Below are 70812 nucleotides of genomic sequence, written 5' to 3'. Positions count from 1 at the left end.
GTCAGGTTGTATTGCAGGGAGGAACTTGTAATAATTTCTATTAAAGTTTTATTGTTATTAAATCAGCAAGAGGCCATGTCAAACATTGGGGGTCTTTGGCAAAAAAATACTACTGAGTTTCCACACTTTCAATTTCTGAAAATTTCTACTGACACTTTGAATTTCAGGGGGTGGAACAACACCCGTCTGCACACATGACAGCATAAGCTGAGGTCAGCACCCTGAAATGGCAGCACAGGGCAGGTCTGCAGTTTCCAGGCTCCCTTTCACCCTGGGCATGGAGCATTTGTGAGAGGGGAGTCAGGTGGAGGGGACAGCCACAACTCACCTGGCAGCACGTCCTCCGACCTCGAGATTGCCCCACGGTCCTCATCACCACAGACCCAGAGCTCCACCTGTCCTCGCTGCATGCGGCAGATCAAGTCAGGTTGGGGACCTTGATACCTTGTTTGGGCAGTGGTTAGAGAGAGTTTATCCACTGGTCCTGGATGCAGAATAAGCAACTGAAATTTGATGAATGGAGCCAATGGACTCAAGGATTATACAAAGGACTTGAAGGACAAGGGAAGACGGACATTTAGGATGAAAGGGAAGGCATAGCAGGGGGAAGAGGATGGCCCTTTTCATCCAGGTACTGGATGTATGGTCATAGGAAAGCAAACACCAGTGCAATTCCAGGCAAATGAGTGGAAAATGAGTTTGGACAGGACAGACTAGGCAAGAGAGGGAGGAAATCAGAATAACTGCATAAGGAACAGCTTTTAGTGCATTTTTAGGCACAATGAATGGCAAATGATATGATCATGGTGAGAAGGCAAAAGGAAATCGTATTATCAAGGAGGAAGACTCCAGGGAAGGCGGCTGGATCAAACGGAGGATGAATATATACAAGTATGAGATGTGAGAGGTCTGATCATGGACAGAGCAGTGGGGAGCAAAGGGATTTAAGCCACCGGCCAAAGGTTCACAGTTTCATAGTTGGTAGGGTTGGAAGGGACCTGAGTAGATCATCAAGTCTGACCCCCTGCCATTGCAGGAACGAATGCTGGGGTCCAACGACCCCCGCTAGGTGATTATCTAGCCTCATTTTCAAGATCCCCAGGGTCGGGGCGTGCACTACTTCCCTTGGAAGTTGGTTCCAGCTCAAAGCCGCCCTGGCAGTGAAATAGCGCCTCCTGATGTCTAGCCTGAATCTACTCTCAGTCAACCTGTGGCCATTATTCCTCGTTACTCCCAGTAGTGCTTGGGGGAACAGGAACTCTCCCGTTGTCTGCTGGTCCCCCTTCACCAATTTGTAGATGGCCAACAGATCCCCCTTCAGCCTTCTCTTGTGGAGGCTGAACAGGTTCAGGTCCCGTAGCCTCTCCTCGTAGGGCCTGCCCTGCTGCCCCCGATCATGCGGGTGGCCTCCTCTGGACTCTCTCCATGATGTCCACACCCCTCCTGAAGTGCAACGCCCAGAACTGGACGCAGTACTCCAACTGCGGCCTGACCAGTGTCGTGCAGAGGGGGAGGATCACCTCCTTGGACCTGCTCGAGATGCATCTGTGGATGCATGACAAGGTGCGATTAGCCTTCTTGACCACGTCTCTACATTGGTAGCCCATGTTCTTTTGGGCATCAATAATGACTCCCAGATCATTTTCTGCCTCTGCACTGATGAGAAGGGAGTTCCCCAGCCTGTAGGTATGCTGCTGGTTCCTCCTCCCTACGTGCAGTACCTTGCACTTGTCAGTATTGAATCCCTCCCCTCTATGCGGCATTGCTCAGGCCGCAGTTGGAGTACTGCGTCCAGTTCTGGGCGCTGCACTTCAAGGAGGGATGTGGCTAACCTTGAGAGGGTCCAGAGGAGGGCCACTCACATGGTGAAGGGGGAGCAGGGCAGCCCCTACTAAGACAGACTAAAAGGCCTGAATCTGTTCAGCCTGCTTTACCCAGGGAAAGGAGGGCTTGGTAGTTCCTCAGCATCTGGTCCTCGTAAAGCACCTTGTCTTCCTCTTCCAGCAGCTCCCACTCCTCCCGTGTGAAATACACTGCCATGTCCTCGAACACCTCCCGGAGCTGCAGGCACAAGCATTACAGCATTAGTGTCTCCTGCCCCCGTGGCCCTGTCTGCACTCACTCTACTACAAGTATTTGCACCTTAGCCACGGATGCAGCTGTGGACATAGGAGCTCGTGTGTCAGCCTCAGCCCAGCTCAACATGCTCCATTTCCTTGGCCCTTGGAGGCAGCCCAGGCAGCACATTTAGAGGCAGGGAGCCCAGCTCCAGGGACTCTGACCCGGCCTTCCCGTGCCAGCACCCCTGGCTCTCTGCATCACGGAGCGCGTGTCTGCTAATGCAGCCTGGGGGGTTTGCAACTGTCACCAGAGACGTCTCACTCTACAGGTCTCTCTGCTCCCCAAGCTCTTGACAGCACCCCGGCTCCTCCTGGGCTCTGCCCCAGCTGCACTCCCACCCCCACCACCAGCTGGTGCCCTGCTCACCTCCATGCTCTCCCCCTGCTTCGCCAGCCTGCCCTGCCCCTCCTGCAGCTGGCCCGGCCCAGGTGTCAGGGAGCCGCTCTGTCCCTGTCTCCCTGGGGAGGGTCTCTGCAGCTCCAGGTTAACAGGCCCTTCCTCGGGAGGCTGCTGATCCACTCTGCTCAGGTCCCGGCACCAGCAGGTGGGAAGAGAGTGCACAGGTGAGCCCTGGGGGGGTGGCACAGGGAAAACCCTGCTCGGCTCCTGGACTGGCCTGGGATGAAGGGAGCTGGAGACTTCAGTGTGTGGAAGAAGGGAGACTCATGATCCCACAGCTCTTGCTAACAGACCTCCACAGGCACGAGGCTGGAGATGAGCCCCAAGATCTGACTCCAAGATCCCTTTCTGCCTCCGTTCTCTCCAGAAGGGAGTTTCCCATCTTATAAGTGTGATGCTGGTTACTACTGCCCAAGTGCAGCACTCTGCACTTGTCCATATTGAAACGCATCCTGTTTTTGTTAGCCCACCCCTGCAACCTATCCAGGTCTTCCTGCAGTCTTTCCCTCCCTACTAGTGTGCCCACCTCACCCAAAAATTTTGGTATCATCAGGAAATTTAAGCAGGTTGCTTTTCACCCCATCATCCAAATCGCTGATAAAGAAATTGAACAGTGCAAGCCCAAGGACCAAGCCCTGGGGGACTCCACTTCCCACTTCCCCCCAGATCCAATAAGACCCACCCACCACCGCTCTCTGAGTACGACCCTTCAGCCAATTTGCAATCCATCTGAATGTGTAGACATCAGTGCCACAGTCACCTAGTTTTTTAATGAGGATGGGGTGGGAGACAGTGTCAAAGGCCTTGCTGAAGTCCAGAAAGACTACATCCGCGGCGGCACCTGCATCCAATGCTTTTGTGACCTGATTGTAAAAGGCAATCAGGTCGGTCTGACATGACCTGCCCCTAATGAAACCGTGCTGGTTGCCCTTGAGCATCATCCCTGATCCTGGCCCATCACAGATGTGCTCCTTGCTGGGCACATCTCAAAGAGTTTCCCCAGGATTGAGGTAAGACTGACAGGCCTATAGTTGCCTGGGTCCTCCCTCCTCTGTTTCTTAAAGATGCGGACCATGTTATCAAAACCATTCAGAAGCTTTACATTGTCTGGAATATCTGGAAACCATTCAGAAGGAAGATACAGCTCTGTGAAAAGGATTAGTTAGCTGTTGCCTGGATCAGTAGGCCAGCGGACCTCGAGGAGCCCAAAGACTGCATTCCAGGGTCCTTCCCAGTACCCTTCGGACAGCACTGTTCAGGGACGCCTGACTTCGGTGAACTTTGTAAAAAGAAAAGCTTGCTGTGTATCAAGCATCAGAGGGGACTACCGAGAAGTTGCCAGCGTGAATTGCTTTTGCCTGTCATTGTTTGCTTTGTTACTAAGCGTGGATGTGTTTTTGTTAAGTCAATAAACCTTTCTTACCTTTCTGCCCCCGACCATACTCTCATTCCCCAAACCCTCCACAGGTGGCTGGGACAGTGGGGCTGGGGCAGTGCGGTGGCTGGACTCCGCTTCCTGGCAGCCCTGGCAGTGGCTCCTTCCAGCTGACACTGCCAGTGATGTGGGAAGGGCCACGCTGTTCCTAGGGGTGCCTAAGACCTCAGTCAGATGCAGAGACCGACTGGCTGTGGCTGTTGTGCCCCAGCTCAAGTCTGGGATCGTGCCCGGTATGCAAAGGCCAATAAAGATACCAGGGGTGAAAATACAAAGAAGGTTTATTGCTAGCAATGAAAGGTGCGAGCGGAATAATTTCACGTAACAAGCACACCAGATCACTATTTCTAAGCATCTTTTATACAGGAGTTTTTGAGCCTTCACAAGCATGCTTGTTTGCTGATTGGTTATAAGTGAGTCTCCTCCTTATCATTGCAGATGGGCATTCGTCACATAACATTCTCTTCTGCTTCGTCTTCAGGTAGTGCTTTCTAGGTCACTCCTTACATTCCCCCCTTTGGAGCATTTTTAATTATTATTATTATGATTGCTCCATGCAATTTGGTTTAACACAAATCTAGTATCATCAGCTTTCTTTGTTTGTAAAAGCTTTTCCCCTCTTATGAGAAGGAGTGGACAGATCAGGGCGCCCCACAATAAAACCTTGACCAATTTCATGATAAGGCCTGTAAAACTTGATCAAAGATTGACAAATTATTTAAAGTTCCTTTCTTTTGAACAGGAATTTTAAGTCTCTTATTGGCTCCAGTCCCAGAGTCTGCAGGGGTTCCTTCTTGTTCTGGTCCAGCCACCGGCTTTAGGCGACTGGAATGTATCCAAGTCTTGATTCCTTCGAGCTTTGCTGCCATCGGGGTCGTCAAAAGTACCCTATGTGGGCCCTTCCATCTGGCTCGAAGTGGTTCCTCGTTCCAGTCTTTCACAAGTGCGTAACTCCCAGGTAATAGTCGATTTTCCGGGGCAGGAGACTGATCCTGTGACTGCAGCACGTCCTGTACCTGCTGATGGATGGAAGACAAAACAGAAACCAAGGACCATACATATTCTCTAATCATTCCCTCTCCTAAAACATGTAACTGTTGTTCAGTACCCATGGGCAGACTCAGAGGGTAAGGCTTACCATACATTATCTCAAACGGGCTTAATCCCCATTTAGAATGTGGTGCGACCCTTACTCGTAACAGGGCCAAGGGTAGGGCCTCTGGCCATTTGAGTCGAGCTTCTTGGCAAATCTTTGCAAGGTGTCTTTTTAAGGTCTGATTCATACGTTCCACCTTTCCACTGGACTGGGGTCGCCAAGGGGTGTGTAAATGCCAGCTGATTCCCAGGAACTCAGAAACCTTCTGAGTAATTTGTGCAATGAAACGTGGGCCATTGTCTGACCCTATTCCTTTTGGAAGTCCGAAGCGAGGTATGATTTCTCGTAGGAGCGCCTTAATCACCTCTCGGGCTTGGGCAGTCCGACATGGGAAGCACTTAACCCAATTAGAGAAAGTGTCCACAAAGACAAGGAGATAGCTCATCCCTTGTTGCCGGGGCAACTCGGTAAAATCCACCTGCCATTCTTCTCCTGGCCCATTGCCTAGTCTCTGATGTCCTGGAGTTTCTTTTTTTCCCTCCTTTTGGGTTATTTCTCTGGCAGACCTCACATTTCTCTGATACCTTCTTGGCAGCCTCTTTTAATCCCACTCCAGTTACATAGTGACTGATCCACCTTACCAGGGCCCTGGGTCCATAGTGGGTGCCATGATGAGCGCTCTTTACTACTGCATGAACCCAGGCAGCTGGGATGATAATGTGGCCATCCTTTGCTACTAGCCACCCGTGCTCCCCCTTCTTTGCTTGAAACTCTTTTACCAATTGTTTGTCTCTTTCCCCATACTGTGGTGTCACAGGCTGGTATAAGTCTGGGAGGAGAGGTAACAGATTACTTACTTCGGGCAGCAAGTCTGTCTGAGGTCTTTTAGCTGCTCTCTTTGCTGTAGCATCAGCAAATCGATTACCTTTTGTGGAGGGGTCGTTCCCTTTCTGATGTGCCTTACAATGCATTACCGCTACCTCCTTCAGTTCCCAGACTGCCTTGAAGAGAGCTTTTATTTCCTTGCTATGCTTGATGCTTGCTCTTTTAGCATCAAGTAGACCCCGCTCTTTCCACAGCGCTCCGTGAGCATGTAAAACAAGGAAAACATATTTAGAATCAGTATAAATATTGGCAGTTTTGTTGGCCGCCAATTGCAAAGCCCGTGTCATAACAATGAGTTCAGCCTTTTGAGCTGAAACAGATGGGTTTAAAGGTCCTGCTTCTATCACATTCTGTATAGTCACGATAGCGTATCCGGATTTTCGAATTCCATTCTCCATACTCGAGCTGCCATCCGTGTTGAATTCCAGTTCAGCATTGTCAAGGGGTCGGTCTCTCAGGTTTGGTCTTGAGGAGTAAACAGCTTCCAATGTTTGCAGGCAATCATGTACAAGATCTGGTGTGTCAGCCATAGGTGGCAACAGTGTTGCTGGATTTACAGTGCGAGAAATGGCCAATTTTATTTCAGGCTTATCTAGGAGGATGGCCTGATATTGAGCCATTCGTCCCGGGGTTAACCAGTTCCCTCCTTTCTGCTCCAGGACTGTAAGCACTGCATGAGGCACATATACAGTCATTATATGGCCTAGGGTTAACTTTTCAGCTTCTTGTATTAGCAGACAGGTGGCAGCAACGGCCCAGAGACAAGCAGGCCATCCGGATGACACAAGGTCTAATTGCTTGGAAAAATATGCCACCGGTTGCTGCCAGCTACCTAATTTCTGTGTTAATACCCCCACAGCCACCCCCTTTGGTCATGCACAAAAACGGAAAAAGGCTTACTCGTGTCCGGTAGTCCTAAGGCGGGTGCTTCAATAAGAGCCTGCTTTAACTGGCAGAATGCTTGCTCACACTCTTCAGTCCATTCGAGCACCTTTTCATCACCTTGTGTAGCTCCATACAGAGGTTTTGCAATAACCCCAAAATTTGGAATCCAAATCCTGCAAAAACCTACTGTACCTAAGAAGCCCCGTAGTTGCTTCTTTGTTTTTGGGGGTGTTAGCCGGCATATAGCTTCTTTTCTTTCAGGCAACAGGGCTCTCTGACCAGGCTGTAGTTCAAATCCCAAATACGTTACCTTCTGGGACATCGGTTGTATCTTACTTCTGGACACTCGGTATCCTTCTCGTCCCAGAAAATTAAGGAGGCAGATTGTTCTTTCCAGGCAGCTTGCTTCAGTGGTGGCTGTTAAAAGCAAGTCATCCACATATTGCAGAAGGGCACAGAACAGTGGCAGTTTTAGCCTACGTAAATCCTTGCTTAACGCAGTGCCGAATAGGGTTGGGCTGTTTTTAAACCCTTGGGGTAAGACAGTCCAGCAGAACTGAGTCTTAATGCTAGTATCTGGGTCTTCCCATTCAAATGCAAATATTTCCTGAGATTGCCTCTCTACCGGTATACAGAAGAAAGCATCTTTTAAATCAATAACCGTGAACCAGTTATGAGCTGGGTTCAAGGCAGACAGCAGGGTGTATGGGTTGGGGACAACTGGGTGTATACTCACGACCACTTTATTTACAGCTCTCAGGTCTTGAACAAAACAATATTCGTCACTCTTAGGCTTCTTCACGGGCAAGATGGGTGTGTTAAAAGCTGATGTGCATTCACGGAGAAGGCCATACTCCAGGAACCACTCAACTAACGGCTTCAGTCCTTTCCTGGCTTCCATCCGCATTGGATATTGTATCATGCATGGAGGCTGGGCCCCTGGCAAAAGTTGAATCTTTACAGGGTCAGCATTTTTAGCCTTCCCGGGTCGGCGACCTGCCCATACCCATGGAACAACAGCATCGAGCAGGGTTTGAGGAATATCCGGTGTACTTTCCTCTCGGAGAAGGCCGAGAAGGCAAGCCTGCAAATGCCACCCCTTTTCAGGAGGCACCGTCAGGAACATTTGCCCATCCTGAAATGACAACGTAGCTTGCAGTTTAGAGAGGAGGTCTCTCCCTAAAAGGGGAACGGGGCAGTCTGGCATATACAAGAATTGATGGGTGACTTCGGCCTGCCCAAGATTACAGGTCATTGGCTGTAGGAAGGGCCGTGTTACTGTCTTCCCTGTGACCCCTACCACCGGCACAGTCTTTTTACTTAAAGGTTTCAGTTTTTGAGTTAAGACGGAATGGGCAGCACCTGTATCGACGAGAAATTCTACCAGTTCATCTCTGTCCCCTAGTTGCATTTTAACCAGCGGCTCGTTAGGGGACACCGGGATCTGGGTTATCTTTCCCTCCGGGCCTCCGGTCCCCTTCAGTCTGAATCCCCTCCAAGAGCAAACAGTCCACTGCTCTCCTCTCTTTTCACCTTCACCTACTTTCCGATAGGGGCATTCCCGCTTCCAGTGTCCCTTTTGTTTGCAATAGGCACACTGATCTTTCTCTAATGGACCCCGCCTCTGACGCTGTCTCCAGGATCCCTCATTTCTGGGTTTTCCCGTGATTGCAGCTGCCACTAGGGCTGCCTGCATTTTCATCTTTCTCTCCTCTTTCTTGTCCTGTTTCTTTTCCTGAACACTTTCTTGGTTAGTAAATACTTGGTAAGCAATGTCTACTAGTTGGGAAACAGGCATAACTGCTGCTCCATCCGTCTTCTGCAATTTCTTCCGAATGTCCGGCACACTCTGACCTCTGAAGATCATATTTACCATGAGAGCGTTCGATGCATCCTCCGGGTCCTCGCGGGTGTATTGTCTGAAAGTAGTGTAGATTCTTTCCAAGAAGGCACTCGGGGTCTCATACGTCTCCTGTCAAACCTCATACACCTTACTGAGATTCTGAGGTTTTTTCACAGCACCTCTCAATCCTCGGAGGATATATTCTCGATAGGCGCGGATGGAGGTCATATCTTGGTCTGGGCTCCAATCTGGCTCCTGGGTGGGGACATGATTGTCCCTATTTCCTTGCAGGCGCCCTGTGGTAATTTCCTTTTCCACATACTCACGGGCTTTGTTTACTACCATCCTCCTTTCCTCTGGTCTCAACAGGACATCTAAAAGAGACTGAACATCTGCCCAGGTTGGGTTATGGGTTTTGAAAATAATTTCAAACAGGTTTCGTACCTTTTCAGGATCCTCTCTCAAGCTGGGGGTATTGTTCCGCCAGTTATACAAATCTGAGGTAGTGAAAGAAACGTGCACAAAGGTTCAACGGTAGCTTGGCTCACCATCATCTTCAAGGGGCCCGGGTACCACTTGTTCTCTTAGGGGAAATACCCCATTCCCCTTCCCACGGCCAGGATCAGATTCCCTGTGATGCTTTTCCTTAACCCCATAGTCTGCTCCTAACTGTACTCTCCATCCACCTCCCGGGGTTATATCAGGAGAAGTCAGGGGTTGTGGAGATTGCCAGGCACCCGACGGCCATGGTCGGTGCTGTTCCAGATCCCTGGGTCGGGGAGTGTTCTCAACCTCCGCCTTGGGGGGGGAGGAAACAGGAAGAGCGGATGCCAATGAGGAATCAGACGAATGAGGAGAAAGAGGGGGGAGAGGAGGAGGATAAGGTGGAAGTGGCAAAGGGAGTGGAGCCTCCGGCTCCGGACATTCCAGGACAGGATTTGCAGTTGGTCGAGCCACTGCCATCTCACAGATCCCAACCCCCTCCCCCAATCCACATTCCTCCAAAACCTTTCTATCCCTACAGAGAGACATAAACGCTTGCGCGTACATCAATTCCTCCCATTTACCATTCTGCCGGCAGAACAAAATCAATTGTAAGATGGTATTAGAATTAACACTTCCCTCCGGAGGCCAATGCTCTTGATCATCTAGCTTATAGCATGGCCATGCAGTTTCACAGAAGAATTTAGCTTTCTTCTTAGTCATAGGATCCCCACCAAACTCTGCCCAATGCCCCAATACACGAGAGGGGGGTACATTCCCTAACCTTACTGTTAATGGTACCCATCTCAGGGCTGCCTTCCCGGTTCTGACCGTCTGACTTACCTGGGATCCAGCTCCCCCTGAAGCAAAAGTCTCACCGGGAAAAGAGATCCCAGGGTGCGCCTGACATTTGCTTCGGAGGAGTCGCTCTTTGGTCGAAAGGTAGTCCGGGCAAAGCCTTATCTAAGGCAGTCCCATCTGGGTCGCCAAAACTGTTGTGCCCCAGCTCAAGTCTGGGATCGTGCCCGGTATGCAAAGGCCAATAAAGATACCAGGGGTGAAAGTACAAAGAAGGTTTATTGCTAGCAATAAAAGGTTACATGAAATTATTCCGCTCGCACAAGCACACCAGATCACTATTTCTAAGCATCTTTTATACAGGAGTTTTTGAGCTTTCATAAGCATGCTTGTTTGCTGATTGGTTATAAGTGAGTGACACAAGAAGTTCTTTACTGAGCATGTCTCTATACCTGTGTTTTAGCCATGTATCTCATTTACATACATGTGTGTTTCATTAGCACACTTCTTCCCCACCTAGGGGTGTGATTTTTAGTATTTTAATGAGCCCTTTAACCCAGTACCCTGCTTCTGCTTTTGTTTTCAAGCCCCCTTTATCTAGGACTGTCTCCTCCTTATCATTGCAGGTGGGCATTCGTCACATAACATTCTCTTCTGCTTCGTCTTCGGGTAGTGCTTTCTAGGTCACTCCTTACATGGCCATGGTGCACAGAGCTGTAGCTGCCACAACGGTGCCAACACAACTCGGATGGTGCGCTCATAGAAGATGAGCCATGGAATCACAGACAAAGAGGGTTGAAGCGACCTCAGGAGGTCACATCTAGTCCGACCCCGTGCTCAAAGCAGGACCAGCCCAAACTACATCATCCCAGCCCAGGTTTCGTCTACCCGGGTCTTCAAAACCTGCAAGGATGGAGACTCCACCACCTCTCTGGGGCGCCTGTTCCAGTGCCTCGCCACCCTCCTCCTGAGACAAATTTTCCTAATACTAACCCGAACTTCCCTTGATGCAACTTGAGAGCATTTCTCTTTGCTCTGTCACTTGCCACCACTCAGAACAGTCCATGCTCTTTGGAAGCACCCTTCAGGGAGCTGAAAGCTGTTATTAAATCCCCTCCCAAACTGGAATTTTCCAAATGAACTAAACCCAATTCCGTCAGCCTCTTCTCATGAGTCAAGTTCCCCAACTTCCTCACTATTGCCGTTGCCCTCCGTTGCACTCTCTCTAATCTGTTCACATCCTTTCTCTTTTGGGTGGCCTGACACTGAATGCAGTACTCCAGCTGTGGCCTCCCCAGTGCTGAATAGAGGGGAAGAATCACTACCCGACCAAAGAGCAACACACCTAGCAATGCAGACTGGGATGCCATTACCCTTTTGTGCAACAAGGGCTCACTGCTGGCTCCTGTTCAGCTTCTTGTCCCCTGTCCCCCCAGATCCTTTTCTGCAGAGCTGCTGCCCAGCCCGCCACCCCCAGCGTGTCCTGGTGTGTGGGATTGCTCTGTCCTAGGTGCAGGACCTTGCACTTCTCCATGTTGAAACTCATGAAATTGCTTTTTTCATAGATTCATAGATGTAGGGTCAGAAGGGACCTTAAAGATCTTCTAGTCCAAACCCCTACCCTGTGCAGGAAAGAAAACCAGGTGCAAATGACCCCAGCTAGGTAATCATCAAGCCCTCTCTGAAACACCCCAAGGTAGAAGCCAGCACCACTTCCCTTGGAAGTTGGTTCCAGATCCTAGCTGCCCTAACTGTGAAGTAACGCCTCCTGATGTCTCATCTGAACCTACTCTCTAACAGTTAGGGGCAGCCTCAGGCAACTATCTCAGTAGGAGCCCCAGCGTGCAGCCCACCTACCTGTGTGAACGTGCTCCCCTGCCTTCCGCACACTGGAACAGCTCAGGCACTGCCAGGGAGGTGTCGCCGCCGAGAGCCGTGGCGCGGGGTTCGGGGCCTTAGGAGCCCTAGTCGGCAGGCAGGTACTTGTGATGCTTGGAGTGGAATCGGGTACTGACGCGTTTGATTGAACAAAAGATTGTTTACTTACACTGCTCGTACAGTGCAGGCCAGAAGCTTGCTTGGATTACGGTTGTAAACAAAACTTGGGTCGGGCAGAAATTACAGAGTTCGTTTGGTCCGTCTGCAGAGGTATTCGGTTTGGGAGTTTGTGTTGTCGGTTTACGTCTCGGGTGGGGGTGCGCTAGGCCCCCTTGGGAAAGTGACGGGGAGCGATTAGAGGTTGATCAGGCCCCTAAGTTCTTCTCTAAGACACACGCGGAGTTTGCTAGGCTCCACAGCGTGCTCAGAGCTCTCCACGAGATGTATGTGGAGTTCTCCAACTTGGGCGGAAACTGCTCTTAACTTTTATATGGCTAGCAAGCCAATCGCTAGCTGCCACAGAGGAATAATTTAAACTGGCCAATAATAATGTGAATTTGCATATGAGTGGCAGGAACTTTTTTCTAAACTGTAATTTTCCACGACTGTAGCATTTGGTTACAGGGTTCAGGCATAGCAGACTTTTCCTCCATGACCTAGAATATTTTTATACTTCCAGAGGGGAGGTAGACCTGCCACCAGCTGCACCGCCTTCACCCCTCCTACCGCACTGCACTCACGTAAGGGACTCTACTGCCTCCTGCCCAGGTTCATTCAACATGGCAGAGTCCTGGCTGCACAGCGGGACAGGGGAGTGAAGCCCTGAGTGGGACCGGGGAGTGAAGCCCTGATTGGGACCAACTCCTGCTCCTCAGGGTTAGCAACAAGCTCTGCGTAACAGTGAATCCTCTGAAAGAGAAGGGTCTGGGAAGTCACAGAGAGATCTGCCCTGGAAAGGCCTGAGGGTTCCCGCGGCACAGCTCTGCAGGGGACACAGACACCAACCGTAAGGTACCATGTTCAGTCCAGGAGCTTTGCTAGCAGGGATGTCAAGAGAGAATGCAAGGAAGGGAGGGAGGGAGGGAAGAGTGTCAGGGTGACAGTATTTGGATTTTGGGGAAGCACCTGGGGGTCTTCAAGAGGAGGTTGGATATCCATCTAGCTGGGACCACCTAGACCCAGCTATCTTTCCTGCCCATGCAGGGGGTCGGACTCGATGATCTATTGAGGTCCCTTCCGACCCTAACATCTATGAATCTATGACCCAGGCCCCGCCCCCGCCTGAGGAGACGCGGGCAGGTGTCCGTCGGGCCGTTCCCCGCGGCCGCCGCCATCCTGCGTGTGCCCCGCCCGCCTCCCCAGGTCACCGTGCGTGTGAAGGGCGAGGAGGGGTCAATAGACCAGATGCAGCCCCCGCGGGCCCTGCCGGAGCCTGGTGATTCCTGGGGGCAGCAGCCGAAGACTCGTCGTAAGGACAGGCCTCTGGAGGAGGCAGGAGAGCGGGAAACCCCAGGGCCCGAGGTCAAGCTGCCTCATGTCCCCGAAGAGGAGCCCCGCCCAACCCGGAGCCAGGTCCTTACCCGCCTGTTTGATGTACAAGCTTAACATGGGCTCGACACCCAAAGAGTAGCAGTTACCTCCCCACGCCACCCGCCATTATTAGTGTTGTGTGCTGGGTTTAGGTCAGTTGAGTTTGGGGGACAGCTAGGTAGAAAACAGGGTGGGAGTGGGGTCGCAGGCTCCAAACAAGTGCTGCATGGGGGGACAGCGAGCGGAGCAGAGCGGGCAGTATCCGGTGGCTCTTGAATGAGTCCAAGGAGCCAGGGGCAAGTGAGGAGCGGGATGAAGTCCTGGCTTTCAGTTAGGAGCCTGAGCGCCTGTCCTGTGGTTGGGGTGAGCGGCTCCAAAGCCTGCCCCTGCCCGGGACAGGGCCGCAAGGTTAGTACCTGTGTGGCTGGGGTGGGACAGGGCTCTGGTCACTGAGGGTGGTCCGAGGCCCAGGATCTTTCTCACTCCCTGCACCGCTGCTCTCAGAAAGATGCTTTAGGTGACTGGCTCTTGCCATGCTGCCATGGTCACAACCAGTGATGTAACTGCTGTTCTAACAATCAGTGTTGTAATAATATCAGTCAATAAGAGGCTGGTGCAGGTGATGTGGAAATGAGTCCCCAGTGGCCTCTGGCTGGGCCAGGTGCAGTCCACCCAGGCCTCCGTCCTGCTGCAGCTCCCCGGGACAGGGGAGACCTGGAAGCTGTCAGCATGTGGAGGGTCCCCAGGTGGGTGCCCCAGACCAGGCCCTTCCCCAGGTGAGGTGAGGAGCGGTGGGTCTCCCGTTTCCAGTGGCAGGAGGCCCCGTCCCCCAGTGCAGAAATCTCTCTGCCAGAACAGTTTGATGGGTCTGTGCTCCAGCAGGTCGGCGACTCTTGTTCTCCCGGTGCCCCTGGGAGCATTTCACATGTCCTGGAGTAGACTGACCCTGGATTCCCCACCCCAACATGTGGACATGACCCAACACCAGCATCCCTCCAGATCCTTTGCCAGGGAGCGAGGTCATGGTGCCGTGATCATCATCAGCACTGGTGCAGTTCAAGGGGCTCATGTGCAGCCTCTTGCCGGTACAACGATTTGTCTCCCTTCTCCCCCCTCTTCCACGCACTGCAGCCTCCAGCTCCCTTCACCCCAGGCCAGTCCAGGGGACGAGCAGGGCTTTCCCCTGCCCCCACCCCAGGGCTCACCTGTGCACTCTCTTCCACCCGCTGGTGCCGGGACCCTGAGCAGAGCGGATCAGCAGCCTCCAGAGGAAGGGCCTGTAAACCTGGAGCTGCAGAGATCCTCACCAGGGACACGGGGACACAGTGGCTCCCTGGCGCCTGGGCCGGGCCAGCTGCAGGAGGGGCAGGGCAGGCCGGCGAAGCAGGGGGAGAGCATGGAGGTGAGCAGGGCACCAGCTGGTGTTGGGGGTGGGAGTGCAGCTGGGGCAGAGCCCAGGAGGAGCCAGGGGTGCTGTCAAGAGTTTGGGGAGCAGAGAGACCTGAAGAGTGAGATGTCTCTCGTGACAGTTGCAAACCCCCCAGGCTGCATTAGCAGGCGCGCACTCCCAGGTGCAGAGAGCCAGGGGTGCTGGCACGGGAAGGCCGGGTCAGAGTCCCTGGAGCTGGGCTCCCTGCCTCTAAATGTGCTGCCTGGGCTGCCTCCAAGGGCCGAGGAAATGGAGCGTGTTGAGCTGGGCTGAGGCCGACACACGAGCGCCTATGTCCACAGCTGCATCCGTGGCTAAGGTGCAAATACTTGTAGTAGAGTGAGTGCAGACAAGGCCACGGGGGCAGGAGACACTGATGCTGTAACGCTTGTACCTCCACCTCCAGGAGGTGTTCGAGGACGTGGCAGCGTATTTCACACGGGAGGAGTGGGAGCTGCTGGAAGAGGAGGAAAAGGGGCTTTACCGGGAGCAGATGCTGAGGAACTACCAAGCCCTCATTTCCCTGGGTAAAGCTCTGGTTCTTGCCTCTCCCTGCAGCCATGTGAGCTCTGAAGTGTTGTCATGTTCTCCTTGTTTTTCAAGTGTCTTCTCCTCATGACCTCCTGATATCAAGCCTGAACCTACTCTCAATCAATTTGTGGCTGTTGTTCCTTGTTATCCCAGGTGGAGCCCAGGGCAGCAGAGCCTCACCTATTTTCCACTGGTCCCCACTGGTGAGTTTATAGAGGGCCACCAGATCTCCTCTCAGTCTTCTCCTGAGCAGGCTGAACAGATTCAGGCCATTTAGTCTGTCTTAGTAGGGTCTGCCTTGCTCCCCCTTCACCATGCGAGTGGCCCTTCTCTGGACCCTCTCAAGGTTAGCCACATCCCTCCTTGAAGTGCGGTGCCCAGAACTGGACGCAGTACTCCAACTGTGGCCTGACCAGCGCTGCATAGAGGGGAGGAATGACCTCCCTGGACCTGCTTGAGATGCATCTGTGGATGCACAACAAGGTCCAGTTAGCCTTACTGACCGCTTCCCCACACTGTCGCCCGATGTTCATCTTGGAGTCTGTACTGACTCCCAAGATCCCTTTCAACTGCTGTGTGGAGAAGGGTGTTCCACCGCCTTGACGTCAAAGTGTCCTCCTGTACTCCTGCATCCCCATCCCCTGATGAACCTAGGTTGAAAGCTCGCCATAGAACATCAGCCAACCTGGAAGAGAAATGCATGCTTACCTTTCAGGGAGAGATTTAGCCTGACCCACCCTAGCATGTTTGCTGCGCAGAAGGGTGGGCCATGGTCGAGGAATGCAAAGCTGCCCGGTAACTCCAGCTCTAAAGTCACTGATTGACCTCTCCGACGCAGGCCTCATGGCACCGTCCATGTCTGGTCTCCAGAAGAACAGATGACAAAACCACGTGTGCTCCTGTCTCCCTAAGCTTGTCCCCCAGAGCCTTGTAGTTTTTCATGACGTGGTCCGGACAACTCCCGGCCGCGTCATGCATGCCCACATGGATGAGGACCAAGGGGTAGTGATCAGAGGGCCGGATGAGGTCTGCGATCATGGCCGTGATGTCCTGAATCCAGGCAAGCAGCAAATCACATGTGCCATGGGATCCGGGTGACAGGTGGGTCCCTCCGTACCGCTCAGGAGGGAGTTGCCCAGACGAGGACCCGGCGTCTCTTCCTGTGGGTGTTCCAGCATCGCTCACTCTGTGCCGTGCATGGGGCCACATCGGCTGCTCTGGAGTCATCCTCCCCTGCTTCCTCCTCCCATGCTGCCAGGGCCTTGTACCTGTTCCCCAGGTGTACTGCGGGGGTCAACACTGCGGGAGCACAAGTAGCCCCGGCCCTGGTGGTAACGGTCCGTGATACTGCTGCATCGGGTCCCTCCCGGGGTGCCTCTCCACTAGGTACTTGACCCTGCAGAGAACGGAAATACCTGTCAATTTTGTCCTCGGCAGCTCTGATTCCCCTCAGCCCAGTGAGCTCCGCCTGGAGCTCCCTCACCTGCCCCTCCAGGGCCCGAAGGTGGGCACACGTGGGACAGGCGAGGGAACTCCCGCTCCCCACTCCCCCCACAGCCCACAGAGGCCCTGCCAGGCAGCCCCCACAGATAGGGGGAGGGTGGCTTAACCTGCATGCGGGCTCTGTGTGGTTGGAGGACTCAGAGGAGCCCCAGGCAGGCAGCATCCCTGGGGCCGGGTCCCTGGCAGCCCGCCACGTCCTTACCATTATTGTAGAGTGACGTGTCTTCCCTTCTCCCTTGCCAAAGAATCAGACCTGGCTTCTGCTTGCCCACCTTGTGCCAACGCTGGCGCAAACACGGGTGCGCCCTTGCAGGGGGCTTGCACTCCTGCCTGCAAACTGCTTGGAAATGGCTCCTGTTGGCAGTCCCTGATCACTGGCTCCATGGTCACAGACCACCGCTGTGGTGGGCGGGCTATGAGTTGGGAGCAATTGTTTTTTTTTAATGAGAGAATTTGCAATTTTTAAACAGAAAACCAGGATCCCTGCATGTCATGTGTCAGCTGAGTAGCGCACCCCTGGCTGTCCTGGCTAAGCGTGCAAAGGGCTGTAGTGCAGAGTGAGTGCAGACAGGGCCGTGGGGGCTGAGGCAGCAGGGCAGGAAACACTGATGCTGTAACGCTTGTGCCTGCAGTTCCAGGAGGTGTTTGAGGCTGTGGCAGTGTATCGGCCACCTCCAGGGCCCGAAGGTGAGCACACGTGGGACAGGTGTGCTCTGAAGTGGTGTTGTCTTCTCCCTGGTTTTAACAGTCTCTCAACCCATTCTCATTAAGAAATGAGGTGAGTGTGGCGTTGATGCCTACACAGTCAGATGGGTCACTAGGTGGCTGGAGGGCTGCACACAGAGTGGAGATGGATGGGTCGTTATGGCCCTGGAGGGATGTGGGCAGTGGGGTCCCCCAGGGCTCGGTCGTTGGACCCACACCGTTCAACATCTTCATCACCGACTTGGACGGGGGGTGAAAAGAACGTTGTTCAAATTTGCGGATGACGCTAAGATGTGGGGAGAAGTGGGCATGCTGGAGTAGAGGGACAGGCTGCAACTAGATCTACACAGGTTACAGGGGTGGGGGGATGAGAACGGGATGGGATTCAGCACAGACAAGTGCAAGGTACTGCACATAGGGAGGAGGAACCAGCAGCATACCTACAGGCTGGGGAACTCCCTTCTCGTCAGTGCAGAGGCAGAAAATGATCTTGGAGTCATTATTGATGCCCAAATGAACACGGGCTACCAATGTAGGGACGTGGTCAAGAAGGCTAATCGCACCTTGTCGTGCATCCACAGATGCATCTCAAGCAGGTCCAAGGAGGTGATCTTCCCCCTCTATGCGACACTGGTCAGGCCGCAGCTGGAGTACTGCGTCCAGTTCTGGGCGTTGCACTTCAGGAGGGGTGAGGACATCATGGAGAGAGTCCAGAGGAGGCCACCCGCATGATCGGGGGCAGCAGGGCAGGCCCTACGAGGAGAGGCTACGGGGCCTGAACCTGTTCAGCGTCCGCAAGAGAAGGCTGAAGGGGGATCTGGTGGCCGTCTACAAATTGGCAAAGGGGGACCTTTAGACGTTAAAGCAGAGGTGTTTGGTGGTGCCGGCCTCGTGTCCTCCGCTGGGCGTGGGAGATGTTTGTTTCTGGCTTTTCCACTGTTCACGTAGAAATTGCACGACCGCACCGCAACTCCCCAGAGTAAGAGCATGCACACAACACCCTCTTCCTTTGTTTGTCCACTGCTTCAATAAATTTCTCATGCCAAATTGTCTAATCCTCAAGTTCCTTACCAGCTGAACAGTTTTTCACCAGTGATAATTATAAGTGAGTTTTCTAAGCTCTTCCAGTACTCAAATGATGGTTTTCTTTGATATTTAAGATGGCAGAGAAACATCCCGTGATCAGAGCTTTTTTGGAGCAGACATGTTCTCGGGAATTCTGCTCCTTTTATACAGTGGGCAAAACTTTCATTCTTGTTTCAAATGTATTGCTTGTGCCATCATAGATAAGGGTCAAAAGGAAACCAACAAAAGGATGAGAATCCAAACAAAAGGTCAATCCGCCCTTCTCGATCTTTGGCGTGACTGATATGTTTGAGGCCCATGAGGCCATGCTCCAGGGGTGTACCATTTTCTGTAGCCACTTTGCAGATATTCCAGAACCCATCCAGAACTTGTGCTTACATTTCCTTGTGTAGCATAATTAACACCACAGCCACTTACAGCAATAACGGTATACAAACACAGCCGCGCAAGCAAGACAATGACTATGCAGAACGCAGTGAAGTTCGAATCTTCTTTGTACCAAGGGAACTTCTTGAGGATTCACTGCTGGTCCACATCGTGGAAAACACAAAGGCAGAAAAGGGAAGGGCTTAACCCCCTTTAAGTTAGTTCCTGTCATGGGATCACTTTTGATACTGTGGCTGGCTTGGCCCTGGCCCTGGCCCTGGCCGTGGCCCTGCTGGAGCTCCTTCACAGATTCCTCTCTTTGCAGCTTGAGAGGCTGCTTTTTTAGCAATCTTTTCTACTTCAAGTGACAGCTGCTGCAAGGTGTACCCTGCCATGCATCTCAGCTCTTTGGCTTTCACCAGGGGTTTTCTGTTGGGTCAGGCTCCCCCAATCCTTTTCCCAGCCAAAAGTAACTCACAAGGCAGTGAGAGCCAAGGTTTTCAGGTGCTCTGCATTTGCCGTTCTCAGGGGTGGCAACGTGGCATTTTGTAGAGACTGCCCTGCCACAAGTAGCTCCACCACACTAACTAGTCCCAGGAGGCTGTTGTTTTTGGGCCTTACCTAGGACTAATTTTTAGGCTCTTCTGCCCTAGTTATCTTTGCCCATCATGGGCACAGTCTCTCACTTTTGGGATTTTTGCCCCTGAAGCCATTCTTGTTGGACAAGAGAGAGGCTGGGGCTGTCCCTGGTGTCTCCTTGTCCAGTTGACCTGGAGCACCAGACGTGTGTAACTTTGGGCTCAGACTGCATGAAGTGGGTTGGTGGGGTGGGTGGGATTCAGGAGATTTCATGTTGTGGGGGGAAGTGAATCCCCCACTGCTTACACCAGAATCTCCCCTGTGCCATTTCCTCTCTGGGGCCCCGAGTGTCACGGAGCCTGAGGCTCAGCCCAGAGTCCGTGTGCAGGTTCGTGCCAAGGCCTTTCCCCAGGGCAGCTGTCTGTGATGTGGAGGCTGCCTGGGATTCATTAGCAGAGGAAAGCTCCATGGGCTCATTCCCTGCACCAGACATTGACTTTCCACCCTGGCCCAGCACCAGCACATCCACACAGGGGAGAAGCCACATCGTTGCTCTCTGTGTGGGAAGAGTTTCACTCATGCCTGCCACCAGCCCAGCAGGAGCATATCCACACAGGAGAGAAGCTACATACGTGCTCTGAGTGTGGGATGAGCTTCACCCAATCCTCCCACCTGGCCTGGCACCATTGCATCCATCCAGGGGAGAAGCCACATCAGTGCTCTCTATGGCCTGCCCTGCTGCCCCCTGACCATGTGGGTGACCTCCTCTGGACCCTCTCCATGCTGTCCACATCTCTCCTTAAGCGCGGTTCCCAGAACTGGACGCAGTACTCCACCTGCGGCCTGACCAGTGTCGCATAGAGGGGGAGGATCACCTCCCTGGACCTGTTCGTGATGCATCTGTGGATGCACGAGAAGGTGTGGTTGGCCTTCCTGACTGCAACCCCACACTGTCGGCCCATGTTCATTTTCGAATCAATGACTCCAAGATCCTTTTCTGCCTGTGCACTGACAAGAAGGGAGTTTCCCCAGCCTGTAGGTGTGCTGCTGGGTCTTCCTCCCCAGGTGCAGCACCCTCCACTTGTCAGTGTTGAAACCCATCCTGTTCTCATCCTCCCACCCCTGTAACCTGTCCAGATATAGCTGTAGCCTGTTCCTCTACTCCAGCATGCCCACTTCTCCCCCATCTTAGTGTCATCTGTGAACTTGAACAAGGTGGTTTTTACCCTGTCGTCCAAATCACTGATGAAGATGTTGAACAGTGCGGGCCTGAGGACAGAGCCCTGGGGAACCCCACTGCCCACATCCCTCCAGGTCGAAAAAGACCCGTCCACCACCACTCTCTGGGTGAGGCTCTCCAGACAATTTGTGACCCACCTGACTGTGTAGCCGTTGACACCACAGACGCCTAATTTTTTAATGATGACGGGGTGAGAGACAGTGTGGAAGGCCTTCCTAAATTCCAGACTCCCAGAGTTTTATGGTGGGCTTCCTAAAGTCCAGGCAGAGTTTTATGCTTTATTGACAAAACAAGAATAATAGTGTAACCCGGGCGGTACTCCAAGAGCTACCCCTCTCCAATTGAAGGGATCAGAGCAGGTGCACAAGCGCTGTGGGAGGTGTAGGGACTCTCCTCCCCGTATGGAGCAGAGCCAGCCTCTCCTGCCGGCCGCACACCGTGCTGATGAGGGTCCCACTGCTGCTTGCAGGTTCTGCTCCTTCAGGCTTTCAAGGCTCTTCAGAGGGGTCTCTCTGCTCCTTCTGCTGGGTCAGTTCACCCCGGCTCTTCTTCGGCCTCCTGCATCATTCCCCAGGGTCACTGTCAGCATCCCTGCCAGGCCAGGTCAGCTGCTGCTTTATCCTCTCCAGCAGTCCCTCCCTGGCTTGCGAACTGGCCAACCAGGGCTCAGGGTGGCAGGCCCCCAACCCCAGCCACCCATCCTAGCCTTCAAACAAGCACCGAACCTCGCTAACCTCATCACCAGAAGCAAACTTCCTCAGGCCCAGAACACACCAAAAGGAGCCAGACCGTGCCACGACAAGAAATGCAAAACCTGCCAACACATCTCCACCACCTCCGCTATCAATACACCTCACAACAGAGCCATCAGCATCCCAGGATCTTACAGCTGCACCTCCAGAAATGTAATATATCTCATCCAATGCACCAAATGCCCTGACAGAAAATACATAGGAGAGACCAAGCAACAACTGCGCACCAGAATGAATGCACACCGGAAATCCATCAAAGACAGAAATACCCAGTTACCGGTGGGGGCACATTTCTCACAAGAAAACCACTCTCTCAGTCCTGATCCTCATAAGTTCATCACGGGGGCGCAGAAGGGAATTGGTGAGTTCTTATTCACCAAGGCGCCCCCGGGGCTTACAAGAAATAATGGCCACAAGCTAGCAGAGAGCAGATTTAGATTGGACATTAGGAAGAACTTCTTCACAGTTCGAGTGGCCAAGGTCTGGAAAGGGCTCCCAAGGGAGGTGGTGCTCTCCCCTACCCTGGGGGTCTTCAAGAGGAGGTTAGATACGCATCTAGCTGGGGTCATCTAGACCCAGCACTCTTCCCTGCCTATGCAGGGGGTCGGACTCGATGATCTATTGAGGTCCCTTCCGACCCTAACATCTATTGCAGGCTCACGTTCATCTTGTGGTCAATCATTATTCCCCCCCCAACCCCAAGTCCCTTTTGTGTGTGGTGCTAGCAGGCATAGCACTGCCGAGCCTATAAGGATGCTGCAGGTTTTTCCTCCCAAGGTGGAGAACCTTGCATTTTTTTGGTGTTATACACCATCAGGCTCTCGTCCACCCATTCCTGAGCCTGTCAAGGTCAGCCTGGAATGCCCCCCTGTCCTCAGGTGTGGACACTTTACCTCAATTGGCATCATTGGCAAACTTGGCCAATCCACTTCTGATGCCAATGTCCACATCATTAATGAAGATGTTAAATAGTATAGGCCCCAGGACAGAGCCTTGGGGGACCCCACTGGTCACAGGGCACCACAACAATTGTCTTCCATCAACCACCACCCCCTGGGTCCGACCACGCAGCCAATTCCCCAGCCAGCAGATTATGGTGTGGCCGAGGACACACTTAGCCAGTTTTACTAAGAGATGATCATGGGATACCAGAACGAAGGCTTTTTTAAAGACAGGATATACAACATCAATCTCTTCTCCTTTGTCCTGGTGATAGGTCACCTGGTCATAGAAGGAAATGAGATTGGTCAAGCAAGACCTATTCGCAACAAACCCATGCTGGTGATCCCTCAGGATGTTGCCGTCGGCCAGTCTGTTAAGGATGGCCTCTTTGATCATCTTTTCTAAGACCTTCCCCAAGATAGAGGTCAGGCTGATGGGCCTATGGTTTGCCAGATCCACTTTCCTCCCTTTCTTGAAGATAGGCACCACATTGGTCTTCTTCCAATCATTGGGCACTTCACCAGAGTGTCAGGAGTTCTTGAAGACCCATGCCAGGGGCTGAGCTATGATGTTAGCCAGCTCTTTGAGTACCCTGGTGTGTAAACTGTCAGGGCAGGCTGACTTGAAGGTGTCGAGCCTCTCAAGGTGTTCCTTCACAAGGTCAGCATTGATAGGGGGTAGGAAATCTCCCTCATCCATGCCTCCCTGTCCCGTAACGGGCAGGGGTGTCCCATGGGACTGGTGAAAGATCCTTTTGGCCAGTTGGCTTTTTCCGGGGTGCTGGTTGTCAGTTGTCCCATCTGGTTCAGCAGGGGTCCAATGTTGCCCTTGCTTTTCCTCCAGCTCCCCACATATCTTAAAAACAGGACTTTTTATTGTCCTTGATACTTGTATGTAGTTTGAGTTCCGTCGCAGCCTTGGCTTTCCTGGTTCACTCCCTGCAGGTCAGGACCAGAGCAGACTATTCCTCCTTGGAGGTGGATCCAGTACGCCATCCTTTGTAGGTCTGTCTTTTTAGATGCAGAGGGTCTGCTAGTTCCCTGGAGAGCCAAGGGGAATGCTGTGCCCTTTTGTTGCCTTTCCTCCGAGTTGGGATAGACTTTGCTTGTGCATCCAAGATCACTCCTTTGAAGAGCAACCACCCATCCTTAACTCTCCTCCCCTTTGGGTTGTGGCCCTTCAGGGCCTCCCTGACAAACCTCCTGAGCTTGTCAAAGTCAGCTTTCCTGAAGTCAAGGTCTTCTGTATTGCTGAATGACTTGCCGGCTTTATGGCAGATGGTGAAGGTGATCAGTTCATGGTCACTCTCGCCCAGCTTCCCTTCAATCATTAGGTCACTGATTAAGTTGTCCCCCGTTGCCAGAACCAAATCGAGCAGCACGTTACCTCTCATTGGTCTGTAGACGTCTTGCATCAGATAGAGCTCATCCACGCATGATAGAAAGCTTTGTGACCACCCGGATTTGGCCGTGCGCTCTTTCCACGAGATGTCTGGGTAGTTGAAGTCTCCCACGACAACCATGCACTGGAAGCATGTGGCCTCAGCCAATTCCCTGGCAAACTCCTGGTCAATCTCTTGATCCTGGGTTGGAGGTTTATATTAGACTCCCACCATTGTGTCCCCTGTGCCATGTTCCCCATGGATTTTAACCCAGAGGGTCTCCAGTTGTCCACCTTGGGTGCCAATGTTGGCTTGCAACGTCACGTAACTCTCCTTGACAGAGAGAGCTACAACCCCACCCCTTTTGTCCACTCGATCCCTCCTGTACAGGGTATATCCATCTATACGTGTGGTCCAGTCATGGCTGCCGTCCCAGCAGGTCTCCGTTATCCCTATGACATCATAGTTGTTTGTGTTAAGCAGGAGGACAAGTTCCTCCTGTTTATTTCCCAAGCTCCTGGCATTTGTGTACAGGTGGGCAAGTGTCCCTCTTTTGGGGCCCTTGCCTTGCCCACAGCTCGCTCTAGGGCTGGGGCAGGGGTGGACTCACTTAAGTGCCTTGACCTGCTGGCTTTGCAAGGGTTGCTCAGCAGGCCAGCAGTGGCGGTATTCCCCCCATCTGCCAGCAGACTCAGTTTAAACCCCAGTGGAGCAGGTCCGCCAGTCTGGCTGAGAAGACCCTCCTCCCCAGCAGAGAGAGGTGGAGGCTGTCCCTTCCCAGCAGTCCACTGCCTCTCTCACCAAAGAGTGGACTGTGATCATGGAAGCCAAAGCCTTCGTGATGACACCAGCACCACAGTCTTTGGTTCACTATCTCAATCCTCCTCTCCCTCCTCCGCCCGTAGCCTAAGACTAGGAGGATCAAAGAAAACACCACCTGTGCCCCCAGACCCTTTAGCCCCGCTCCCAAATCGCTGTAGCACTTCATGACCCAGCTGGGAGCACTCCAAGCCGTATCATTTGTGCCCACATGGATAAAGATTTATACACCTTGGTTCATACATGTTAACGTTTATTCTGTCCTCGTCCCTCCTCTGGTTCCACCCATTTCTCCTCCTATCTCAAGCTCCACCTTTGCTTACTGTTTGCTTCCTTAGTATGGAATTGCCTAGGCATTTCATTCATTTGCATGCCTCTCTGCTAAGAGAGCATGCGTAAGATTTTGACCCCATCTTCTTCCGGGCACTTGCATTTCTCGTTGTCTCTTGCTGGTTTTCTTGCTGACTTCCCCATCTCCAAGGCTGTATCTCTGCTTTTGTCTCCTGGCACTAGTTGCTTAAAACATCATGCACTTTGCACCCTACCCCCACTGTTAAAAATCCACTTACTTAAGCATTACCTAAGTTAGTTGCTTTTAATATATCAGCTAGCCTTGTAACTAACAGCTTTTGCTGAGGTTACCTTTTAGTATATCATCCAGTCTTGTGACCAGAAGCTTTTGCTGAGACACAGGAAAAAGCCTTCATTTAGCTGCACACTCAGTACTCCCCAAAATTCATATCGTTACCCCAACATCCAAAATCCATATTGTTACCCTAACAGTTTCTTCTCAGATGGCCTAGCTATGCTTGCACTGTGAAGTCAGCATCAGTGTTTTGTATTTTCCCTGTTGTGAATAAGCCTCAGCTTAGCATGACTTTCAGACCTTACTGTAGTCTTTTAACAGACTTAAGGGGATTGATTACTTGGAGTGTTCAGAAACGTGGTGGGGAGGACTTCCACCAGTCATCCCGGGACAACTATAACTGCATTTGTGGTCAGGGCTCCAACGGTCTGGATGTTGTGATGAACCCTGAACCGTTGTTCAAATGTCACCCATACCCACTCTGACTCAGTCTCTTGCCTCAGCATTCCCGAACCCAGCAACCGAGTTTTAGTCAATCAAGTTTAAATAGGCTTCCTGTGACAAGGGTGCATCCTTGAGCCTGTCTAACGGAAGCCTGACCCTCGGTCTCTGGGCTACCCACCCACCTATCCTTCCTGCCATGCCTTGATGGCACAATAATTGTGATGTTACTCAGGTGGGAGGCTGCCCATTTAATACTCCAGTGCTGGGGGTCACTGTCCACTGCTCCAAACCTCCTCTGCATGGTGGCCCATGCCTCGCAGGTGATACCAATGTTAAACTGCATCCTAGGGCATTGTGTCAGCTCACTCTGTTGCTGTGCCTCTTGGCACTGGGGTCTTCCCCCTGTCTCTGCACCACCTGGTGCTGTGCCCCCTGGTGCTGAGGTCCAATCACCCCCTCTCTCCATGCCCCCTGGTGCTGGGGTCCAATCATCCCTTGTCTCTGTGCCCCTGTGGTGCTGGGACCCCCGGCACTGGTGTCCCATCACCCTCTGTGTATGCACCCCCCGGTGCCTCGGCTATTGCGGGTATTAAATAGGCAGCCTCCCACCTGAGTAACATCATCAATATTGTTCCACCAAGGTGTGGCAGGGGAGATAGGTGGGTGGGTAGCGCCAAGACAGAGGGTCAGACCTCCACTAGACAGGCTCAGGGATGGACCCCTGTCACAATGGTGCATTGGCAGTGACACTTCCTATGGCAGTGTGTAACTGGAGACATTGAGAAACCTGGCTGCAAGAGAGAATCCTTGGGCCCAAAGAGAAATCAGGAAAAGAGACATCGGGATTAGCCTCGGAGCTGAGGATGCAGCAAAAGATATTACAGCTAATGGGACAGGCAGTACAGGGATTGCAAGATGAAATAGTAAGACACCGGTTACTACTAGAGACGGTGGCCAGAGCCTTGCAAACCCAACAAACAATGCGGTTTGTGGCTATGGAGCAAGGGCTGACCCTTAAACAAGAGAAGAACAACCTCCACTCATGACAGGCGTGAGAATAGAAGGACAGTGGGTGTGGGCTGTGGGCTGTGTTAGACACAGGGTCATCCTAGATGGTAGTGCAGAGAGACACGTTACCAAGAAAAGAAAGAGAGGTAATCCATCAGATATCCTCTCGATGTTGGTGCAGGGAGTTCCTACAGAATGACAGAGTGTGGGTCACTTTGCAGGTGGGCGATAAAACCCAACAGATGCTAGTAGGGGCAAGGGAGCACTCACCCTATCCACTGATGACAGGTTATGACTGGCCAGAGTTATTGACAGTGGTAGTTTGGAAAAGACAGAATGAAGAGATGAGAAAGCCCTCCCATGGCCACATCCGTCAGGAGAGAGAAACCAGAAAAAGAGACAGTTTGGAAGATTTTGGTCTTGGATATGACCTAAAACTATACCCTGCTGGGGATGGGTGGCCTGGTGGGGCTCCTGGTGGTGTGGGAGTCCCCAGGAAATGCCAGGCCACTTACCAACCCAGCAAAAGGCAGGTAGGGGCACCTCATAACCACAGCCCAGCACCCATGGTTGAAGGGTTCATCACGGAGAGTGAACTTCTCCCACAAAAGGAAGAGGAAAAGCAGGAGATGGACATCGCCCAACTATGTGGGGAAGGCCATTTTTGATTGGCGCAGAGCCGGGAGGAAGATTTCCGGTATGCCTTTCAGGAACATCTGGCTCAACGCAACAGTGGAATATTGCATCTGGAGGTGCTGAAGACAACCTGAAGAGTCGAGGTGAGGAATGATCTCCTCTATAGAGTTGAGCAGTGGAAAACCAAAAGAGAAGAGAAAGTACAGCTGCTGGTACCCCGGCGCTACAGGAGGGCCCTATTGAAGGTTGCCCATGAACTCCCTATGGGTGGACACCTGGAGAGGGTCAAAATGGAAGCCCATATTTGAGAGAGATTTTTTTTGGATGGGATTACTATGCAAAGTAGTGAATTACTGTGCTTCGTGCCCCGCATGCCATAGAGCGACCCCTAATCATCCGTTTGAATGGGTGGCAGTAGACATCATTGGGCCACTGCCCAGAAGTGGTGCTGGGCACCAATATAGCTTAGTCTTACTAGACTATGCCATAAGATCTCCTGAGCTGTGCCAATGCGAACAGTGTCAGCCCCAAGGGTGGCAGGAAAACTGTTAAAAATATTTGCCAGGGTGGGAGTCCCTAAAGAGCTGTTGATGGATCAAGGGACAAATTTTATATCCTAAGTGTTTGAGGGGGTGAGTAAGACCATTGGGAATTAGACACCTAAAGACTGCCATTTACCACCCACAAACCGATGGGCTAGTGGAGCGATGTAAAAGAACATTTAAACATATGCTAAAAAGTGTTGTGGTAGAGAGCGCACAAAAATAGGACCGCATGTTGCTGCCTTTGTTATTTGCGGTATGAGAAGCTCCCCAAGCCTCAACAGGATTTTTCCCCTTCAAAGTGTTGTATGGACATCAACCGCAGGGACTACTAGATTGGATTAAAGAAGGCTGGGAAGAACAGCAAAGGAAAGATAAGAATTGGATCCAATACGTGGTATAGTAAAGGGAGCACCTAGAGGTGGTGAGGAGAGAAGCTTTAAGAAAATATGAGCAAAGCCCAAAAGAGACAAGTAACCCATTATAACAGAAGAGCTCATGACAGGAAATTCAAGGTAGGGTTCAGAGTGTTAATTTTGTGACCCGACCAGGTGAGTATACTACCTGCACAATGGCAGGGACCTTACAAAGTTATACGTCAAGTGGGACCCATAGACTTTGAGATACACTAGCCAGATAAGAAAAAACAAGATGATCATGTCCACATTTTGAAGGTGTGGCCAGAACAAGAGGCTTCCAAGGTCTGGAATAGACTGCCACTAGAGGTTGATCAAGCTCCTGCTTAGAACACCTTCAAGAGACATTTGGATGTTTATCCAAGAGAGTCGTAGTGGATCGGTGGGTCTGTATCAACCTGGAAGGGTGTGGGCAGTGGGGTCCCGCAGGGCTCGGTCCTTGGACCGATACTCTTCAATGTCTTCATCAGCGACTTGGACGAGGGAGTGAAGTGTACTCTATCCAAGTTTGCGGATGACACAAAACTGTGGGGAGAAGTGGACACGCCAGAGGGCAGGGAACAGCTGCAAGCAGACCTGGACAGGTTGGACAAGTGGGTGGAAAACAACAGAATGCAATTCAACAAGGAGAAATGCAAAGTGCTGCATCTAGGGAGGAAAAATGTCCAGCACACCTACAGCCTAGGAAATGGCCTGCTGGGTGGCACAGAGGTGGAAAGGGATCTTGGAGTCCTAGTGGACTCCAAGTTGAACATGAGTCGGCAGTGTGACGAACCCATCACAAAAGCCAATGGCACTTTATCGTGCATCAGCAGATACATGACGAACAGATCCAAGGAGGTGATACTTCTCTTCTACTGGGAGCTGGTCAGATCGCAGTTAGAGTACTGCGTGCAGTTTTGGGCGCCGCACTTCAAGAGGGATGTGGATAAGCTGGAGAGGGTCCAGTGAAGGGCCACTCGTATGGTTAAGGGTTTTCAGGCTAAGCCCTACGAGGAGAGACGGGGCACCTGGACCTCTTCAGCCTCCGCAGGAGAAGGTTGAGAGGCGTCCTTGTGGCTGCCTATAAGTTCATCACGGGGGCACAGAAGGGAATTGGTGAGGTTTTATTCACCAAGCCGCCCCCGGGCGTTACAAGAAATAATGGCCACAAACTAGCAGACAGCAGATTTAGACTGGACATTAGGAAGAACTTCTTCACAGTTCGAGTGGCCAAGGTCTGGAACGGGCTCCCAAGGGAGGTGGTGCTCTCCCCTACCCTGGGGGTCTTCAAGAAGAGGTTGGATAGGCATGTAGCCAGGGTCATCTCGACCCAGCACTCTTTCCTGCCTGTGCAGGGGGTCAGACTCGACCGATTGAGTTCCCTTCCGACCCTAACATCTATGAATCTATGAATCTTACTAGGATCCTATGACCCCTGCTGACTTCCTGCCCCTGGGGCAGAGGACTGGACTCGATGATCTTCCAAGGTCCCTTCCAGCCCTAATAGCTATGAAATCTATGAAATATCTGTGACATCTGAAACTGAACAAATTCATGCTCAGGGGCAACCAGCACGGTTTCATTAGGGGCAGGTCATGTCACACCAACCTGATTGCCTTTCATGATCAGGTCACAAAAGCATTGGATGCAGGTGTCGCTGTGGATGTAGTCTTTCTGGACTTCAGCAAGGCCTTCAACACTGTCTGCCACCCCATCCTCATTCAAAAACTAGGTGACTGTGGCATTGATGCCTACATAGTCAGATGGATTGCAAATTGGCTGAGGGGTCGTACTCAGAGGGTGGTGGTGGGCAGGTCATATTCGACCTGGGGGGAAGTGGGCAGCGGAGTCCCCCAGGGCTCGGTCCTTGGGCCTGCGCTGTTCAATATCTTTATTAGCAATTTGGACGATGGGGTGAAAAGCAACCTGTTCAAATTTGCTGATGATACCAAAATTTGGGGTGAGGTGGGCACACTAGTAGGGAGGGAAAGACTGCAGCAAGACCTGGATAGGTTGAGGGTGGGCTAACAAAAACAGGATGTGTTTCATTACGGACTAGAGCAGGGTGCTGCACTTGGGCAGTAGTAACTGGCAGCACACTTGTAAGATGGGAAACTCCCTTCTCGAAAAGGGATCTTGAAGTCATCACTGACTCCAAGATGAACATGGGCCGACAATGCGAGGTCATGGTCGACAGGGCCAACTGGACCTTATTGTGCAACCACAGGTGCATCTCAAGTAGGGCCAAGGAGGTGATCCTCCCCCTCTACGCGACACTGGTCAGGCCGCAGCTGGAGTACTGTGTCCAGTTCTGGGCACCCCACTTGAAGAGGGATGTGGACAACATTGAGAGGGTCCAGAGGAGGCCACCTGCATGATCCAGGGACAGCAGGGCTACAGGACCTGTACCTTTTCAGCCTTCACAAGAGAAGTCTGAGTGGGGACCTGGTGACCATCTATACACTCACTAGAGGGGACCAGAAGGGTTTGGGGGAGACCTAGTTTCCCCCAGTGCCCCCCGGGATAACAAGGAATAAGGGCCACAAGTTTTTGGATAGCAGGTTTAGATTAGACATGCGTAGGAACCACTTCAGAGTCAGGGCGGCTAGGATCTGGGACCAACTTCCAAGGGAAGTGGTGCTGGCTGCTACCCTGGGGGTCTTTAAGAAGCGGCTTGATGCCTACCTGCCTGGGGTCACTTGAGCCCAGTTTCCCTCCTGCCCAGGCAGGCGGTCCGACTTGAAGATCTACAAGGTCCCTGCCAACCCGACTTCTATGATTGTATATGCTAAGGAAATTTGGAAAGGTAGCTGTTTAAACCGGTAACATCCAAATGGACTAATACAAGTCATTAGCTTGGACAATTCAATGTCTAGAGCTGTGTTTTCCAACCTCCTGCAGTCCAAGGCACGCTCCTTGGTAGATGTTGGCAGCTGATTTATTCACCTGGAAGGGTTCTGTTTACCTCATTGCTATTGATTATTATTCCCCTTACTTGGAGATGGCACAATTACAGCGCACCACAACAGAGAGAGTGATAATGGCATTGAAGAGCATATTTGCATGCCATGGCATACCTTCAGTTTTAAGAGGTCATAATGGCCAACAATTTTCTGGATCCAGGTTTAAGCAGTTTGCAGCCCAGTGAGACTTTCAGCATGTCACCAGCAGTCCACATTTCCCCTGCAGTAACAGAGAAACAGAACATGTGGTGTCGACTGTGAAGAATTTGCTCCAGAAGAGGGAAGATGTCTACAGGGAACTCTTGATCTACCGTTTAACACCATTAGAGCACGGGAGGAGTCCACCTGAGTTGCTTATGAGTTCTCAACTCCGTACAACCCTTCCAAGTAAAATCAATGACTTGGTGCCATCACTTGTCTATCCACAGGCATTTCATGAGAAAGAAACAGATAAAGGACCAGCATAGACAGAACTATGACACCCGGCATGCGTCAGGACATGTACCTGCTCTTTCCACTCAGCAAGAAGTTTGGATCCCAGATCCAGGGGCCCAAGACACCATCCAGGCTAGGGCAGACACCCCTCGTGCCTACTGGGTGGAGAAAACTAGTGATCTTCTCCATAGGAATCGAGACCATCTCCACCAAATCGCACCTCTTTATCCCGTTAGGTCTGGACGTGCGTCAGTTCGACCAAAGAGATTAGACCTGTCAAGTAGTTTGGTCTAAACAAATAGACTTACCAATGTTTCTGCTTTGTTTAGGTTCCTTTTGTAACTGTGTATCAGGTTTTCCCTTGAGAAAGGGGGATGTAGTAGTTAGGGTTAACTCTTTTATTAAAGGCTGATGTCACCCACAGGAAGAGGTCAGTCAGCCATTTTGGTTCAGGCATTAGTTGTTACAATAAAGGCTTAATGAGGCCAAAGAGTCTTCCTGCTGCTTCCTCAGATCCAGAATAACAAAATGGCATTTTTTTTTTTAAATTGAGTTTAAATAAAATCTGGGGCATTTTCCAAGTAACGTTTTCACTTTGGAATCAAAATAAAAGATCTACTGTAATATATTCATTTGGGTGTTGTGTTTTTTGCAATTTGGTTTTTCACTGAAAGTGTTTGTTGATGGTGTTGCAGGAGTGTAGGTTGTAGCCGTGTTGGTCTAAGGACATAGGCAGACAAGGTTCCTTGGGGGAATCTGATCTCTTTTATTAGACCAACCCAAAGAGTTGGAAAACAATTATTAAGCAAGCTTTCAGGTTCAAAAACCCTTCGTCAGGCTAAGGAAGTTTCAGCAGTTGGTGCGTGCTCTTCCTGGATGGACTAAAAAGTGAAGAAGCCAGCGGCTGGGCTGGTGAGCATCCAAGACAGGTAGTCACTGAAAATGTAGATTGAGGAGTCAATGGGTGAGAGATGGTGTGGGGGGAGAGAGAAGGGGGATGAAAGTGGAGAGATACCTGGGAAGTCAGATGTCAGGAAGGTTATAATGTGTCATAAATCCAATCCATCCCAGCCGCTGGCTTCTTTACTTTTCACACCATCGAGGAAGAGCGCACACCAATTGCTGAAACTTCCTTAGCCTGTCAAAGGGTTTTTGAACCCGAAAGCTTGCTTAATAATTGTTTTCCAACTCTTTGGGTTGGTCTAATAAAAGAGATCAGATTCCCCCAAGGAACCTTGTCTGCCTATGTCCTTAGACCAACACGGCTACAACCTACACTCCTGCAACACCATCATCAAACACTTTCAAGAGAGGCCTCGCAAAAGGATAATACAACATGCCAAATAACATACTAAAAAGACATCGGAATTAGTATCATATTGCACGTCACCTGATTTTTACACAGTATATACAAACATCCCTGAGTAGTGTCTATTGAACACACATTACACGTATCGTGTTAGACATCCTGTACTTTCCCGGAAAAAGAAAAGCGAGAACATAGAGGTCCCTTTGTTGTCTCTACCCCATGTACGACCCTAGCCAGCCTTTTCTACCCACAAAGCCTGACTCTTAGTTTAGCCTACACCTGTGCGGAGCTGAAACAACCCCCTGAAGTCCAGCTCTTGCCAAAATTTTTTGTCCCCTACTTCTTTTGTATTTCCTTCTCTAGCTCTATAGAAGTGCAGCTCGTGCATTGCTAACTGCAGACACTCTGTCGTGGAAAAGTACGACTCCTTTAGAGCCAACAAAGAGTGTACTTTCCATAGTGCTACTTTGGTGCAGGTGATTAAGACCCTCACCCCCATGTCCCATCCGTCCCCTCTGATAAGCCATAGAGAACATTTCTGGAAGTCACCCCCATTCCCCTTCCCGTATCCTTCAAATAGGTAGTCACCTTCCCCCACACCCATTGAGCGTAAAAGCAGTCCCACAGCACATGTGTCACCGACTCGGGCTCATCGCAGAGCTCCCTTGGGCACTTGGGGGACCGGGAGAGTCCCCAGCGATAGAGCACCTGTCGCACTGGCAGAGCATTTCGCACCGACCTCCATGCCAGCTCCTCATGCTCCCCTTTCCAGTCCTTCCCCACCAGTCCTTTCCACACCCTGCTGACTTGCTTTGGTCTCAATTCCCCAACATCCGTCATCCTCTGCTTCCCTCTCAGGAAATTAAAGACCTTTTTGGCATCCCCCAGCCCCTCGATCCCTAACCCCTCCAATCCTTCTTGTGCAACAAAGGCTCCAAGTCGGGTGTAGGGCAGCGACATCTGCCAAGCCCACGCTCCCTGCCACGCACTCCCGAACAGGCCCAGTCTTCTCAGGAGCCTTCCCCCCCAGAACCTGCAGAAATTGGTCATGGTGCCCGCTGCTCCCCTCGCTTCCCTCACCACCAGCTTCAAAAAGTGCACGTAAACAAAGGTCTCTATGTTGGGGAAGCCCCATCCCCCCAACCCCTCATCCTTATATATCTCTGTCCTAGCCACTTTCTCTGATTTCCACCCCGCAAAAGAAAAGGCACAAGGGCCGCTGGACCCGCCGGGCCTGTCACCAGGACGGGGGGTACACCATCGCCGTGTACAGGATTAGTGGAAGCAAGCACTGTTTAATCGCTTGCACCTTCCCCCTCGATGATAGCCCCCGTGTGCTCCACAACCCCACCGTCTGCTTCACTCTCCCCTCCAACACTTCCCAAGCCCGTTTCCCTTTCCCCTGGATATCCATCCAGACGTCAAGCATCTTCAGTTCCTCTCTTTCCACCCGTAGCCCAAGGTTTCTCAATTCCCCCCAATTCCCTACCGCAAGCACTACGCTCTTGTCCACGTTCAGCCTCGCTCCGGATGCCTCCCCAAACTCGTCTACGTGTTTCAAGGCTCTTCCCAGGGACACCTCGTCCCTCACTACACGTCACATCATCCATGTGTAGGAGGACTTTCAATTCCCCTCCCCTCGGCACTCTCACCCCGCTAATCACCCTATCCCCCCTGATCCGTTGTGCCAGAGGCTCGATGGTGCAGACAAAGAGGCTCGATGTTGCAGACAAAGAGCCCCGGCGACAGCGGGCACCCCTGTCTCACCCCCGAGTCCACTGCAAAGGCTTCCCCCAGGAAGCCCCTCACCAGCACCGTGCTCGTAGCCATTCCATAAAGTGCCCACACCCGCCCCACAAATTCTCCCGTCGTCCCCATCTCTTCCAGGACCCGAAACAGAAACTCATGTCCAATGCTGTCATACGCCTTTTGCAAGTCAAGGCTCACCACTAGCGTGTTACACATTCATTCCGTGACATATGACAGCATGTCCCAAAGCACCCAGAGTGCTTGTGTCGTTCGCCGCCCCCACACTGCGCACATCTGTTCCTCACCCAGCACCTCAGTAACACCGCCCCCAACCTCGCCGCTAGGATCTTGGAGAATAATTTATAATCAGCATTCAACAAGGTGATTGGCCTCCAGTTCTTTATGTGCTCCCGTCCCCCTTTCTTGTAAATCAGGACCACGACACCCTGGGCAAAACCCTCCCCTACCTGACCCCGCGCCATAAATTCCTTAAAAAGGGCCAAGAGATCCCCCTTCACTAAGTCCCAAAACTTCCCGTAGAAATCCACCGAGATCCCATCTCCTCCCGATGTCTTCTTTAGTGGCATCGTTCTCAGGACGCCCAGCATTTCACGTTCCGCCAATTCCTTTCTCAGACTCTCCCTCCCTTCCTCCCCCACCTTTCTTTCCAAACTCCCCACCAGTCCCTCCACTGGTTCCTGCCTCACCGCTTTCCTATGAAACAAATCCTCGTATTATCCAGTCACCTCCCGCAAGACCCCTTCCACGTCCTCCACCCTTCCTCCTTCGGGCAAGCAAAGTGCCTCCATCACCCGCTTTTTGCTTTTCACTAGTAAAGCGAAGAACCTGCCCCATTCCTCCCCCTCGTCCACCCACTGCGCCCTGGCCAGGAACATCCGTTCTCTCATCCTGGTCCGGAACCACTTTTTCACCCCCTCCCTCGCCCTTTCCCATTCTCTCTTCACTGCTTCCCCCTTCTTCAACTCTTCCCACAATCTTTGAACTTCTCCTTGCAAGCATGCCAGCTCCTCCTTTTTCCATCGTGCCTTTCTCCTCCGCACGCCATCGAACCACTCTCGCACGCGCCCCTTAATTTCGACCCACCAGTCCCACCGGGTTGGGAAAAAGGGTTGCAAGTTTTGCCACTGGCGATACGCCCTTTCAAAGGCAATGCATTCCTGGGGATCGTCCAATAACCAGGCATTTAGTTTCCAGACTCCTTTCCCTTGCTTGAGCCCCTGCCCAATGCCCACCTCTACCCACAGCACGCAATGATCTGAGAAACTCATGTCGATCAGTCGCTTCCTGCGGCTCTCCAACCCTTCCGACACCAGCACAAAATCGATCCTAGATTGCCCCCGTCCTCCCGGATCCACTCTAGTAAACACCCCTGACCCTTCCCAAATGTCCTGGAGCCCCTCGTCTTTAATCCACCCCCACAGCCACTTCCCCGTACTACCCATCCTGACCCCCTGCCCTATCCCAATCCGCCCACCCTCCTCAACAATGCAATTAAAATCCCCCAGCACAATCCGCGGTCCTCCACCCCCCCACACACATCCTCAATTTATGCAAAAAGGCCATCTGCTCCGCATCCTCGGCTGGGGCGTAGACATCGTACACAGTCACATCCTCGCCCTTCACCTCCACCACTGCTTTCTGTAGTCTCCCCTCTTCAAAGGCCTGCTGGCCTTTGATTTTCCAACCGCCTTCCCTTGCCAGCATTCCCACTCCCGCTGATTTGTTCTCATTTGAACCCCCACACCACGATGGTCCAACCCCCCATTGCTCTTCCAAATATTTATAATTCCTCCCCCATGGGATCCCGCACGCTTGCAAGCACAACACTTGTGTGTGCAGGTCCCTTAAGGTTTTTGACATTGTTTCCCATCTCTGCTTCCCGTATAAATTTCACACATTTAAATATGCCACGGTCAATGCCATCCAGGCTGTTTTCCAGAAGAGTAAACCCTGCATCAGATGTCGTCCATGTTGCTATTTAAATCTCAGGTGTCTCCACCACCTTTCTGCATCCCTGTAGTCCTGACCAAAAGGTCAATCGCAGAGGGGCTCAGGTAACTACCACTTTCCTCCCCTTCCCCTTCCTCAACCTTTTGTTCCTTCACAGGCATCTTCCCGCTCGTTCCCACTGCTGTTTCCAGCATTCCTCCTTCTGTCTCCTGGACCTTTCCCCTTTCCACCTCTAGCCGCTTGTTCTTTGGCTTTGCACTCCGTTTCTTCTTTCTTTTCACCGAAGAAGCCTCTTTCCCCTGATCCCCAGCCAGTTCCAGGTCCATGTCTGCTGGCTCAGATATTTGTGTCTCCTCACCCTCTCCCTCGCTCTGCTCTTCTTCCATCTCTTGCTCTTCTTCCGACAGTGAGTTGGCAGGCTGTCTCGATCACGTCGCTTCTCCGCTCCACCTCTGGTGTTTCCTCGACTATGCGGGTGCCTGTGTCTAAAATGTTGGTCTCCTCGTCTCCCGGAGTTTCTCCGCTCCTCTCCCCTGTTGCGTGAGACTCTCGTGCCTTGTTGGCGTAGGACAGGGGGCATTGGCGCTGCAGGTGCCCCTCACCTCCACACAAGGTGCACTCCACTTTTTCCTTACAGGCTTTGGCCCGGTGCCCCATGCCGCCACACCTGTAGCAAACCGTCAGACTACAGAAGGCAGCTATGTGGCCCTCCACGCCGCACCTGCTACACAGCTTCAGCTGGCCGTGGTACGTCACATATCCGTGGTTGGCCCCTATGGACACTAGGGAGGGCAGGTGCCTCACCTCACCGGGCTGTCTCAGATCTTCTTCTAGGACCACTCTGGCTTTCCATGCCCCGGTCCAGATCTGCCACTGGTCCAGGACACGCTGGATATCCAGGATCTTTTCGACCCGCCCCTCCAGCCACCTTCTCATATCTTCCTGCTCTAGCTCATCTGAATACATCTTGATATATAAGGCCCTCTCCCGGTACTTTTGACCAGTTTCTAAACGCAGCCCCTGCAATTCCTCCTTGTCTGCCACTTCAGCGTACTGAGCCCAGAAGGCAGAGTACGCCTCTCTCCTCCAGAAAGTAAAGTTCCAGTGGCGGAAATTATCAAAAGCCACCACACAACTTAAGTCTCTTGGGTTCACTTGCAACTCCTGAAACCGAATCTTGTTCATAAAGTCTGCTCTCAACATAGTGGTCTGCCCCTTCACTCCCTCGGGATTCAGGGTGGCTTTAACATGCAGTTTCACTGTTCTCCGTGGGTCTCCTTTTCCCCACAAAGGATAGGAAGGTTCCAGAAACATCCCCGCAGGATCCCTGTTCCCTGCATAGCTCCGCCTCTCTTCCTGCCTTGGGGCTACCCCCTCTCCAGAAACTTCTGGTACCAGTACCACCAGTCTTCCCCTTCTCCGAAGGTACCACTTTGCCTCTTCGGCCAATCGTAGCCCACTCCCCGACCTCCTCCTCCGCCACGCCCTCTGCCATCTCACCAATCGCTGTCTTCATGCTGGTATTCAAGGCCTTAGACGATTCACTCGCTGCTCCAAAGCAATCCAAAATCATCGCTCGCCTGCGTGCTGCCTCTTCCTTTAAACTTGGCACTTTTCTCCTCTCCACCTCCCCCATTGCTCCTCCTCAAGCAAAAGTGGGGGGCTCACATTCAGGATCAAGATGTCTCCCCTGCCCTGGGTAGCCCGCCTACGTGGTCACAGCGCTTCCCCTGCAGGTCGTTTTGAGCCCTTTGTTGCGGTCTGGTTTTCTAATAAAATGTTTTTATCGAAAAAAAAACCAAAAACAATAACGACTGCCATAGAGATGATGTTCCAGAGGACAGAGCAGGTCATGAAGGAGTCAAGGAGGGACAGCACAGAGGAGAAAACAGCGGGGATGTAGCTCTAAGAAGGGATCTACCATCCATGGGGCGAAGGAGGGGAGGGCTTCCCTTAGTCACTGCACCACTCCTCTTACCCTCCAGTCTCCCTGTGCCCTGCAGCCCTCAGCACCCTCCTGCTCTCTCCATCCAGGGGAGCTAGCAAGGGCACTCATGGGCAGTGGCAGCAACACCAGGCCCTTCAGCAGCCTCCCCACGTCCCACCCCAGCCCCTCTGCCAAAGGCTTTGCTCCCCACTGATGCCTTTACTCATAGCCAGGCGTGGCACAGTAGTCTCACGTCCTGCTCCTGTCCCAGGAGAACAGAGTCCTGCAACTTCCTCCAGTGGAAAGGCTCGGCTATGTGGGCTCTTGTCTCTCACCTCTGCCCACAGCATCTGGTCCTAGGGTCTCTGGCTCATGCCCGTCTTGCTTGCTGCCTGCCTTCGGAGGAGCCACAAGCAGCTATCTCAGCAGAAGCCCATGTGTGCAGCCCAGCTACCTCTGTGTGAACGTGCTCCCCTGCCTTCCACACGCTGGAACAGCTCAGCGACTCCCAGGGAGGGAGGTCTCCCCTCCCTGCAATCCTCCCTCTCTTGGGGAAGCAGTGGTAGGGCCACACTCCCTGCCAGGGGGCAGTTACCTGAGGGATACGGGGGTGATTTGGGCATCTGTGCAGCAGTATATGTCCCAAGGATTATGATGGAGTCAAATGGCTGTGGAACTTTCAGGAAGGCCTCAGTACTCTGAGTGGGAGATTACAATGTGCTGCACTTCACCAGGAGAATATTTTTATACTTCCAGAGGGGAGAGAGGACCTGCCACCAGCTGCACCTCCTTCACCCCTCCAACCACACTGCACTCACGTAAGGGACTCTACTGCCTCCTGCCCAGGGTTCATTCAACACGGCAGGGTCCTGGCTGCACAGCGGGACAGGGGAGTGAAGCCCTGAGTGGGACCAACTCCTGCTCCTGAGGCTTCGCAACAAGCTCTGCACAACAGTGAATCTTCTGAAAGACAAGGGTCTGGGAAGTGAGAGAGACATCTGCCCTGGAAAGGGTTGAGGATTCCCACAGCACAGTTCTGCAGAGGACACAGACAACAACCACAAGGTACCATATTCACTACAGGGGCTTTGCTAGCAGGGATGTCATGAGAGAATGCAAAAAAGGGAGGGAGGGAAGAGTGTCAGGGTGACAGTATTTGGGTCTTGGGGAGCATTGGATTTGCAGCTGAATAAAAGGCTTAGCAGAGCTGCTGACCAAAAAGCTGAATGGTATGTTAAAAGTAACACTGCAAGACACTTAGGCAAGCATTTTTCTAACAGTAGAGTACTGTTGTACAATATATAGCTCACTGCGTACAAGAAACAAGATGTAGACCTCTAGCTATCATGAGGAGATAAAGCACAAGCAAGACCTTGGAGATGGTGAAGACATCAGCAAGAAACTTCAAGTGATGGAGAGAAGCAGAGGTCAGGGTTTTTAGCATGCGCTCATAGCAAAAAGACATGTAAATGAGTGATGTGCAAAGGCAACTGCGTGCTAATAAAGTAAGCAGTAGACAAAGGTGGAGCTTAAGATGGGAAGGACTAAGGGTGGAGCAAAGGTGGGGTAAATGTTAATGAGTAAAAACCAAGGTATATAAATATGAAAAGAGATAATGTTCACTGCAGCTCCCCAATTTGTTGAAGCTGGCCCAAAAATGTCTCCACTTGGAATAAAGCTGTTGACGAGCAATGCGTGCATCGATCCATTTCCTCCCTACTTGTTGGGCATCGCATAGAGGCAGGGTCTAACAAAGAGCAGGTAAAAAAGGCTAATAGGGTGGCAGTAGCAGCTCCTGGCAGACCCCACTGGGCATGGGCAGGTCTGGGAGAGGGCTGATGTGCTGGTGAGGAAAGGCGAGGTCAGGGAGGAGTGTAGGGAATGCTTCCTCAGCCATAAATGAACTCCTCCCTGCAACTCAGGGGCTCATGTGCCAGAAGCCCTGGACCAGGAGGAAGGAGAAAGCTGGGAGGCAGCCAAGGAAAGTCCCTGGGTGTCATTTGAAGACAGCGGTCTGGGGGAGGTCACCCTACCATTAAGGCACTTCTTCCCCTGGGACTACTATCTGCTTTTAATTCATGATGGGGAATGCATAGGCTCCAAGCCTGATACAAAGATCATCTCCTCATCACATGGAGAAGATGCAGCAAACACTATCTGGCACAGGGAAACGTGGCTCAGGACCATACAACCCCCACCAACAAAAGAAGAGAGCGACGGCAGCGGAGAAGAGGACCAGACAAGTGGTATGGAGGACAGCCACAGTGACAACAGCAGCAGCAGCGGGTCCTCCAGTGGAAGCTGCAGTGACAATGAAGAAGAGACCAGTTGAGCACAGTACCTGACCCCAGAAACGGGGCATGAGTAGGTGTGAAGGGAGGGCTGGTTGGAGAGACCAGAAAGGACTGGGTGCATTTTGTGTGTTGTGTGCGTGGCTTGACATTGTAATGGGTACGGGTGGCCAGCGGGCCTTTGTACGGGTGCGCAGGTGCACAGGAGTGTGGGTGCAAGGGTGCAGGGTTTTTTTTTTCTGTAACAGGATCGGTTTAGATACATATAACCATATATAGAGAGAGAAATATATTTTTACAAAAAAAAAAAATCTCATCTCCCCTTCGTTGGGGCTGATCTCTGCCTGAGGTGTTTCTTCTTACCCCTTCCCCACAATCAAAACTTGGGGGTGAGTGTCTGGGTTCTGGACTCCCACTGTGCCCTACAAGGGACAAAGCCTGGGGGAACTCTTTGTTCAGGTCACCAGCATGGGGGTGCTTGTCTGAATGCACCACTGGTGGGTGCTGAGCAGGCAGACATCTCCCAGGGCTTCCTGCACGGCTGGCAGAATTAGAGATGCTTCTGGGTGTGGATGTGCTGATACTGGGACAGATGGGAGAGATGGGGGAAGTTTTTCCAATACTCAGAGCACTGATGTGGCTTCTCCCCTGTGTGGATGAGCTGGTGCAGGGTAAGGGTGGAGGACTGAGCAAAACTCTTCCCACACACAGAACAACGATGTGGCTTCTCCCGTGTGTGCATGCACCTGTGCCTGGCCAGGCTGCAGGGCTGCCTGAAGCTCATCCCACACTTTGTGCAGCAGTGTGGTTGCTGCCTCTTCTGCACACACCGGTGCTGGGACAACTTTTGCCAGCTGATGAAGTTCTTCCTGCACTTGTTGCAGCGGTGCGTCTTCCTCCCCAAGTGCATCCGACAGTGCTGAACCAGCGAGAAGAAATGGGTGAAGGTCTTACCACATGTGACACAGCAGTACTGACGCTTCTTCCTGTGCACATGTTGTTTTTTGAGCAGCTCCAAGCTGCACACAAAGCTCTTCCCCCTTTTGGTGAAGCGGTGGGGGAGCTGTCCAGAATGGACCTGGTGGTGAGCAGCCAGGGTCGAGAGGCAGGTGAAGCGCTTCCCACACGTGGCACATACATAGGGCTTCTTCCTAGCATGTCTTATCTTGTGCAGAGCCAGGCGCGAGGGGCAACTAAAGCTTTTCCTGCACTGAGGGCAGGAGTGGCCTCTCCCCCTGGGCTTGGTAGCGAGCTCCTGCCTCACTACCAGCTCCTCCACACTGCCCTGGTTTGCATGCAGTGTCTCTCTCCAGTGCGCCTTTCCTTTCGTTCTCTTCTGGTGTCTCAGCATGACATATTCATCCCTGCACCTTGGGCTGTTTCGGGCTTCTTTCCCTTCTTCACTCCAACGCCCAACTACAGATGGGACCTCGTTCACTGCTACATTCTCCTGCTTTTGGGGCATCCCCTGACCCTTGTGCCACTGGTCCTTCGCTGGGCTCAGGGAATCCACCTCACCCATACTCCCCAGGGAAGCCCATGGTGGCTCCAGCTTTCCAGGCCCTTCCTCAGGACCCTGCTCCTCGGTTCTGCTCAGCAACCAGGCATGTCCTGCATGGGAGGAAGAAACACCAGATTAGTCCCGGCCCTGCTGCCAAGGGGCAAGCACTGCTATTCCCTGTGCTGGGATGGGCCTCAGAGCAGGACAGGACTTGGCACTTGTGTTTTCTCTAGAAAACTAGGTATTTCTGCCAAAGGCCCAAGTGCCGGCGGTGAGGCAGTGCCAGGTCCCTGTGCCAGTTTCATCTTCCCTACTCGGTGGGGTTAAGCTGCAGACTCACAAGGGTTTCTGGCCCAGCTCTCAGCCCCATCATCTCAGGCCCTATTAAATTACTATTTAATTACTATTAAACTTTACCTGATACTAAATGGGCAAGGGGCCATGTCAATCCTTGGGGGTCTTTGGCAAAAAGACTACTGACTCTTTGAATTTCAGGGCGTGGAACAACACCTGTCTGCACACGTGACAGCACAAGCTATTTGAGGTCAGCACCCTGAAATGGCAGCGCAGGACAGGTCTCCAGTTTCCAGGCTCCCTTTCACCCTGGGCACAACGCATTTTTGATAGGGGAGCTGGGTGGAGGGGACAGCCACAACTCACCTGACAGCAGGTCCTCCGGCCTCAAGATTGCCCCACAGTACACATCATCACAGACCCAGAGCTCGACCTGTTCTCGCTGGATGCGGCAGATCAAGTCAGGTGTGGGACCTCGATATCCTGCTTGGGCAGTGGTTAAAGAGAGTTTATTCACTGGTACTGTATTCAGAATAAGTAATTGAAATTTGATGAATGGAGCCAATGAACTCAAGGATTATACTAAGGACTTGAAGGACAAGGGAGAATGGACATTTAGGATGAAAGGGAAGGCATAGCAGGGGGAAGAGGATGGTCCTTTTCATCCAGGTACTGGACATATGGTCATAGGAAAGCAAACACCAGTGCAACTCCAGGCAAATGAGTGGAAATGAGTTTCAAGAGGACACACTAGGAGGAGAGGGAGGAAATCAGAATAACTGCCCAAGGAATGGCTGTTAGTGCATTTTGAGGCACAATGAATGGCAAATGATATGATCATTGTGAGAAGGCAAAGGGAAATCATGTTATTAAGGGGAAAGACTCCAGGGAAGGTAGCTGGATAAAATGAAGGAGGAATATATACAAGTATGAGGTCTGAGAGGTCTGTTCATGGACAGAGCTGTGGGGAGCAAAGGGATTTAATCCCCCGCCCAAACGTTCATGAGGATGAAAGTGTTAATACCAGGAAGAAGGCAGAAAAGGATCTTGGAGTCAGTATTGATGCCAAAATGAACATGGGGCGACAGTGTGGGGACACGGTCAGGCCACAGTTGGAGTATTGCATCTAGTTCAGGGCACCGCACTTCAGGAGGGATGTGGACAGCATGGAGAGGGTCCAGAGGAGGCCATTCACATGATCGGGGGGCCGGAGGGCAGGCCCTACGAAGAGAGGCGATGGGACCTGAACCTGTTCAGCCTCCACAAGAGAAGGCTGAGACGGGATCTGGTGGATGCCTATAAACTTGCCAAGGGGGACCAGCAGGCCATGGAAGAGTCCCTGTTCCCCCGAGCACTACCGGGGTAAGAAGGAACAACAGCCATAAGCTGACTGAGAGTAGATTCAAGCTAGACATCGGGAGGCGCTACTTCACTGTCAGGGCGGCGAGGAGCTGGAACCAACTTCCAAGGGAAGTGGTGCTCGCTCCAACCCTCAGGGCCTTCGAAAGAAGGCTAGGCAATCACCTAGCCGGGGTCGTGTTATCCCAGCATCCCCCCTGGCATGGGCAGGAAAGTCGGACTTGATGATCTGCTTAGGACCCTTCCGACCCGACCAGCTATGAAACTATGAAGATGACAACAACACTGCAGAGCTCACATGGCTCGAGGGCAAAGCAAGAACCAGAGCTTTACCGAGGGAAACGAGGGCTTGGTAGTTCCTCAGCGTCTGGTCCCGGTAAAGCCCCTTGTCCTCCTCTTCCAGCAGCTCCCACTCCTCCTGTATGAAATACACTGCCACGTCCTCAAACACCTCCCGGAGCTGCAGGCACAAGCGTTACAGCATCAGTGTCTCCTGCCCCGCTGCCCCCAGCCCCCACGGCCCTGTCTGCACGCACTCTGCACTACAGCCCTTTGCACGCTTAGCCAGGACAGACAGGGGTACGCTACTCAGCTGACACGTGACATGCAGGGATCCTGGTTTTGTCTGTTTGAAAACTGCAAGTTCTCTCATAAAAGAAAAAAAAATTGCTCCCAACCCATAGTCCCCCAGCCCTGCTGCTGCCCCACACTCCCCCCACAGTCACCTGGCCCTGCTGGGGACTCACTCCCTATGTACAGCCCTGCTGGCACTGCTGGTCCCCTCAGTCCTCACCCACAGCACTCTGCCCAGCCCAGCCCGGGACCCCAGGTGCCCCCCCCCGCGCGGGGCCCGCCCCCCCCACAGCCCGGGGCGGCCCCGGCCGGGACGAGCGGCTGCGGCGGAAGCGCACGCGGACCCGGCCCCTCCCGCCCGCCGCGTCCTGCTGCCGGGGGCGGGGCTCTGCCCCTTCCTCCAATCGTTGCACGGGTCGGATTTGCATATGCAAATCGGACACGAGCCGGCCGCTCTGCCGTCTGCACCTGGCGGGAGGAAGGAGACCTAGCCCCGCCCCGGCCGCAAAGCGCCCTGGGAAGAGCCGGGGCCCCGCCCCCCGCAGGAGCGCCGAGCACGCGTGTGCGGACAGCGAGACCCGCCCCACCCTACCCTCCGATGAGCCTCCCCCACGGGGAGAGCGCTGCACGCCCCCCCCGGGACACGTGGATCCGTCCCCGGGCCCCCGTGCGTGTGAGGGGCGAGGCGGGGCCGCGGGCGGGCGGTGGGGAAGCGCCCGGGCCGGAGCACGAGCTGCCCCGTGTCCCAAAGAGGGGCCCCCGCCCCGCCCGGAGCCAGGTCCTTGCCCGCCTGCTCGGTGCGCGAGGTCCCACGGGCCCCACAGAGCACGAGTGCCCCCCACAAGTAGAGGGCGGGGCGGGGCGGGGCACACAGCACGTGCTGCACGGGCGGGGGCAGCGAGCCAGCGAGGCCCCGGAGCCGGGCGCAGGCGAGGGCGCAGGCGAGGGGTCGGGGGCAGGCCTGGGCGGCTGGAACGGGCTGTGGTCTGTCTGGCGGGTCGCGGTCCCGCGTCTTCCTCGCAGCTCCCCGCACACACACGCTCTACGGCTGTTGGCTCTTGCCATGCGGCCGCGGTCACAGTCGGTGATGTCATTGCCGTGCTAACGATCCGTGTTGTAATAATATCCACCAATGCGAGGCCGGTGCAGGCCTCCTTGTCCCCCTTGCGCTGCGGCTGGTGCAGGGGAGGGGATGTGGGAGTCCCCGTGACTTCCAGCCGGTCGGTGCCGGTGCCGTCCCCCTGTCGTGCCCCAGCTCGAGTCTGGGATCGTGCCCGGTATGCAAAGGCCAATAAAGATACCAGGGGTGAAAGTACAAAGGTTTACTGCTAGCAATAAAAGGTTACGTGAAATTATTCCGCTCGCACAAGCACACCAGATCACTAATCTAAGCATCTCTTATACAGGAGTTTTTGAGCCTTCATAAGCATACTTGTTTGCTGATTGCTTATGAGTGACGCAAGAAGTTCTTTACTGAGCGTGTCTCTATACCTGTGTTTTAGCCATGTATCTCATTTGCATACATGTGTGTTTCATTAGCATACTTCTTCCCCACCCAGGGGCGTGATTTTTAGTATTCTAATGAGCCCTTTTAACCCAGTTCCCTGTTTTTTCTTTTTGTTTTCAAGCCCCCTTTATCTAGGACTGTCTCCTCCTTATCATTGCAGATGGGCATTCGTCACATAGCATTCTCTTCCGCTTCGTCTTCGGGCACTGCTTTCTAGGTCACTCCTTACATTCCCCCAGGCCTCCGTCGTGCTGCAGCCCCGGGACAGGCAGACCCGGGCGCTGTCGGCACGTGGACGCTTCTCAAGCAAGTGCCCCGGGCCGGGCGCGTCCCCAGATCTCTGCCAGAGCTGCTCGGCGGGTCTGTGCTCCGACACGTCCGGGCTGTTGTTCTCCCAGTGCCCCGGCAGCATTTCACATGTCCGTGCTGTGTGTTTCCCCGCTTCCCCCCTGAAAATGTGAATGTGACACAGCACCAAAATCGCGGCGGCGTCTCCCCCAGCAGCGATGTCCCTGCCGGCTCGGATGCGGCACTGTGATCTCCACCGGCGCTGGGCTCATCTCCAGCCTCGTGCCTATGGAGGTCTGTTAGGAAGAGCGGTGGCACGATGAGTCTCCCTTCTCCCCCCTCTTCCACACACTGCAGCCTCCAGCTCCCTTCACCCCAGGCCAGTGCAGGGGACGAGCAGGGCTTTCCCCTGCCCCCACCCCAGGGCTCACCTGTGCACTCTCTTCCACCCGCAGGCGCCGGGACCCTGAGCCGAGCGGATCAGCAGCCTCCAGAGGAAGGGCCTGTGAACCTGGAGCCGCAGAGACCCTCCCCAGGGACACGGGGACAGAGCGGCTCCCTGACACCTGGGCCGGGCCAGCTGCAGGAGGGGCAGGGCAGGCCGGCGAAGCAGGGGCAGAGCATGGAGGTGAGCAGGGCACCAGCTGGAGGTGGGGGTGGGAGTGCAGCTGGGGAGAGCCCAGGAGGAGCCGGGGTGCTGTCAAGAGTTTGGGGAGCAGAGACCTGAAGAGTGAGACGTCTCTGGTGACAGTTGCAAACCCCCCAGGCTGCATTAGCAGGCGCGCACTCCCGGGTGCAGAGTGCCAGGGGTGCTGGCACGGGAAGGCCTGGGCAGAGTCCCTGGAGCTGGGCTCCCTGCCTCTAAATGTGCTGCCTGGGCTGCCTCCAAGGGCCGAGGAAATGGAGCGTGTTGAGCTGGGCTGAGGCCGACACACGAGCTCCTATGTCCACAGCTGCATCCGTGGCTAAGGTGCAAATACTTGTAGTAGAGCGAGTACAGACAGGGCAGCGGGGGCAGGAGACACTGATGCTGTAACGCTTGTGCCTGCAGCTCCGGAAGGTGTTCGAGGACGTGGCAGTGTATTTCACACGGGAGGAGTGGGATCTGCTGGAAGAGGAAGACAAGGGGCTTTACCAGGACCAGATGCTGAGGAACTACCAAGCCCTCCTTTCCCTGGGTAAAGCTCTGGTTCTTGCCTCTCCCTGCAGCCATGTGAGCTCTGAAGTGTTGTCTTCTCCCTGGTTTTCAAGTGTCTTCTGCTCATGACCTCCTGATATCAAGCCTGAACCTACTCAATCAATTTGTGGCTGTTGTTCCTTGTTATCCCAGGTGGGGCTCGGGGAGCAGAGCTGCACCTATTTTCCGCTGGTCCCCACTGGTGAGTTCATAGAGGGCCACCAGATCTCCTCTCAGTCTTCTCTTGTGCAGGCTGAATAGATTCAGGCCGTTTAGTCTGTCTTAGTAGGGCCTGCCCTGCTACCCCTTCACCATGTGAGCGGCCCTTCTCTGGACCCTCTCAAGGTTAGCCACATCCCTCTTTGAAGTGCGGCGCCCAGAACTGGACGCAGTACTCCAACTGTAGCCTGACCAGCGCCGCATGGAGGGGAGGATCTCCTCCCTGGACCTGTCTGAGATGCATCTGTGCATGCACAACAAGGTCCGGTTAGCCTTACTGACTGTCACCCCATGTTCATCTTGGAGTGTATGTTGACTCCCAAGATCCCTTTCAGCTGCTGTGTTGAGAAGGGTGTTCCTCCGCCTTGACGTCGAAGTGTCCTCCTGTACCTCTGCATCCCCATCCACCGACGAACCTCGGTTGAAAGCTGGCCGTAGAACTTCAGCCAACCTGGAAGAGAAACGCACGCTTACCTTTCAGGGAGAGATTTAGCCTGATCCACCCTAGCATGTTTGCTGCGCAGAAGGGCGGGCCATGGTGGAGGAATGCAAAGCCGCCCGGTAACACCAGCTCCAAGTCACCAGTTGACCTCTTCATCCCCATCCACCGACGAACCTAGGTTTAAAGCTCGCTGTACAAGATCAGTCAACCTGGAAGAGAAATGCATGCTTACTTTTCAGGGAAAGATTTAGCCTGCTCTGCCCTAGCATGTCTCCCGTGTGGAAGTGCGAGCCGTGGTGGAGGAATCCAAACCTGCCAGGTAACACCAGGTCCAAAGCTGCCGGTTGACCTCTCTGATGCAGGCCTTGTGGCACCATCCATGTCTGCTCACCAGAAGAACAGATGAGAAAACCACCTGTGCTCCTGTCTCTGTAAGCATCATATGTGCCCATATGGATGGGGGTCAAGGGGTAGTGATCAGAGGGCTGGATGAGGTCTGGGATCACGGCCGTGACGTCCTGAATCCAGGCAAGCAGCAAATCGCACGTGCCATGGGATCCGGGCGACAGGTGGGTCCCTCCGTTCCGCTCAGGAGGGAGTTGCCCAGACGAGGACCCGGCGTCTCTTCCTGTGGGTTTTCCGGCATCGCTCAGTCTGGGCCGTGCGTGGAGCCACATCGGGTGCTCTGGAGTCATCCTCCCCTGCCTCCTCCTCCCATGCTGCCAGGGCCTCGTACCTGTTCGCCAGGTGTACTGCGGGGGTCAACACTGCGGGAGCACAAATAGCCCTGGCCCTGGTGGTAACGGTCCGTGATACCATTGGGGCGTTGGGTCCCTCCCGGGATGCCTCTCCACTAGGTACTTGACCCTGCAGAGAATGGAAATACTCATCAATTTTGTCCTCGGCAGCTCTGATTCCCCTCAGCCCATTGACCTCCTCCTGGAGCTCCCTCACCTGCCCCTCCAGGGCCCGAAGGTGGGGACACGTGGGACAGGCGAGGGTCACCGTGCACTCCCCGCACAGCCCACAGAGGCCCTGCCAGACAGCCTGCCACGTCCTTACCACTATTGTAGAGTGACCTGTCTTCCTCTTTCCCCTGTTGAAGAATCGGACCTGGCTTCTGCTTGCCCACCTTGTGCCAATGCCGGCGCAAACACAGGCGCGCCCTTGCAGGGGGCTTGCACTCCTGCCTGCAAACTGCCTGGAAACGGCTCCTGTTGACAGTCCCTGCTCACTGACTCCCTGCTCACGGGCCATTGCAGGGCTGGGGGGCTATGGGTTTGTTTTTTTTTATGAGAGAATTTGCAATTTTTAAAGAGAAAACCAGGATCCCTGCATGTCATGTGTCAGCTGAGTAACGTACCCCTGGCTGTCCTGGCTAAGCGTGCAAAGCGCTGTAGTGCAGAGTGAGTGCAGACAGGGCTGTGGGGGCAGCGGGGCAGGAGACACTGATGCTGTAACGCCTGTTCCTTCAGCTCCGGGAGGTGTTCCTTAGGCAGTTATTCTCATTTCCTCCCTCTCTTGCCTAGTGTGTCCTGTCCAAACTCATTTCCACTCATTTGCCTGGAATTGCACTGGTGTTTGCTTCCTGTGACCATACATCCACTACCTGGATGAAAAGGACCATCCTCTTCCCCCTGCTATGCCTTCCCTTTCATCCTAAATGTCCATCTTCCCTTGTCCTTCAAGTCCTTAGTCTAATCCTTGAGTTCATTGGCTCCATTCCCCAAATTTCAGTTGCTCATTCTGCATCCAGTACCAATGGTTAAACTCTCTCTAACCACTTCCCAAACAGGATATCGAGGCCCTGCCCCTGAACTGATCTGCCGCATCCAGGGAGGACAGGTGGAGCTCTGGGTCTGTTGTGATGAGGACCGTGGGGCAATCTCGAGGTCGGAGGACGTGCTGCCAGGTGAGTTGTGGCTGTCCCCTCCACCCAACTCCCCTCTCGCAAATGCTCCATGCCCAGGGTGAAAGGGAGCCTGGAAACTGCAGACCTGCCCTGTGCTGCCATTTCAGGGTGTTGACCTCATATAGCTTATGCTGTCGTGTGTGCAGACAGGTGTTGTTCCACCCCCTGAAATTCAAACTATGGAAACTCTCGGTAGTCTTTTTGCCAAAGACCCCCAAGGATAGACATGGCCTCTTGTCTGATTTAATATCAAGTAAACTTTAATAGTAATTTTTACAAGTTCCTCCCTGCATTACAACCTGACACATGGCTCCTTTAGATATTACAGCAGCAGTGTTTGGTGGTGCCAGCCTCGTGTCCTCCGCTGGGTGTGGGAGATGTTTGTTTCTGGCTTTCCTGCTGTTCACGTAGAAATGCACGACCGCGCCCTAACTCCCCAGAGTAAGAGCATGCACACAACACCCTCTTCCTTTGTCCAGTATTTCAGTAACTTGTCTAAATTGTCTAATCCTCAAGTTCCTTACCAGCTGAACAGTTTTTCACCAGTCATAATTATGGGTTAGTTTTCTAAACTCTTCCAGTACTGAAATGATGGTTTTCTTTGATATTTAAGATGGCAGAGAAACATCTCATGGTCAGAGCTTTTTCGGACCAGATGTGTTCTCAGGAATTCTGCCCCTTTTATACAGTCGGCAACACTTTCCTTGTTCTTTCAAGTGTATTGCTTGTGCCATTGTAGATAATCGTCAAAAGGAAACCAACAAAAGGATGAGAATCCAAACAAAAGGTCAGTCCGCCCTTCTCGATCTTTGGCGTGACTGATATGTTTGAGGCCCAGGAGGCCATGCTCCAGGGATGTACCATTTTCTGTAGCCACTTTGCAGATATTCCAGAACCCATCCAGAACTTGTACTTACATTTCCTTGTCTAGCACAGTTAACACCACAGCCACTTACAGCAATAACGGTATACAAACACAGCCGAGCAAGCAAGACAATGACTATGGAGAACGCAGTGAACCTTGAATCTTCTTTGTACCAAGTGAACTTCGTGATGATTCACTGCTGGTCCGCATCCTGGAAAACACAGACAGAAAAGGGAAGGGCTTAACCCCCTTTAAGTTTGTTCCTGTCATTGGATCATTTTTGACACTGTGGCTTGGCCCTGCCCCTGGCCCTGGCCCTGGCCCTGCTGGAGCTCCTTCAGAGATTCCTCTCTTTGCAGCTTGAGAGGCTGCTTTTTTAGCAATATTTTCTACTTCAAGTGACAGCTGCTGCAAGGTGTACCCTGCCACACACTTTCCTTCCTTGGCTTTCACCAGGAGTTTTCTGTTGGGGTAGGCTCCCCCTATCCTTTCCCAGCCAAGAGTAACCCACAAGGCAGTGGGAGCCAAGGTTTTCAGGCACTCTGCACTCCCCTTTCTCAGGGGTGACAACGTGGCATTTCGTAGAGACTGCCGTGCCTCAAGTAGCTCCACCATACTAACTAGTCCTAGGAGGGTGTAGTTATGAGGACTTAGTCAGGACTAATCTTTCGGTTCTTCTGCCCTGGTTATCTTCACCCTCATGGGCACAGCCTCTCACTTCTGGGCTTTTTCACCCCCAGCCATTCTTGTTGGACAAGAGAGAGGCTGGGGCTGTCCCTGGTGTCTCCTGGCCTGGTTGACCTGGAGCACGGGGCGTGTGTAATCCTGGCCTCAGGTTGCATGAAGTGAGTTGGTGGGGTGGGTGGGATTCAGAAGATTTCATGTTGTGGGGGGAAATGAACCCCCCACTGTTTGCACCAGAATCACCCCTTGTGATGTTTCCTCTCTGGGGCCCCGAGTGTTACGAAGCCTGAGGCTCAGCCCAGAGTCCATGTGCGGGTTCGTGCCAAGGCCTTTGTCCCAGTGCAGCTGTCTGTGATGTGGAGGCTGCCTGGGATTCATTAGCAGAGGAAAGCTCCATGGGCTCATTCCCTGCACCAGACATTGCCCCAGAAACAGGTAGGAAGCAGATCACTGCTCTCAATCCTCCACTGCCAGAACATTTCTTGGAGGGATAATGCATGAACCATGATGGGTTTTGCTACCAAGCAGTGTAAAGCAGTGCTCAGCACACACTCCTGACTGGTGATAAGTCCTGGACATGCACCCCGAGGCTGTTCACCCTTGTACCTAGATGCTGCTTTCAGGACTGCCAGAGATCAAGGGCAAGCATTGCAGATGGGTCTCACCAAAGCCCTGGGGTTTCTGGCGTGTGTCAGCCCAGTCAGGTGTAGGGCTCAGCACCATCTGCCCCTGGACGCACCAGTGCTGTGGGATACAGCAGCCCTTTGAGAGCCTCATTTTTCCTTTGATCAGATCCCTCTGGTCTCATCCTCAGCCTGTTAAAACATGAAGCCATTCAGGTACAGTGCAAACGCACATGTCCCACGTGTTTGTTGGAGCAGGGCCTGAGGTGATGGGGCTGAGAGCTGGGCCAGAAACCTTGAGAGTCTGCCTCTTAACCCCACCGAGTAGAGAAGATGAGACTGGCACAGAGACCTGGCACTGCCTTACCCCCAGCACTTGGAATTTGGCAGAAACACCTAGTTTTCTTGAGGAAACACAAGTGCCAAGGTCCAGTCCTGCTCTGAGGCCCATCCCAGCAGAAGGAGTAGCAGTGCTTGCCCCTTGGCAGCAGGGCAGGGACTAATCTGGTGTTTCTTCCTCCCATGCAGGACATGCCTGGTTGCTGAGCAGAACTGAAGAGCCAGCTGCTGAGGAGGAGGCTGGAAAGCTGGAGCCAGCATGGGCTTCCCTGGGGAGTATGGGTGAAGTGGATTCCCTGACCCCAGCAACAGACCAATGGCACAAGGGTCAGGGGATGCTCCAAAAGCAGGAGAATGTAGCAGTGAACAAGGTCCCGTCTCTATTTGGGCATTGGAGTGAAGAAGGGAAACAAGCCCGAAACAGCCCAAGGTCCAGGGATGAATTTGTGGTGCTGAGACACCAGAAGAGGCAGAAAGGAAAGGCGCACTGGAGAGAGACACTGCATGCAAGGCAAGGCAGTATGGGGGGCCTCAGAGGGAAGCAGGAGCCCACCACCAAGCGCAGGGGGAGAGCCCACTCCTGCCCTGAGTGCAAGAAGAGTTTTAGCTGCCCCTCGCGCCTGGCTCTGCACAAGATAAAGCATGCTGGGGAGAAGCCCCATGTTAGCACCAAGTGTGGGAAGAGCTTGACCAGCCTCTCTGTGCAGAGGAGGCAGCAGCCACACGGCTGCACAAGGTGTGGGAAGAGCTTCAGGCAGCCCTCCAGTCTAGCCAGGCACAGGTGCATGCACACAAGGGAGAAGCGTCATCCTTGCTCTGTGTGTGGGAAGAGTTTCACCTGGTCCTCTGACCTGGTCCGTCATCAGCTGATCCACACAGGGGAGAAGCCACATCATTGCTCTGTGTGTGGGAAGAGCTTCGCCCAATCGTGGAACCTGACCAAGCACCAGCGCATCCACACAGGGGAGAAGCCATATCAGTGCTCTGTGTGTCAGAAGAGCTTCACCTACATCTCCAGCCTGAAACAGCACCAGCATATCCACACAGGGGAGAAGCCATTTCAGTGCTCTGTGTGTGGGAAGAGCTTCACCCAGTCCTCCCACCTAGCTGAGCACCAGCGCCTCCACACAGGGGAGAAGCAACATCGCTGTTCTGAGTGTGGGAAGAGCTTCACCCGACCCTCCCACCTGACCCATCACCAGCTCATCCACACAGGGGAGAAGCCACATCAGTGCTCTGTGTGTGGGAAGAGCTTCACCAACCGCTCCGGTCTGACCCGGCACCAGCTCATCCACACAGGGGAGAAGCCATATCACTGCTCTGTCTGTGGGAAGAGATTCACCCAGCGCTCCCACCTAGCTGAGCACCAGCGCATCCACACAGGGGAGAAGCCACATCAGTGCTCTGTGTGTGGGAAGAGCTTCACCTACATCTCCAGCCTGACACTGCACCAGCGCATCCACACAGGGGAGAAGCCACATCAGTGCTCTGCATGTGGGAAGAGCTTCACCAACCGCTCCAATCTGACACAGCACCAGCGCATCCACACAGGGGAGAAGCCATATCAGTGCTCTGTGTGTCAGAAGAGCTTCACCTACATCTCCAGCCTGAAACAGCACCAGCATATCCACACAGGGGAGAAGCCATTTCAGTGCTCTGTGTGTGGGAAGAGCTTCACCCAGTCCTCCCACCTAGCTGAGCACCACCGCCTCCACACAGGGGAGAAGACACATCGCTGTTCTGAGTGTGGGAAGAGCTTCACCCGACCCTCCCACCTGACCCATCACCAGCTCATCCACACAGGGGAGAAGCCACATCAGTGCTTTGTGTGTGGGAAGAGCTTCACCAACCGCTCCGTTCTGACCCGGCACCAGCTCATCCACACAGGAAAGAAGCCACATCAGTGCTCTGCGTGTGGGAAGAGCTTCACCAAGCGCTCCTGTCTGACTCGGCACCAGCTCATCCACACAGGGGAGAAGCCATATCACTGCTCTGTCTGTGGGAAGAGATTCACCCAATGCTCCCATCTATCTGAGCACCAGCGCATCCACACAGGGGAGAAGCCACATCGCTGTTCTGAGTGTGGGAAGAGCTTCACCCGACCCTCCCACCTGACCCATCACCAGCTCATCCACACAGGGGAGAAGCCACATCAGTGCTCTGTGTGTGGGAAGAGCTTCAGCCGATCCTCCCACCTGACCCGGCATCAGCTGATCCACACAGGGAAGTAGCCACATTAGTGCTCTGCATGTGGGAAGTGCTCCACACTGTCCTTCAGGTGGGCCTAGCCCCAGCATGTCTACACAGGGGACAAGCCACATCAGTGCTCTGTGTGTGGGAATAGCTTCCCCCACTCTTCCCATATGGCCCAGCACCAGCTTATCCACAAAAGGGAGAAGCCAGATCAGTGCTATGAGTGTGGGAAGAGCTTCACCCCCTCTTCCAAGCTGGCCCAGCAGCAGTGCATCCACAAAGGGGGAGAAGCCACATCATTGCTCTTAGTGGAGGCAGAGCTTCACCTACTCCGGCAGCCTGTGCCGAACACCAGTGCATCTACACAGGGGAGAAGCTACATCGGTGCTCTGAGTATTGGAAAAGCTTCCCCCATCTCTCCCACCTGTCCCAGTATCAGCACATCCACACCCAGAAGCATCTCTATTTCTGCCAGCCGTGCAGGAAGCCCTGGGAGATGTCTGCCTGCTCAGCACCCACCAGTGGTGCATTCAGACAAGCACCCTCATGCTGGTGACCTGAACAAAGAGTTCCCCCAGGCTTTGTCCCTTGTAGGGCACAGTGGGAGTCCAGAACCCAGACACTCACCCCCAAGTTTTGATTGTGGGGAAGGGGTAAGAAGAAACACCTCAGGCAGAGATCAGCCCCAACGAAGGGGAGATGAGATTTGTTTTTTGTAAAAATATATTTCTCTCTCTATATATGGTTGTATGTATCTAAACCGATCCTGTTACAGAAAAAAAAAAAACCCTGCACCCTTGCACCCACACTCCTGTGCACCTGAGCACCCGTACAAAGGCCCGCTGGCCACCCGTACCCATTACAATGTCTGAAGCCACGTGCAAAACACACACAATGCACCCAGTCCTTTCTGGTCTCTCCAACCAGCCCTCCCTTCACACCTAGTCATGCCCCGTTTCTGGGGTCAGGTACTCTGCTCAACTGGTCTCTTCTTCATTGTCACTCCAGCTTCCACTGGAGAACCCACTGCTGCTGCTGTTGTCACTGTGGCTGTCCTCCATACCACTTGTCTGGTCCTCTTCTCTGCTGCCATCGCTCTCTTCTTTTGTTGGTAGGGGTTGTATGGTCCTGAGCCACGTGTCCCTGTGCCAGATAGTGTTTGCTGCGTCTTCTCCATGTGATGAGATGATCTTTGTATCAGGCTTGGAGCCTATGCATTCCCCATCATGAATTAAAAGCAGATAGTAGTCCCAGGGGAAGAAGTGCCTTAATGATAGGGTGACCTCCCCCAGACCGCTGTCTTCAAACGACACCCAGGGACTTTCCTTGGCTGCCTCCCAACTTTCTCCTTCCTCCTGGTCCAGGGCTTCTGGCATATGAGCCCCTGAGTTGCAGGGAGGAGTTCATTTATGGCTGAGGAAGCATTCCCTACCTTCCTCCCTGACCTCACCTTTCCTCACCAGCACATCAGCCCTCTCCCAGACCTGCCCATGCCCAGTGGGGTCTGCCAGGAGCTGCTACTGCCACCCTATTAGCCTTTTTTACCTGTTTTGCTTTTCAGCCTCTGCAGACCTGTGCAGCACTTGGTACCTTCTCTTTGTTAGACCCTGCCTCTATGCGATGCCCAGCAAGTAGGGAGAAAATGGATCGATGCACGCATTGCTCGTCAACAGCTTTATTCAAAGTGGAGAGATCTTTGGGCCAGCTTCAACAAATTGGGGAGCTGCAGTGAACATTCTCTCTTTTCATATCTATATACCTTGATTTTTACTCATTAACATTTACCCCACCTTTGCTCCACCCTTAGTCCTTCCCATCTTAAGCTCCACCTTTGTCTACTGCTTACTTCATTAGCATGCAGTTGCCTTTGCATGTCACTCATTTACATGTCTTTTTGCTATGAGCGCATGCTTAAAACCCTGACCTCTGCTTCTCTCCATCACTTGAAGTTTCTTGCTGATGTCTTCACCATCTCCAAGGTCTTGCTTGTGCTTTATCTCCTCATGATAGCTAGAGGTCTACATCTTGTTTCTTGTACACAGTGAGCTATATATCGTAGAACAGTACTGTATCGTGAGGAAAATGCTTGCCTAAGTGTCTTGCAGTGTTACTTTTAACATACCATTCAGCTTTTTGGTCAGCAGCTTTGCTAAGCCTTTTATTCAGCTGCAAATCCAATGCTCCCCAAGATCCAAATACTGTCACCCTGACACTCTTCCCTCCCTCCCTTTTTTGCATTCTCTCCTGACATCCCTGCTAGCAAAGCTCCTGAACTGAACATGGTACCTTGTGGTTGGTGTCTGTGTACTCTGCAGAGCTGTGCTGTGGGAATCCTCAACCCTTTCCAGGGCAGATCTCTTTCCCACTTCCCAGACCCTTGTCTTTCAGAAGATTCACTGTTACGCAGAGCTTGTTCCTAAGCCTCAGGAGCAGGAGTTGGTCCCACTCAGGGCTCCACTGCCCTGTCCCGCTGTGCAGCCAGGACCCTGCCGTGTTGAATGAACCCTGGGCAGGAGGTAGTAGAGTCCCTTACGTGAGTGCAGTGTTTTAGGAGAGGTGAAGGAGGTGCAGCTGGTGGCAGGTCCTACCTTCCCCCCTGGAAGGGTGGGGAAAGTATAAAAATATTCTCCTGGTGAAATGTAGCACATTGTAATCTCCCACTCAGAGTACTGAGGCCTTCCTGAAAGTGCCACAGCCATTTGACTCCATAATAATCCTTGGGACATATACTGCTGCACAGATGCCCAAATCACCCCCGTATCCGTCAGGTAACTGCCCCCTTTCAGGGAGTCTGGCCCTACTACTGCTTCCTCAAGAGAGGGAGGATTGCAGGGAGGGGAGACCTCCCTCCCTGGGAGTCCCTGTGCTGTTCCAGTGTGTGGAAGGAAGGGGAGCACGTTCACACAGAGGTAGGTGGGCTGCACACATGTGCTTCTGCTGAGATAGCTGCTTGTGGCTCCTCTGAAGGCAGGCAGCAAGCAAGGCGGGCATGAGCCAGAGACCCCAGGACCAGATGCTGTGGGCAGAGGTCAGAGACAAGAGCCCACATAGCCGAGCCTTTCCACTGGAGGAAGTTGCAGGACTCTGTTCTCCTGGGACAGGAGCAGGACATGAGACTACTGTGCAGGCCTGGCTATGAGTAAAGGCATCAGTGGGGAGCAAAGCCTTTGGCAGAGGGGCTGGGGTGGGACATGGGGAGGCTGCTGAAGGGCCTGGTGTTGCTGCCACTGCCCATGAGTGCCCTTGCCAGCTCCCCTGGATGGAGAGAGCAGGAGGGTGCGGAGGGCTGCAGGGCACAGGGAGACTGGAGGGCAAGAGGAATGGTGCAGTGACTAAGGGAAGCCCTCCCCTCCTTTGCCCCATGGATGGTAGATCCCTTCTTAGAGCTACATCCCCGCTGTTTTGTCCTCTGTGCTGTCCCTCCTTGACTCCTTCATGACCTGCTGCGTCCTCTGGAACATCATCTCTATGGCAGTGGGTTTTTTTGGTTTTTTTTTTTTCCTTAAAAACATTTTATTAGAAAACCAGACTGCAACAAAGGGCTCAAAACGACCTGCAGGGGAAGAGCTGTGACCACGTAGGCGGTCTACCCAGGGCAGGGGAGACATCTTGATCCTGAATGTGAGCCCTGCCCTTTTGCTTGAGGCGGAGCAATGGGGGAGGTGGAGAGGAGAAAGGTGCTGAGTTTAAAGGAAGAGGCAGCACGCAGGCGAGCGATGATTATGGAGAGCTTTGGAGCAGCAAGCGAATCATCTAAGGCCTTGAATACCATGTTGTCCACATCCCTCTTCAAGTGGGGTGCCCAGAACTGGACAGTACTCCAGCTGCGGCCTGACCAGTGTCGCGTAGAGGGGGAGGATCACCTCCTTGGCCCTACTTGAGATGCACCTGTGGTTGCACAATAAGGTCCAGTTGGCCCTGACGACCATGACCTCGCATTGTCGGCCCATGTTCATCTTGGAGTCAGTGATGACTCCAAGATCCCTTTTCGAGAAGGGAGTTTCCCATCTTATAAGTGTGCTGCCAGTTACTACTGCCCAAGTGCAGCACCCTGCTCTTGTCCGTATTGAAACATATCCTGTTTTTGTTAGCCCACCCTCAACCTATCCAGGTCTTGCTGCAGTCTTTCCCTCCCTACTAGTGTGCCCACCTCACCCCAAATTTTGGTATCATCAGCAAATTTGAACAGGTTGCTTTTCACCCCATCGTCCAAATTGCTAATAAAGATATTGAACAGCGTGGGCTCAAGGACCGAGCCCTGGGGGACTCCGCTGCCCACTTCCCCCCAGGTCAATTATGACCTGCCCACCACCACCCTCTGAGTACAACCGCTCAGCCAATTTGCAATCCATCTGACTATGTAGGCATCAATGCCACAGTCACCTAGTTTTTGAATGAGGATGGGGTGGCAGACAGTGTCAAAGGCCTTGCTGAAGTCCAGAAAGACTACATCCACAGCGACACCTGCCTCCAATGCTTTTGTGACCTGATCGTGAAAGGCAATCAGGTTGGTCTGACATGACCTGCCCCTAATGAAACCGTGCTGGTTGCCCCTGAGCATGAATTTGTTCAGTTTCAGATGTCACAGATATTTCATAGATTTCATAGATATTAGGGCTGGAAGGGACCTTGGAAGATCATCGAGTCCAGTCCTCTGCCCCAGGGGCACGAAGTCAGCAGGGGTCATAGGATCCTAGTAAGCTTCATAGATTCATAGATGTTAGGGTCGGAAGAGACCTCAATCGATCGAGTCTGACCCCATGCATAGGCAGGAAAGAGTGCTGGGTCTAGATGACCCCGGCTACATGCCTATCCAACCTCTTCTTGAAGACCCCCAGGGTAGGGGAGAGCACCACGTCCCTTGGGAGCCCGTTCCAGACCTTGGCCACTCGAACTGTGAAGAAGTTCTTCCTAATGTCCAGTCTAAATCTGCTCTCTGCTAGCTTGTGGCCATTATTTCTTGTAACGCCCGGGGGCGCCTTGATGAATAAAACCTCACCAATTCCCTTCTGTGCCCCCGTGATGAACTTATAGGCAGCCACAAGGTTGCCTCTCAACCTTCTCTTGCGGAGGCTGAAGAGGTCCAGGTGCCCCAGTCTCTCCTTGTAGGGCTTGGCCTGCAAGCCCTTAACCATACGAGTATCCCTTCACTGGACACTCTCCAGGTTATCTGCATCTCTCTTGAAGTGCGGCGCCCAAAACTGCATGCAGTACTCTAACTGCGATCTGACCAACTCCCGATAGAGGGGAAGTATCACCTCCTTGGATCTGTTCGTCATGTATCTGCCGATGCACGATAAAGTGCCATTGGCTTTTCTGATGGCTTCATCACACTGACTACTCATGTTCATCTTGGGGTCCACTAGGACTCCAAGATCCCTTTCCGCTTCCGTGCCACCAAGCAGGTCATTCCCTCGGCAGTAGGTATAGGTATACTGGACATTTTTCCTCCCTAGGTGCATCACTTTGCATTTCTCCTTGTTGAATTGCATTCTGTTGTTTTCTGCCCACTTGTCCAACCTGTCCAGGTCTGCTTGCAGCTGTTCCCTGCCCTCCGGCGTGTTCACTTCTCCCCATAGCTTTGTGTCATCTGGAAACTTGGATAGAGTACACTTCACTCCCTCGTCCAAGTCGCTGATGAAGACATTGAAGAGTTTCGGTCCAAGGACCGAGCCCTGCGGGACCCCACTGCCCACATCCTTCCAGGTTGATACAGACCCACCCATCCACTACGACTCTCTTGGATAAACATCCAAATGTCTCTTGAAGGTGTTCTAAGTAGGTGCTTGATCTACCTCTAGTGGCAGTCTATTCCAGACCTTGGAATCCTCTTGTTCTTGCCACATCTTCAAAATGTGGACATGATAATCTTGTTTTTTCTTCTTATCTGGCTAGTGTATCTCAAAGTCTATGGGTCCCACTTGATGTATAACTTTGTAAGGTCCCTGCCGTTGTGCAGGTAGTGTACTCTTCTGGTCGGGTAACAAAATTAACACTCTGAACCCCACCTTGAATTTCCTGTCATGAGCTCTTCTGTTATAATGGGTTACTTGTCTCTTTTGGGCTTTGCTCATATTTTCTTAAAGCTTCTCTCCTCACCACCTCTAGGTGCTCCCTTAACTATACCACGTATTGGATCCAATTCTTATCTTTCCTTTGCTGTTCTTCCCAGCCTTCTTTAATCCAATCTAGTAGTCCCTGTGGTTGATGTCCATACAACCCTTTGAAGGGGAAAAATCCTGTTGAGGCTTGGGGAGCTTCTCATACCGCAAATAACAAAGGCAGCAACATGCGGTCCTATTTTTGTGCGCTCTCTACCACAACACTTTTTAGCATATGTTTAAATGTTCTGTTACATCGCTCCACTAGCCCGTCGGTTTGTGGGTGGTAAATGGCAGTCTTTAGGTGTCTAATTCCCAAGGTCTTACTCACCCCCTCAAACACTTAGGATATAAAATTTGTCCCTTGATCCATCAACAGCTCTTTAGGGACTCCCACCCTGGCAAATATTTTTAGCAGTTTTCCTGCCACCCTTGGGGCTGACACTGTTCGCATTGGCACAGCTCAGGAGATCTTATGGCATAGTCTAGTAACACTAAGCTATATTGGTGCCCAGCACCACTTCTGGGCAGTGGCCCAATGATATCTACTGCCACCCGTTCAAACGGATGATTAGGGGTCGCTCTATGGCATGCGGGGCACGAAGCACAGTAATTCGCTACTTCGCATAGTAATCCCATCCAAAAAAAATCTTTCATGAATATGGGCTTCCATTTTGACCCTCTCCAGGTGTCGACCCATAGGGAGTTCATGGGCGACCTTCAATAGGGCCCTCCTGTAGCGCCGGGGTACCAGCAGCTGTACTGTCTCCTCTCCCTTGGTTTTCCACTGCTCAACTCTATAGAGGAGATCATGCCTCACCTCGACTCTTCAGGTTGTCTTCATCACCTCCAGATGCAATATTCCACTGTTGCGTTGAGCCAGATGTTCCTGAAAGGCATACCGGAAACCTTCCTCCTGGCTCTGCGCCAATCAAAAATGGCCTTCGTCACATAGTTGGGCGATGTCTATCTCCTGCTTTTCCTCTTCCTTATGTGGGAGAAGTTCACTCTCCGCGATGAACCCTTCAACCATGGGTGCTGGGCTGTGGTTATGAGGTGCCCCTACCTGCCTTTTGCTGGGTTGGTAAGTGGCCTGGCATTTCCTGGGGACTCCCACACCACCAGGAGCCCCACCAGGCCACCCATCCCCAGCAGGGTATAGTTTTAGGTCATATCCAAGACCAAAATCTTCCAAACTGTCTCTCTTTCTGGTTTCTCTCTCCTGACGGGTGTGGCCATGGGAGGGCTTTCTCATCTCTTCATTCTGTCTTTTCCAAACTACCACTGTCAATAACTCTGGCCAGTCATAACCTGTCATCAGTGGATAGGGTGAGTGCTCCCTTGCCCCTACTAGCATCTGGTGGGTTTTATCGCCCACATGCAAAGTGACCCACACTCTGTCATTCTGTAGGAACTCCCCGCACCAACATCGAGAGGATATCTGATCGATTACCTCTCTCTCTTTTCTTGGTAACGTGTCTCTCTGCACTACCATCTAGGATGACCCTGTGTCTAACACAGCCCACACCCACTGTCCTTCTATTCTCACGCCTGTCATGAGTGGAGGTTGTTCTTCTCTCGTTTAAGGGTCAACCCTTGCTCCATAGCCACAAACCCCTTCTGGCATTGTTTGTTGGGTTTACAAGGCTCTGGCCACCGTCTCTAGTAGTAACTGGTGTCTTACTATTTCATCTTGCAATCCCTGTACTGCCTGTCCCATTAGCTCTAATATCTTTTGCTGCATCCTCAGCTCCGAGGCTAATCCCAATGTCTCTTTTCCTGATTTCTCTTTGGGCCCAAGGATTCTGTCTTGTGTTCGGGTTTCTCACTGTCTCCAGTTACACACTGCCATAGGAAGTGTCGCTGCCAATGCACCATTGTGACAGGGGTCCATCCCTGAGCCTGTCTAATGGAGGTCTGACCCTCTGTGTCGGGGCTACCCACCCACCTATCTCCCCTGCCACACCTTGATGGAACAATATTGATGATGTTACTCAGGTGGGGGCTGCCCATTTAATACCCCCAATAGCCGAGGCACCGGGGGGTGCATACACAGAGGGTGATGGGACACCAGTGCATGGAGAGAGGGGGTGATTGGACCTCAGCACCAGGGGGCACAGCACCAGGTGGTGCAGAAACAGGGGGCAGACCCCAGTGCCAAGAGGCACAGCAACAGAGTGAGCTGACACAATGCCCTAGGATGCAGTTTAACATTGGTATCATCTGCGAGGCATGGGCCACCATGCAGAGGAGGTTTGGAGCAGTGGACAGTGACCCCTAGCATTGGAGTATTGAATGGGCAGCTTCCCACCTGAGTAACATCACAATTATATTGCCATCAAGGCATGGCAGGAAGGATAGGTGGGTGGGTAGCCCAGAGACTGAGAGTCAGGCCTCTGTTAGACAGCCTCAAGGATGCACCCTTGTCACAGGAAGCCTATTTAAACTTGATTGACTAAAACTCGGTTGCTGGGTTTGGGAATGCTGAGGCAAGAGACTGAGTCAGAGTGGGTATGGGTGACATTTGAACAACGGTTCAGGGTCCATCACAACATCCAGACCGTTGGAGCCCTGACCACAAATGCTGTTATAGTTGTCCCGGGATGACTGGTGGAAGTCCTCCCCACCACGTTTCTGAACACTCCAAGTAATCAATCCCCTTAAGTCTGTTAAAAGACTACAGTAAGGTCTGAAAGTCATGCTAAGCTGAGGCTAATTCACAACAGGGAAAATACAAAACACTGATGCTGACTTCACAGTGCAAGCATAGCTAGGCCACCTGAGAAGAAACTGTTAGGGTAACAATATGGATTTTGGATGTTGGGGTAACGATATGAATTTTGGGGAGTACTGAGTGTGCAGCTAAATGAAGGCTTTTTCCTGTGTCTCAGCAAAAGCTTGTGGTCACAAGACTGGATGATATACTAAAAGGTAACCTCAGCAAAAGCTGTTAGTTACAAGGCTAGCTGATATATTAAAAGCAACTAACTTAGGTAATGCTTAAGTAAGTGGATTTTTAACAGTGGGGGTAGGGTGCAAAGTGCATGATGTTTTAAGCAACTAGTGCCAGGAGACAAAAGCAGAGATACAGCCTTGGAGATGGGGAAGTCAGCAAGAAAACCAGCAAGAGACAACGAGAAATGCAAGTGCCCAGAAGAAGATGGGGGTCAAAATCTTACGCATGCTCTCTTAGCAGAGAGGCATGCAAATGAATGAAATGCCTAGGCAATTCCATACTAAGGAAGCAAACAGTAAGCAAAGGTGGAGCTTGAGATAGGAGGAGAAATGGGTGGAACCATAGGAGGGACGAGGGCAGAATAAATGTCAATGTGTATGAACCAAGGTGTATAAATCTTTATCCATGTGGGCACAAATGATATGGCTTGGAGTGCTCCCAGCTGGGTCATGAAGTGCTACAGCGATTTGGGAGCGGGGCTAAAGAGTCTGGGGGCACAGGTGGTGTTTTCTTTGATCCTCCTAGTCTTAGGCTACGGGCAGAGGAGGGAGAGGAGGATTGAGATAGTGAACCAAAGACTGTGGTGCTGGTGTCATCACGAAGGCTTTGGCTTCCATGATCACAGTCCACTCTTTGGTGAGAGAGGCAGTTGACTGCTGGGAAGGGACAGCCTCCACCTCTCTCTGCTGGGGAGGAGGGTCTTCTCAGCCAGACTGGTGGACCTGCTCCACTGGGGTTTAAACTGAGTCTGCTGGGGGATGGGGGGAATACCGCCACTGCTGGCTTGCTGAGCAACCCTTGCAAAGCCAGCGGGCCAAGGCACTTAAGGGAGTCCACCCCTGCCCAGCCCTAGAGCGAGCTGTGGGCAAGACAAGGGACCCCAGAGGGACACTTGCCCACCTTAACACAAATGCCAGGAGCTTGGGAAATAAACAGGAGGAACTTGTCCTCCTGCTTAACACAAACAACTATGATGTCATAGGGATAACGGAGACCTGCTGGGACGGCAGCCATGACTGGACCACACGTATAGATGGATATACCCTGTACAGGAGGGATCGAGTGGACAAAAGGGGTGGGGTTGTAGCTCTCTCTGTCAAGGAGAGTTACGTGACGTTGCAAGCCAACATTGGCACCCAAGGTGGACAACTGGAGACCCTCTGGGTTAAAATCCATGGGGAAGATGGCACAGGGGACACAATGGTGGGAGTCTAATATAAACCTCCAACCCAGGATCAAGAGATTGACCAGGAGTTCGCCAGGGAATTGGCTGAGGCCACATGCTCCCAGTGCATGGTTGTCGTGGGAGACTTCAACTACCCAGACATCTCGTGGAAAGAGCGCACGGCCAAATCCGGGTGGTCACAAAGCTTTCTATCATGCATGGATGAGCTCTATCTGATGCAAGAAGTCTACAGACCAATGAGAGGTAACGTGCTGCTCGATCTGGTTCTGGCAATGGGGGACAACTTAATCAGTGACCTAATGATTGAAGGGAAGCTGGGCAAGAGTGACCATGAACTGATCACCTTCACCATCTGCCATAAAGCTGGCAAGTCAGTCAGCAATACAAAAGACCTCGACTTCAGGAAAGCTGACTTTGACAAGCTCAGGAGGTTTGTCAGGGAGGCCCTGAAGGGCCACAACCCAAAGGGGAGGAGAGTTAAGGATGGGTGGTTGCTCTTCAAAGGAGTGATCTTGGATGCACAAGCAAAGTCTATCCCGTCTCGGAGGAAAGGCCACAAAAGGGCACAGCATTCCCCTTGGCTCTCCAGGGAACTAGCAGACCCTCTGCATCTGAAAAGACAGACCTACAAAGGATGGCGTACTGGATCCACCTCCAAGGAGGAATAGTGTGCTCTGGTCCTGACCTGCAGGGAGTGAACCAGGAAAGCCAAGGCTGCGACGGAACTCAAACTACATACAAGTATCAAGGACAATAAAAAGTCCTTTTTTAAGATATGTGGGGTGCTGTAGGAAAACAAGGGCAACATTGGACCCCTGCTGAACCAGATGGGACAACTGACAACCAGCACCCAGGAAAAAGCCAACTGGCCAAAAGGATCTTTCACCAGTCCCATGGGACACCCCTGCCCGTTACGGGACAGGGAGGCATGGATGAGGGAGATTTCCTACCCCCTATCAATGCTGACCTTGTGAAGGAACACCTTGAGAGGCTCGACACCTTCAAGTCAGCCTGCCCTGACAGTTTACACACCAGGGTACTCAAAGAGCTGGCTAACATCATAGCTCAGCCCCTGGCATGGGTCTTCAAAAACTCCTGACACTCTGTTGAAGTGCCCAATGATTGGAAGAAGACCAATGTGGTGCCTATCTTCAAGAAAGGGAGGAAAGTGGATCTGGCAAACCATAGGCCCATCAGCCTGACCTCTATCTTGGGGAAGGTCTTAGAAAAGATTATCAAAGAGGCCATCCTTAACAGACTGGCTGACGGCAACATCCTGAGGGATCACCAGCATGGGTTTGTTGCGAATAGGTCTTGCTTGACCAATCTCATTTCCTTCTATGACCAGGTGACCTATCACCAGGACAAAGGAGAAGAGATTGATGTTGTATATCTTGACTTTAAAAAAGCCTTTGACCTGGTGTCCCATGATCATCTCTTAGTAAAACTGGCTAAGTGTGGCCTCGGCCACACCATAATCTGCTGGCTGGGGAATTGGCTGCGTGGTCGGAGCCAGGGGGTGGTGGTTGATGGAAGACAATTGTTGTGGTGCCCTGTGACCAGTGGGGTCCCCCAAGGCTCTGTCCTGGGGCCTATACTATTTAACATCTTCATTAATGATGTGGACATTGGCATCAGAAGTGGACTGGCCAAGTTTGCCGATGATGCCAATTGAGGTAAAGTGTCCACACCTGAGGACAGGGGGGCATTCCAGGCTGACCTTGACAGGCTCAGGAACGGGTGGACGAGAGCCTGATGGTGTATAACACCAAAAAAATGCAAGGTTCTCCACTTTGGGAGGAAAAACCTGCAGCATCCTTATAGACTCGGCAGTGCTATGCTGGCTAGCACTACACACGAAAGGGACTTGCGAGGGGGGAATAATGATTGACCACAAGATGAACATGAGCCTGCAATGTGATACTGCTGCTAGTAAAGCAAGCAAAAAGCTTGCTTGCATCCACAGGTGCTTTTCAAGTAAATCCCAGGAGATCATTATTTCATTGTACTCGGCCGTGGTGAGGCCACAGCTGGAGTACTGCATCCAGTTTTGAGCTCCACAGTTCAAAAAGGATGTGGAGAAACTTGACAGAGTGCAGAGAAGAGCCATGCACATGATCAGAGGTCAGGAAAGCAGACCTTACGATGACAGGCTGAGAGCTATTGGACTCTTCAGCTTGGAAAAGTGCAGGCTTAGGGGTGATCTGGTGGCCACCTATAAGTTTATCAGGGTGTTCACCAGGATCTGGGGGAATGTCTGTTCACCAGAGCGCCCCAAGGGATGACAAGGTTGTGACAAACTCCTGCACGAACCTTTCAGGATGGACATACGTGTGGTGCCAGCAGGTGCCTGATTGCAACAGCCATTTTAGATCCCTGGCTGCCTTTATAACCAGATCAGTTCCCTGCTGGTAGAGGAGGCAGCAACATCACCTGGCTGTGAGGCTTTTTGGAACATCCTGCAGGCAAGGAAGGAGCTGTAGGGGATGGCTAGGAGGCTCCTGGTCGTGGGCATGACCTAAAACTGCACCCTGCCGGGAATGAGCGGCCTGGTGGGCTCTCAGTGGCATGGGAGCCCTCATAAAATGCCAGGCTAGTTATCACCCATGTGAAAGGTGGCTAGGGGTGCCTTAACCCTACCCCTCACCTTCGGGTGGGTTTGCATAACACTGGAGGCAGCTGGGGCCAGGCATGGCTATGGCCACCGGAGTCCACCAGGGAGGGAAGCCCTGTGGCCCCATGTGAGGGGGTGGTGTGGAGCCTGTGGAGCCAAAGGTCCTGGGGGGACCGTGCCTGAGCGGGGAAACAGTTTCAGGGATCTAGGCAGCCTGAATGAAGGCAGGGGATGCTACTGGAAGGCAGGGATCTTAGAAGGGTCCAAACTTGAGGATTCTGGGGCCCGGTGTGAGGCTGGTGCGATCAACATATGGATGCTATCTGCTAGGCATGGGCTGTGGTGTAGGGGAGGTAAAGAGCCGCAGATAGCTCCCCCTGGCATTGGGGCATGAATGGGCAGCTTCCCACCTTAATTAACATCCTAATTAATTAAGAACAAGCAGTGGCAGGAGAGTCAGGTGGTGGGGGCGTGCTCAAAGGCAAGTGGGGAACCTAGCACTGGCTAGGCGGGGACCCCCACTTTGCCACAATTAGGAAGAACTTCTTCACTGTCCAAGCCCTCCAGGTTTGGAATAGACTGCTGCCGGAGGCGGTTCAAGCACCTACTTCGAATGCCTTCAAGAGACATTTGGATATTTATCTTGCTGGGATCCTGTGACCCCAGCTGACTTCCTGCTCCTGGGGCAGGGGCTGGACTCCACGATCTTCTGAGGTCCCTTCCAGCCCTAATGTCTATGAAGTAAATGTTGGCGAGAACTGTTGTTCAGGGCGGCTCCCTGACTTGTCGTTTTGGGGAACTAGTCTGAAGCTGTCTCCATGCTGAATAAAGGTGTTGTGAGCAATGTGGGCTGGTGTGTGATCCCTTCCACTATATCTTCTATAGTTATAATCATTTCAAGCTGGCTCCTAGGTGTCTGGTTACTTCTTAAAGTGTTGTGTTTTTCCTGGTTGTTAATCAGTTTCTTGAGATGCTGCAAACCAGATAACCCCTTGTCACTGGAAAAGGTAGTTCATTGAAATGAAACTGTTTATATAACAGGAGTTTCCCTGTCAGCAACGGCTTGGGACCCTTTTGATTGACACAATTAAAAGAATGCTTTGAAGAGGCTGGACTAAGGGTATAAGAAAGCTGTAAAGCAGCAAATAGTGTGCTTCAAGAGGGAGAAATCTCTCTGACATCATCTGCTGTTGTTCTCTGAATCTGGGAGAAACAGTCTCTTTCCATCACCTGTTTAACCTTTAATGACCATACTGGGAACTTTGCCTGTGAACAAAACACCTGAGTGCCTTGGAGCGGTGATATCCCAGCTCTCTCTCCCTCTCGCTTTCTCTTTTTCTCTCTGGGCATTGCTTTCTGAACCTCAATTTTATTAGTTAAGCTGGAGTTAGGTTTCCCCGAATACTCAATTGAACCAGAGGAATATTGTAATTGTCTTTGTTTTTCCTTGCATGGCTCTTATTCATATACTTAGCAATAAATAACTTTTATAACTTTCAAGCTGGTGGTAAGTGGGTGACTTTTTCCTTCTCTGCTTCCCCTTCCCCAGTTGCTCTGCAGCAACGTTTCTTTTACCTAAGCCAAAGATCCCTGTGAAGCCCCAAAATACTGTGGGGTCCGGTCATCAAGGCTATCACTACTATGGTCTACATTGATGAAGGGTAACAATTCTCTCTCACCCTTTTCGTCCCATACTGTATTGAGCGGGGCTGTCCCTTGAGGCTGGTGAAAAAACAATGCAAAATACCCATTAGGGAGGTTGGCTATTTCCTGGGTGTGGGTTGTCAGTTGTCCCATTTGGTTTAGCAGGGTTCAATGTTACCCTTGCTTTTCCTTCAGCTCCCCACATATCTAAAAAAGGACTTTTTATTCTCCTTGATACATGTAGCCAGTTGGAGTTCAGTCACAGCCTTGGCTTTCCTGGTTCGCTCCCTACAGGTCCTTACTGTGAGACCCCAACTCCATGCGGCGCCCAACGACTAGGGACACGACAGTCCAATTGCCCATGGATCCTGTTCCTCATTGGCCAGAGCAGAGCAGGGAGCAAACACCCGCACACATTGCTTGCAACAGCTTTATTCAAAATGCACACAGCTTCCGACTAGCTCCCTCCCTGATAGAGTATGGGCAGCCACCCTGAACAATAGTTCTTTCCAATATTTATCCACCTTGGGTCATGCATGTTGACCTTTACCCTGCCTTGTACCACCTCTGGTTCTACCTATTTCTCCTCCCATCGCAAGCTCCACCTCTGTTTACTTCATTCATATGGTATTGCCTATGCATTTCCTTCATTTACATGCCCCTCTGCTAAGCGTGCATGGGTAAGACCATGAACAGGGTCCTCTCGGTCACTTGCTGGTTCTTTCTTGTTCTTTGCTGGTTTTAGTACTATATCCAATTTTTTCCTTCTGCTTTATCTCCTGATAATAGCTTGTGGGTTGCATTTTGTTCTTACATAGCCAATCATACATTTTACATACTATCTTTTTGTTAGGAGACTGCTTGCTTAAGCATTTGCAAAGTTATCTGCTTTTAATATATCAGCTAGCCTTGTGACCAGCAGCCTTTTGCTGAGACCCAGGAAAAAGCCTTCATTCAGCTGCACACTCAGCCCCCCCAGAATTTATATCGTTACCCCAACATCCAAATCATTACCCTAGCACTTACCAGTTCAGAATAGTCCTACTTTGGGTGGTCCCAATCTTCCATCCTTTATAGGTCTTTCTTTTTAGATGCAGGAGGTGAACAAGATCCCTGCAGAGCCAAGGGGGCTGCTGTGCCCTTTTGCTGCCTATCCTCCGAGATGGGATAGACATTGCTTGTGCTGCCAGGATTGCTTCCTTGAGGAGCAACCACTCATCCTGAACTCCCCTCCCCTTTGGGTCGTGGTCCCTTAGGACCTTGCAACAAGCATCCTGAGCTTCTCAAAGTCAGCTTTGCTGAAGTCGAGGCCTTCTGCATTGCTGACTGACTTGCCAGCTTTACAGTGGATAGTGAAGGTGATCAGCTTATGGTTGCTGTCTTCCAGTTT

The 70812-nt window shown here is 52.5% G+C and overlaps 1 protein-coding gene and 1 long non-coding RNA gene across 3 annotated transcripts; one reads left to right on the top strand and one right to left on the bottom strand.

Annotated features, from left to right (window-relative positions):
* Positions 1–10205: 10205 nt before the first annotated feature.
* On the bottom strand, positions 10206–44728 carry LOC132249261 (uncharacterized). Of its 2 annotated transcripts, none has more exons than XR_009460670.1 (4): positions 44433–44728; positions 31378–31483; positions 16022–16709; positions 10206–15239 (listed from the first exon to the last, which is right to left on the bottom strand). It is a non-coding gene; the product is annotated as an uncharacterized LOC132249261 (long non-coding RNA). The 2 variants fall into 2 exon arrangements; XR_009460672.1 differs by having other exon boundaries at positions 10206–15236.
* A 5066-nt stretch (positions 44729–49794) lies between these two features.
* Positions 49795–55661, top strand: LOC132249255 (zinc finger protein 883-like). The gene is made up of 2 exons (XM_059723849.1): positions 49795–50217; positions 52918–55661. The coding sequence occupies exons 1-2, from the start codon at positions 50067–50069 to the stop codon at positions 54957–54959; spliced, it is 2193 nt and encodes a 730-aa protein (XP_059579832.1). The 5' UTR covers positions 49795–50066; the 3' UTR covers positions 54960–55661.
* The last annotated feature ends 15151 nt before the right edge of the window (positions 55662–70812 follow it).

Source organism: Alligator mississippiensis, chromosome 1 (assembly GCF_030867095.1).
Source record: "Alligator mississippiensis isolate rAllMis1 chromosome 1, rAllMis1, whole genome shotgun sequence".
In the NCBI taxonomy this organism is placed as follows: Eukaryota; Metazoa; Chordata; order Crocodylia; family Alligatoridae; genus Alligator; species Alligator mississippiensis.
This window is presented reverse-complemented; position numbering and strand designations above follow the sequence as displayed.

Excerpts from the sequence above, each read along its gene's own strand:
- LOC132249255 (XM_059723849.1), top strand. The coding sequence starts at position 50,067 with ATGGTTAAACTCTCTCTAACCACTTCCCAAACAGGATATCGAGGCCCT. Across the intron at positions 50,218-52,917 it reads GTCGGAGGACGTGCTGCCAG|GACATGCCTGGTTGCTGAGC; the intron begins GTGAGTTGTGGC and ends CCTCCCATGCAG.